The sequence below is a fragment of the Protopterus annectens genome, chromosome 3.part0, assembly GCF_019279795.1.
Source record: "Protopterus annectens isolate FY-2018-M chromosome 3.part0, PAN1.0, whole genome shotgun sequence".
NCBI classification, from domain to species: Eukaryota; Metazoa; Chordata; order Ceratodontiformes; family Protopteridae; genus Protopterus; species Protopterus annectens.
In genome coordinates, this window is record NC_056731.1 from 509628401 (window position 1) to 509700489 (window position 72089).

The window sequence follows — 72089 nt, forward strand, 5'->3', positions numbered from 1 at the left end:
ACAGCCCATGGATCCTGGATCAATCCCAAGGTCTGCTGTCTCATCCTCAGGGACTGATTCACCCCAATCTCCACAACCTCACGTTCACAGCTTGGTTTCTCCACTTCCAATGATTGCCAGGTAACCTGATATTTCATCCCCTGTTCGCTAGATCCTTCTGGCTTTGCACAAACCTTCCACCTGAAAACTTTATTCCATTAAGTGGACTAGGTTCTCTAGATGGGCCAAAGAACATAACATAGACTCCTTTTCCATGCCTGTTCAGAAGAACTTACAATATCTCACTACCCTGTTGTATGCAGGAGCTTCCACATCAACAATTGCAGTGCATTTAGCAGCTATTGCAAATTTTCACAATGGAATTGACAATTCATCTATGTCACACCGACTGTGCAAAACCTTCATGAAAGGAGTATTACATATTAAACCTCCTGTCAAGGCTCCTATAGAGCCATGGGACTTGACTTTGGTGCTTCAGTTGTTAACAAGTTCTCCCTTTGAGCCTTCTAATTCCTGTGATATAACATTTTTATCTTGGAAAACTCTACTTCTAGTGGCCATTATCTCAGCGAGAAGAGTATCTGAGTTGCAGGCCTTGAGTGTCGAGACCTTACTTGATTTTTCATAGGGAAAGAGTGTCCCTACATACTGACCCCTCCTTTTTGCCCAAGGTCAATTCTGTTTTTTCCATTAATCATTCTGTTGACCTACCGGTTTTCTTTCCTCACCATTCAAATAATGGGGAATACCATTTGCATACCCTCGATGTTCATAGACAACTTAGTTTCTACTTGGACAAAACTAAATCTTTCAGAAAAACGGATCGTTTGTGGCCTTTGCAGGACCCAGATTGGGTAAGCCTGTTTCCAAAATTACATTATCTTCCTGGCTCAGAAACGCCATTACTTTCATCTACCATCAGAACAAAGTGCCCTTACCTTCCAAAATAAAAGGCTCACTCTACTAGATCAATGGCTACTTCAGTGGCTTTTCATTCCAGAGACTCTATGGATGATATCTGCACAGCAGCCACTTGAGCAAGACCTCATACCTTTATCACTCATTACAAATTGGATTTGGCCCCCAGGGGATGAGGATCTTTTGATTCTGTGGTGCTCAGTAATGTCCTTCCTTAGGGCCACCCAGGACTTAAGTAGCTGGGGACTCGGTCCTAACAGTAAGGAATAAATAAAGATTTACAATATCAGATAAAGTAGTTATGTCTTACCGTAATGTTCCATCTGCATTGTAGATCTTTATTCATTCATTACTTCCTGCCCTCCTTCCCCCTGCCTGGACTCCTGATGGACTTTAGGATTTCCTTACTAGTTAGGGTATCTGCTCAGACAGGGCCTCCTACTATCACTGTTATTACTTCTATACTATAATGGCAGGCAAGCTCGATCTGAAGAGACTATGAGAGGGTCATTGTGGGTAGGTCTTAGTTGAGAGTTTTTGGATGGTGTGAGCTTGGTAACAGCTGTGTCAGTTCTGAGAATGAAGTCCTAACAGTAATGAATGAATAAAGCTCTACAACACAGATGGAACGTTATGGTAAGACATAACTTCTTTTTCCCAGTTAGCCACCCTACATTCTGTAGTTAACTCTTCCTTGAGGCTCATCGTGCATGCAGCCAAAGGAACAAGCAGAGCAGCGGGTTCAGACATCTCTATGAGAAGGCATGCCTGGATGCACCTGTGTGATTTTGTGGAGCCTTTTAAGTTATTGTTTGTCAATGCATCATTTGACTGCACTTTACTTTTTGGTCCTAAAGTCAAAGATACGCTATCCAGGTGTGAGAAAGAAGGTAAGACTCTTTCTGCCATGGGCATATGTTTTTTAGCTCCTCAGAAACCTTATCCTAAAGATCAGAGAGGCAGTGGAAAAATGTGGTTCAAGAAGTCTCAAAGGTCCTATCAAAGCACACGTGGATAGTTTCTCCCAGAGGCAGAGGGGGAACAATAATGGAAGATGCCGCCCTTGCGACAGAGGAGGTCTGCAGAACCAAGGGTCCTAGGAGTCTTTCTTTGGGAAAACCTTTCAGTGCTCCTGAAAGGAGAACTGATTGTCCACCACTGGAGGCAATTGAGGGTTGATTATCCCTGCCCTGGAGATCCTGAAAAAAGATAACTTCTGATATGTGGGTGCAGAGGATAATATCCAGGCGTTATCACATTCCCTTTTCTTAACAGCCCCCTCACATCAAGAAAATCCCAGACATTCTACCCAGTGAAAGGGATCAGGCAGTCATTCAAATCCAAGGACTGCTAGAAAAAGAGTCATCCAAGGGTTCACCCAAGATCAGAGAGGATTCGGAACTTACTTAAGGTTCTCTTTGGTTTCAAAGAAAACAGAGGACTGGAGACCAATCTTGGATCTCAGCAGATTGAACAAGTGCAAGTTCTGAATGGTCATGTTACACTCCATGCTTTCATTTCTGAAACAGGATGACTGGATATGATGTTTCACTAAATTCCTATAACAGATAGGTGCATGCTCTGCATTATGGTCCTTTGGCTATAAAAGCACATTTCAAACAGCTAGACACATCATGCTCTGGACTCAGACAAAAAAAAAAAAAAACACAAGTTATGTTAATCTGTGTGTAGCATCTGCTTCCTGTACTTAAACTAATTATTGACCTTAGAGCTAGACATCTGAAGTATAATTATAGCAGCAACAGTAGTAAACAAACATAAGGATTTTTTCCCCAAATGGGTACTTATCCTAAAACTCTGTTAGCACGCTGGTCCAACACAATAATGATGCAACCAGACATTCAGGAAGTTTATGTGAACTGTGGCGAGAAAAATCTGAAGATGGCATCAGCCAATATTCTTTTATGGCACTTGCATCCTAACATCATTGGAGAAGGGAGTCCTCCAGGACAGGAGCGGGAAGGGTGGAAAGCTCTGGAAAATCAGGTTGTTTATACACTTCTGAAGGAAGGAAGCTCAAGAGTCAGTACTACAACAGTGACTTAAAAAGAACACTAGCATGCATTCATGGCACACTCCTGATGAGTTATCACTGTATCTACAATGCGGCATGATTAGGGAAGAATGTTGTGTCATATGCCATAGGGGGTGTCCAGCCTCTAAAATGACACACAAAGGTCTTACAGGAGCCAATCCATATTGTGGTCAATTAACCTGCTGTGACAAAACTCAAATTGTTTTAAAACATCACCAGTAAGAATGTTCGCAACAGCTGCAGTGACACTATGATGACACTTCCACTGTGAGGATGTCACATCCACTTCTGTGACTTATATTAAAGGTATAGATACACCATAATCACAAACTTTAACATACAGTTAATCTAATTATAAAGCATTAGAAGACAGACTGGCCTTGCATGCATTGCCCTCTCTGTCCTCTGTGTATGAGCCAAATATCCAGTCACACTAATATCTAATGCAGAGCAGCAAGTTGCCACCTAGTGCACTTTTTGTGGATCCACAATAGTCTGTTTGACGGCTGCACTAGATATCTACTGCTGATATTTATCAAAAATCATCCATACAACTGATGACAAGACTGGCATGGCCTCTGAGCAGACTGTGTAGATGCAGAAGTTGTTGCAGACTTGGCTACGGCAGTACCAGAGGCATTACCTGCCCTGCTGGCAACAAACAAATCAAAATCCACAGGTGCTGAGACCAGACTATATTCTGTCGATTAACCTTTAGAGACCTCTGTCTGTGTTGCTATGTCAAATACAGACATTGCCCCATAACATGCTAGCAGTGTATATCCACCATACCTGGCTGTGCTACCACATGACTCATAAACTTATCCAAAAAGTCATGGTCATGCTGTGTAGCTGATGGTGATGTTACTGCAGACACAGTGCAATGCCTACACATATATAAAGCACATCCACGTGAGTAGTCCCCATTACTGATGCAAAAAAAAAAAAAACACCCCAAAGAACAAACTAACCTGATCTTCAAGAAACATCTATATCAGTGCCACTGAAAACAGCTGAAATTGAAACATCATATCATCATCAACAACAACCCCCTTTTTCCATATTTGCATGGGTTTTGGGTGTTGCAGCAACTATCGCAATTTCTTTCATTCACTGCCACTCTCCTACCTCTTTATACAGTCATGCCCAACCATCACAGGACTTCTCCTTCACAATCTGTACATATCTTGGCTGGAAGTCTCCTCTTTCCCTCTTGCAGGACATAACTATAGCAGTAGATGTCCAACGGATAACTGTTGCTGTATTATTAACTGATGGGATTTCCTAACAAGGATAAACATTTCGCTGGCCAATATACCAAAGCCTGGGTGCACTCCCCTCATGCTCTGTGTCTGATGTATGACCTCAACCCAATGGAGCCAGGTGTACATAAAGGATGTATGGATGAAAGTTATCTCAGGACTTTTCAGACCCCTACAAGGAACTGAAGCAGACATAGAGGCAACTGTTTACATATGTACAAGTCAAAGGAAAGGTGGAAAAAATAAAGAATCCACTTCAGCCCAACAAAAAGAACAAAAGAAGAGGGAAGGACGGGAAGATGTAAAAGACCATGCAGCTGTTTTAAGAATAAATCTAAAATCCAGAGTCATGAAGAAAGCCCTGAGGAAGCAGCAGCTCTAGTAGAGTTTGCCTTAGCTAGAGCTATAATCTGCTTACTTGTGCATTCAGTTAGAAACAGGTTGTTTGGAAACAGAAGAACCCAAGATTTTCTTCCAGAAAAGAAACATAAAGGTGATTCAATTTCCTGACAGACTTGGATTTCTCCAAGTAAAACCTGCGCTACCTATGCATATCTAGGAATGGGTTCAGGCACCTAGGCAGTGAGACATTTCCCTGTGGTACATTTGACTGGGGACACGTGGCTGAAGTGACATTCAGCTGCAGAGAAATATGGCTGTTTGCAAATTCTCTGTGGGCAAAGAAAAGCATACCCTGCCATGCTCACAGCTTTAATAACCAGATGAATGGTGGCAGAAGAAGTAATGAGTGTTGTGCTCAGTGCACAGTACATACTTATGTAACTACAACGCATAGAAGTGTGCTACAGCATGGAGGAAATCCTGCAGGATACTATAGTCACATTTATGCTCTGGTATGTGTTTCAGGTAATGTTCCCCAGACTCTGTGAAGGGGGTAGTTGTACACACACTCCAATTATAAAGGCACTGCCCATTGTGCACTGCATTTTTACAGCCATTGACATGCCCTCTGGTCAGCCTGCTGCTGCCTGCCATATTGCCTGCTGTCTCATGTTCCCTTGGGGATCATGGACATTGTTTTCCCCTTGTGCATTTGGTTACTGAAGTTGTGGGCATGGCAGCATATGCTTCAGTTTGCCCACAGGGAATTCGCAAACAGCCATATTTCTCTGCAGCTGAATGTCACTTCAGCCATGTGTTCCCAGTCAAATATACCACAGGGAAATGTCTCGCTGCCTAGGCGCCTGAACCCGCTAATTACATATGGGACAGTCCTGGGAAGGTGGCAACTTATGGAACTTGAATGATGTTGAAGCCTGCACTGATTTGTCTTTCCCCCTAGTGTGTTGCTCAAGTAACAGAACAGAGCAACAAGTCAATTCTACATAAAAAAAAAGAAAACTTCTTTGCAGTGTTGAAAAAATGCTAGCAGTGTCCCCAGTGGTGCAATTAATCATGCTAGAACAGCTTCACTCAGTTTCTTCCCCCTATAGCTTGGTCAATGTGCTGCAGTCAATGGGAGCACTTACAACATCTGATCCTCATATTAGCATAATATGCTAATATAGGTTCCCTGATTGTCACTCATGGCAACAGAGAGAAAAAGCTTTATAAATCATTCTCTGTGAAAATTGTGTATCAGGAGTGGACTTGGTGTTCTGCAGACTGTTTAAAAGATTATGTGTATTTATTTATTTAACATTTGTTTACCAGGAAAGTCCAACTTGGAACAAAGCCAATATTCAGATGAGGCCCGGGGAGAAATGCTCTGGATGCATGTCTTTGTAATGTGGGAGGAAATCGGAACACTCTGAGGAAACCCACACAAACGCAGGGAGGACACGCAGTCTCTGCACATAAGGCACCCCAGCTGAGAATTGAACTGGACAACCTCTTGCTGTGAAGCAACAACACAACTGTACCATCCAACCTTATATATGATGATAGGATCATAGGAATTGAATGGCAAGTAAATCTAAAGGCCTTGCAAAATACCACTCACATGAGGCACCCTTTACTTCCAGGAGGTAAAGAGATGTCAGGCCAGGTATGATGTCTACCCATCCAACTGTCAAGGTTATTCTTGAAGGGGACAACAGTATCACTTTGCTTCACATAGAGGGACAATTTGTTCAAGAGCTGGGAGATCTATTGAATAATTAATTGAATAATTAATCTATCCCTCCAATGTGCTTTATTTATATGTTGGAGGTTCATATCCTAGGTTTGTGTATCCATTCATCCTGTGAGGGTATAAGGCATACATTAGGGTGAGGTCTTTGATGTCTTAGAATGCCAGGCATAGCTCTCCACACAGGAATATGTAAGGGTCAGAGCTGAGTGGCAAGGCACCAAGTATGGGTAGTCAATGATTTTTAGGCCAATATTCTTCATCACACACAGTATGGCTGGCTAGGTTCATGCTGAAAGGGACATTGTGTTCAATAACTGGTGTAATTATGACAGTGTACAGAGGAACAGTAACATCTCTTAAGGGCACTATGCATGATGTTGCTCCTTCAGAGCTCTGACAACTGAGTTTTATGAATTTTATGAACCATGTTATTGCCAGGACCTAGGATGAACAACATTTTCCCTTTTTAATGACCTGTGTTGTGAATGCCAGCATAGTTTTCTACAATAACTAGAGCTACGAGTATTTGTTTGCAGCCCTACCACCAGTGTCCAATGATCCAAAAATTACAATGTTATAACTGTATCTTAACAGATCAAGTCATACAGTCAGCAAATGCCAAAACAGTTTTTGTACAAGCAGCGGTTTGAGAAGCATAGTGAATAAACTTTCTAACTATGAAGTGCCTGCACGAAAGATTTTAGATCCGCACCATAACTTTCTAGGTGCACCACATGGACGGGGAAGTCTGTTGAAATCTTTGTCTGATACTGCATCCCATTTGTCAAGCAATAACAGTAGGGGGAGATCATGATCCTGAAGCAATATCATCCAGCAAAACATATTTCCTAAAAGTATACCACCAAGAGCCAGTAATACTACAGAGTCATAATTTAAGCAAGCCGATAGTATCCTTTCCTGAACTCCAGAATAAATTTGATTATTTATTATTATCAGAGCAACTCCTGATGAATGAGTGCAAACTGCCTGTTTTTTATCACAGCACAGGGTGTCAGTTTCTTTTTCTTCCACTGTAAAACTTCATGTTGATACACGATTCCATAGACACTATATGTCTCCTTCCTTTCTTTCTCTTACAAAAGAAAAAAAACATTATATATGTATACAAATGTTAAGCATAATCCAACAATAGCAAAGGGATGGGAAAAATAGCAAATGGATTATATATTATTATCAGAGCTACTCCTGATGAATGAGTGCGAGTTTTGTGTATCCAATGCTATGAAGGAAGCGATCATAAGCAGAACTAAAATATGAATCAAAAATCTGGATATTCTGTAAAAATCTGGACAGTAGAGAGCTATGCCTTCTGACTACTTGGAACATCATGCTTCTACATATGATCACCAGTTTCTGAAGTATTAAAGAAATAAGCTTTCACAACAAATGAACAACCAAAAAGGGAAGCCAAGGAAATTCTGCAACAATAAATATTTTTAAGCATTTTTGTCCCTTTACTTTAATACAGAACTTCTTCAGAAAATAAATAAGTGGAGCTACCAAACCTACTTGCTTTTAACCAACTCACAATTGCTTACAACATCTTACACCAAGCAGACGCCTGTCCAGCACTAATGAACCTAGTACAGCCTTATAACACAACCCATTCCTTCCTCTCATCCAACAAATTATTTCTAAAATCTAAGAACTCCTGCAGCACTTTTGGTGACTTTTTATTTGCAAATCAAATTGCAAAAATTTGGAACAGCATTCCCCAATATATTATAAATTCTCCTACTTCCTCCAAATTCAAACTCCTTCTAAAAGAACATTTAAACAAGAGTTGGGTTTGCTCCTGTATTACCCCTGGGTAACTTTATCTCTTTTCACTTTGCCTTAACTGATACAGTTTGTCAATTCTCCTCCTACGTTCTCTCTCCCTACTCTGCATATTACCTAATATTAATCTTCTACTAAATCTCTTCTTCCACTACCACATTTTGCACCTTAAACTCTCTGCTGAAGAAGCATAGCTTGCATTTACCATAGTTGGTATCACTTTAGAAATCTGTATACATTGTAACTGAGTCAACTTGTTTTCAGTCCTATCATAATGCTTAATGTCTAATTTTTTTTAATTGCTGTTTAATCTGTATATTGAAATATCTGTAGACTTATTACTATTTTTTCATCTGTTATGAAATTCTGTTGTATTCTTGGGGCTTTTCCCCTCAGGACTCTGCTGAAAATGGGCCATTGGCCCAGTCGGACTATCCCGGTGAACAAATGTAAATAAAAAAAATTAGGTTCACCCTTAAATTCCACCATCTTTCACAATAGATTCATGATGTCAGTGCTTCTTGTGAGCATGCCCTCTCATCAGAACACCCTCTGGTGCAGACAGTGAGTTGGTATCCCTGTCCCCATACTACCCTAGACTCAGCTGAAAGCTGTTTACCAGACAGGAATCAACCTTCTCCTCTCTTGAGAGACTGAACACTTGCAAGAGCTGTTTGATTCTCTTGCCCCCTTGTTCTGATGGAGAGATGAAATGTCAGCAAGCAAAGGAGCATAGTAGTGCTGAAATTGAATTCATCTTCAAGTCTTGGTGAATACCTTTGTGAGGTGGACCCTGTTTTTCACAAAATCTCACCAAGGCGACGCAGATATATAATTATATACCATATAACATGGACAGAAGTAAATCAAAAATAAAAAAAAAGATAGCTGGGTGCACAAGACCCAGGATAAAAAAGTGCCCAATCCTGGTAGCCGCACTGGTGCCAGGACTGGAAAAAATGACAGTGTAGAATCCTCAAAATATGGAAATAGTCCTACAATGGGGTTAGGCCAGGCTCAGGGGGAGGATGGCCCCCCTGTTATAGAAGGAAGTAGTAGTCCACAAAAATTGATTGGCCAAAGAAGAGCCATAAAGACGACAGAGTGGACTATTGAGGATAAGAAATAAATTATGTATTGTTACTATTATGTAAAAAACCCAGCATTTCCAGACACAAGATATACAAAATGATTAAGAGAGAAATTAGAGGAAAGTAAAATACTTCCACAGGAAAAACTGTCACAAGCGTCAAATAAAAAGTTGTTTTCATTAATACAACAGATATTTGAACAACAGTATATAGATCAAGAAACTTTGATCTCTTTGGAAAAAGAAGCCTTTGAGAAAGTGAGAAAATATAAACAAAACCTAGAGATATTTGAAAAATAAAAAAAAGAAATATGGACATGGGAAAGAAAGAGAGATTTGATATGGTACAATATTTATGCAAATGAGAATGCCAAGTTAACTAATATACAGAAGGCAGTTTCAAAGATATTCGAAGAAAAATACAAGCATAGGCATCCAGATATGGAAAATTTCACAATAAAAAGACTAAAGGCACAAGGATTTAATGTAGAAAAGACGATTAGTAAAGTAGAAGTTAAAGAAATAGAAGTTGAAGTTATGGAGTACCTGCGAAGTGAAGGATTTAATATAGAAGTTCTAAAACGGACTACATCACAGCATGATGGAGTGAGTCCCCAGAATAAGGACAAGCAAGAAGATCAGGAGACATGTGAAGAAGAAATATGGACGGGGGAAAGGAAAAGAGATTTAATATGGTGTAATATTTATGCAAAGGAGAAAGCAAAACTAACTAATACAAAAAGAGCAGCACCAAAGATATTTGAAGAAAAATATAGGCAAAGGAATCTGGATATGGAAAACTTTACAATACAAAAAATAAGAAGACTAAGAGGAAAAGTAGAAAAAGAGATTAGTAATGGAGAAGTCAACGAAATAGAAATTGAGGTAATGGAACAGCTGCAAAGAGAAGGATTCAGTGTAGAAAATCACATGCAGAAAGCACCACAACAGGATAGAGCAATGGATATCCAAATTAAGGAGAAACCAGTGGAACAGGAAGCAACAGGTCAGGTGCCATATCAAGATATTTTGGAACATTCCACAGGAAACCACTATAAAAGTTCACTAGACGCTAGACAGGAAGGAAAGGAACAGGACACTGTGAAAACTCTGATGCAGTCGATGTTGAGGACTGATAGGCCAGTGAGTTTCCATATGACAGAACAACAGATGACACAGGATGAAATTGAAGAGAATGTGCCAAAAGAAGATTTTATAGAAATTTCTATAGAATGCCTGCAGGAAATGGAAAACAAGGGATGTGCCCTCAGTATGCAAGAAAAGGAGTTAAGAGAAGCGTTACTTGATTTAATAGACAAAGACAGGTATATCAAGATCAATGAGAGAAATAGACTGCAGAAAGGTTAATAAAACCCCAAAAGTCAAGCTTGATAAAATAAATGAACACAGTAATTAGGACTGTTCATAGAGATCCATGTGATATAACAGAATATATTAATGTGCTGCTAAATTAATAACTGATAAAGTTCTACCACAGGAACATAGGGTAGCGAGGGAAAAGGGGGAGGGCGAAAGTGAATACCATCATGGAAATATCGAATAGAGAAAACTATAAAGCAGCTAAGACAAGAAGTGTCATTGTTAGAAGATTATAGAAGAGGGAACAGATCAACAAAAATATTAAGAAAGATAGATGTAATAAAAGCAATGCACAGTACTAGAACAGACCAGCATCTATTATGTACTATTGGAGATAACAAACTAAAAATTTCAAAACAGGCAGAAAGACTCAGAAGATACGAAGTTAAATATAAGGGAAAAGCACATAATAAGCAATTTACTGATGACCCAAAAAAGTTTTATAGAGAATTGGGAAATAAGGTAAAAGGAATTGATAGACCGCCAAAAAGAGGAAGTAGATACTTTTTGGAGAAGTATCTATGAAGATCCTGTGGAACATAACAAAGATGCTAAATGGGTAGAAGAAGTAAAAGAAAGAATAAGACGTTTAAAGGTACAGGATATGAAATGGGATGAAATAACAGCCAGAGAGATTGAAACAAATTTGAGAAAAGCCTCGAATTGTAAAACCCCAGGCCCAGATGCAGTACCTAACTTTTAGCTTAAAGTATTAACTTCTTTACATGAGGATCTAGCCATGAGTAAGAACTATTTATATGCACACCCCAAACAGACGCCACATTGGTTAACAACAGGAAAAACAATGCTCTTACTTAAGAGTGAACCCGCAAGCTACCCTAAAAATTATAGACCAATAACTTGTCTTCTGACGATGTATAAACTATACACGGGGACTGACGCAGACCGAGTTTATAGACATTTAGAAGAAAACTCAATTATGGCAGTAGACAAAAGGGCAATAAAAGAAAGTCATATGGAACAAAGAATCATTTGTTGTTAAATAAAATTATAGTGGAGAAATGTAAGAAAGGGAAGAATCTAATTATGGCATGGATTGACTATAAAAAAGCATTTGATAGTATCCCACATTCATGGATAAAAGAGTGCTTAAAAATGTATAAGGTACATCCTACACTGATTGATTACATTACAGTAACCATGAAACATTAGCAGACCACTTTGCAATTAAGCCATGATAAAGGACAGATTATTATCCCAGGGATAAAAATCCAAAAGGGGATATTCCAGGGTGACTCCCTGTCACCATTGCTATTTTGCCTTGCCATTAATCCATTAAGCTGTTTACTTAACAGCTTAGGTCATGGTTACAATTTTGCTCCTAGAAAACAACAAAGTCTAGTGACTTCTCATCTTCTCTTTGTTGATGATTTAAAACTGTATAGCTCATCAGATGAGGAACTGAAAGCACAGTTGCAGGTTGACAAAACTTTTTCAGATGATATTGGAATGTCATTCGGTCGTGATAAATGTGCAAAAGCAACCTTTAAGAAAGGAAAACTGCAGCAACAGGAAAATATCAGTTTGGGGCAAGAATGTGATATAAAAGAGCTTGAGCAAGAGGGAGTGTATAAATACTTGGGAATTGATTAAGGATCAGCAATAAAACATGAACAAATGTGAATAAAGCTTAGTAAGGAATACTTTAGAAGACTTAAATTGATCCTGAAAACAGCATTGACATCTAGGAACAAGATCCAAGCGATAAATCAATTTGCTCTTCCCGTCCTAACTTATAGTTTTGGAGTGCTTGATTGGCCCCAAAAAGTGTTGGGTAGATTGGATATTAAAACAAGAAGGATGCTTCATGCTCACCAAATGATTTATAAAAATCAGTGTATACCAAGATTATATATTCCCCGTTCTGAAAGAGGTATGGGCCTCCTTGAACTTGATTACATGTATAGAGCTGCAGTTGTGGGACTCCACACATATTTACTGACCTCACAAGATCCAAATGTAGCGAAAGTTTTGAAACATTTGGAGAATAAGTCTAAGATGTCATCTCTGCTTAATGTAGCAGAAGCATATCAGCATCAAGCAGGAATGGAAATCAAAGCAGAAGTGGATAAAAATCAGGCAGCAACTGAATGCGCTAAAAAACAAAAGAAAGAATATAAGGTGTAGGACCAGATGAGAAGGCAATAAATGTGGAGAAAACATTAATATAGTTGCAAGTATAGAAAACTTCTAGAAGAGCCTCATGTTGATCAAGAACGAACGCAGGAATGGTTAAGGAGAGGCAAATTCACATAAAAAAAATAAAAGGTTAATATTGGCAGTGGGTTACGTACATGCTGGTTTACAAAGTCCATTGAACATGTGGGAGAAACAGATATATGTAGGTTTTGCAAAACTGAATTGGAAGAAGTCACACAGCTTGTTGCTGGTTGTGATGCACTAATGGCAGAGAGACTGTACACTGAAAGGCATAATAATGTGGCGAGACTGTTAGACTGGAGATTGTGCAAACATTATGGTATCGAAGTGGCTGAAAAACACTGGAAACATGAGCCACAAAGAATCAGAAAATGATGAAGTTTATATCATATGGGATCACCCAATACCAACAGTTCAAAAGATAGATGCTAGAAAACCAGATATAGTGGTCCAAGAAAAGAAGACAAAAGTAGCATTGATCATTGAAATCACCACCCTCGGTGACTACAGTGTCTTACATACAGAGAGACACAAAGTCATAAAATATGTTATCTGCAGGCAGAAACAAGAGTCACATGTAAGAAAGATACCCAGACAGTTCCAGTAGTAGTAGGAGCAAATGGTCTTATAAAAAAGAATTTACAATCGTATTTAGATATGTTACCAATTCCTGTAACACTGTACGAATTGCAGAAGGTGTCATTACTGGGCACATTGCGGGTGCTGTGAAGAGCACTTTTGTCTAACATCAAAGAGTGAAACAATACTAATTTCATGAACTTTAATCATACTTTGACTTAGGAATGGGGTCCATTCCCATCATGGTATTAGAAACCCAAAAGACTTGGAGAAATTAAAAACAGACAGTGAGTTGGTATCCCTGTTCCCATACTACCCTAGACTCAGCTGAAAGCTGTTTACCAGACAGGAATCAACCTTCTCCTCTCTTGAGAGATTGAACACTTGCAAGAGCTGTTTGATTCTCTTGCCCCCTCACCCACAGAAGCAACTTTCATTTGAGATTTATTTCATTTTTCAGAACTAAAGTGAATGTATTTTTTAATTCTCTAAGATATTAAAAAGCATTTTTTTATATTTGCAAAGCTCTGTTTTGGTGGTGGTGGTGGTTGGTGGGTTGAGGAACCTTTCAAGAACATACCCACAGCACTTACAACAACTAGTTATCAGAAATTGCCTGATCATCTCTTTCAGTGTTCAGTCAACGTATCAGTTATATCGTGTACAGGTGAGACTTCACATTCAGTTTCTGCTATTTATTTCACCAGAGTTTCAAGACAGAATGCCTTTATTTTTTAACCTAAATTTAGTACTGAACAAAACAATCATCCAATCATTTTGCACTGTTCTTGCATAGTGGTACAAAATATGAGTGTGTGTGTATATATATATGTATATATATATATATATATATATATATATATATATATATATATATATATATATATATATATATATATATACACTGAGAATATATATATATATATATCTATATATATATATATCTACATATCTACAGCGAGAGAGAGAGAGAGAGATAGAGAGACAGACTATGCGCGTGTATGTGTATCTGTGTCAGAGAGAGAGAGACAGAGGCAGAGACAGAGACTAGAGTGTGTGTATACATAGTACACTATGAGTGTGCATTCTACATCCAAGTTAAATTATTTATCTTAATGTATGCTACATACAATAAATGTGACAAAGTAATCTTTATTAATTCATATTATGAAAACGTATTCAGCTATCTGGTTCATGAGCCAACCAGACTGAGTTTTAACAATGTTCATGTATAGTATTGGTGAAACATCTGACATTTGAAAGAATGTGTAGGAAAATATGTACAAATAATGCATTTAAACTCTTCTGCAACTAAAACAAAGGATTACAATGAGTTCAGTCTATGTCTTGATACTGACTCCTTTGTATAGTCCCTTGACATTGTTTTTATAACTTGGTTGCAAAACCTATTAGACCACCTCCAAGATGAATGTTTCTCCTTGATGAACAGGTGTAGCTTCTCTGACTAAGGAGACATACTGACAGAGTACTTTTATTGAATTTAAACAACTTTCTTGATCTCATCATATAGAACCAATACAAATGCTCCTCCGGCACCTCTGATTACATTGGACCAGGCACCCTTGAAGAAAGCTTTGCCACCTTCATCCTTTGCAATCTTCCTCCAGCAGTCAATTGTTCCTTTGTACATGATATCAGCTGTAGAAGTAAAGACAGAGAAATGTGAGACTTCTTGAATTTGCTCTTGCATAAGTGATACACAAAATGCTTCTAGAAATCTCCATTGACCAGTATCACATGAGAAATAATATTAATTCGGGGTATATTACATAGTGCAGGAATAGCTGTTGTATATAGAAAGTAAATTTGGGGTATATTACATAGTGCAGGAATAGCTGCTGTATATAGAAAGTAAACAAGTAGCATGCATTTGAGAAAAAAATAATTCATTGCAAATCATTTTTACTTGTAGGACCAGCTATATGCATCATAGAACTTAAACACCACTTCATACAACAGTATATTACCAGAAGTTACATTACTGTACTTCTGTGTTAGAAATGTGACCACCTTCCAGTCTTTTTTCTCCTGCTGTGGCAAATCCTTACAAAAGCAATACATTTACTCTACAGATATGACACCAAAGCTGAGAAGTGAATTAAAAAAAAAAAAAAAGGGAAATACTATTGAAATGATAGTTCTTCATAAGTGCTTGATCCTGAAACCCTATATTTAAATGTGTGGGGGGTAGTAGAACTCAATAATGGCATATACTTGAAAAATTAAATCGAAATGAATCACTAAGAAGATCGACTGTTATGCACGTATACGATAACTGTTCTACCACTGCATTTGTCTAGTTTTTCTTCAAAATAAGTATAGGGTTATTAAGACTGCATGCAACAGTTATTCTAGGTTATTGTCATTTGGCAAAAGTGTGTATTAGCCAGGACTTAAAATGTCTAATCGTTAATTAAGATAAAAAGTGTACCTCCTTTGCGACCTGATTGCATCATCATACGACGTCGGACTGTATCAAAAGGATAAGACACAAGTCCTGCTACTGCTGTCACTGTCTGTGCAATCATCCAGCTCACAACAATATGAACCTTTTTGGGATCTGGCATCATACCTAGAAAAAAGACAAAGAAGTGAGTATTTACTTCTCTAGGCAACTAGGTGATATTGAAAACTATACTATATGTTGACGACATTCCTTTACTCAAGGAAGGTTATAATACATGGGACCATCAAAACTGTCTGCAAAAGAAATTTACTAGCCTCTTTCTCAGGTTTAATGTATGTTACCTTACTGCTAATGCTAACAAAACAAAATGATTTTGTTACCCTTTCAAAGGGTTGTAAACATGTGACCATTACAACCCCATGCCCCTTAGAACCACTCCAAATGTTCTGACGATTCCTATAGATACCTAGGAATTCTACTAATTCTAACTCAGTCTTTCCAGTCAGGTAGGAGTCACAATCAAGAAGCTTCTGTCTCAGTGGAAATTCACTTACAAATTCACTAGCCAAATGTCTCAGATCTATCGTTAAATACATACTCATGCCTAATTTGGGATATGTACTTCTGCTGTTGGCCTTAGGTCATCTCCACAATACTAACCTACTGCAAATAGCATTTAGAATGCATTGTTTTATAAATGTATCTGACCAATGTAAATGTTATTGCTTACCTCTCTTTTTTTTCAATAATATTTATTTATTTTTACAACATAACAGAACAGTAACTGAGATGTAACATATAAAAACAAAAACATATGAGCATTAAACAATTGTTATACATTAAGATTAATACAAAAAGAGGTTAATGAATCAAACAATCTTATCTACATTATGTACATAGATGCTTCCAAAATTCAACATAGCAAAAGAGATAGTTTTGGTAGGGTTAATATAAATAAAGTCTTAAAGAGAAATAGACATTTATGTAAATTAGGGATGTAAAACATTGTGAAAATTCTTAGTTATGATGAAGTAGGGTCATTTGTGGTAGTTTATACAAGTATGATATTAAAAATATGTTCCCATAGTTTGCAAGATTTAATATTTTGGTCCCTTTTGTTAATTATTATTTTATGGGCTAATAGATGTTTAATCGCCATCAATCTAAAGTTCTCCCAAGAGTTATTGGTTGAGTTGAGCCAGTTGGTAGCTATATAAAGTTTCATGAAGAGGAAAATATTAATCAAGGTAATTGCTTGGTTTTTGGAGATATTATTTGGGAGGATGTGTAATATCGTAAATTCCCAGGTGAGTGTGGATGTCTGATAGCACGTCTTTTGTAGCTGAAGTTTAAGGGAGTTCCAGAGTTTGAATACACATTTACAGCTCCAGAAAATGTGGAGTAAGTCAGCAGATTTATCTTTATAGTGTGGGCAGAGTGGAGATTTTTTTGGGGTTAAATTTATGTAAAATAGTAGGTGTGAAATATGCATTATTATAGATCATAAGTTGAGTAAAAGCTAGTTTTTGAAGGGATATAGATTTTATTGTTAGGTTAATTGCTTGATTCAATTTATGATTATCAATGGATGGAAGGTTTTTCCTCCAGTAGTCAGAGATGAGTATATGTTTCTGGAATTTAATGTCTTTGATCATTTTATAAGTACATGAGGTAAATTATTTAGTTAGGAGGAGAGTCTTCCAAAGTAATTTACAGGTTACTATGTCTTCATTATTAATGATAGTGTCATGGAGATAACTAGTACATAACTCTTTAATCTGTCTCAGGATAAGTAAATATGATTTGGGAAGGTTCAATTGGTTCCTTAATTCTTGAACAGAGCAATTTAAGTATGGATATATGTCTTGTATGGTTGTGTTTATTAGTCGAGGGAAGCAATTTAGATTTAAAGTCTGATTATTTATTTTAAGATTAGGGTTTTTATGTAAGGGTTGTAATGTCATCATAGCTTGTATAAGGTTTAATGATTTAAATAGTTTTTGTGTTAGTGCAATGGAGTATTTAAAGGGTTCTATTAAATTACAGGATTTCATTAAATTGGTGTTTAAAAATGGTAATGCTTTGGGGTTGATATCCAGGCTTTTGATATGGTTATGGAATATTCTTAGCCAGTGTGGGTACCAAGTTTTATCTATTGGGTTATATTCAGCAATTCGTAAAATTCTATTGGTGTTTATAATTAAGTAGTATGTCTCAAAGTTTGGCAGGTCTAAGCCAACTTTATTTTTGGGGATCGTTAATTTATCATATGAAAACCTCTTTCTTTTTCTAACATTGTACCCAGACATGCCTCTTTCTTAATAGATGTGCACAATATTAATAACCATGATTTCTGCCTTCTCTAGTCTATGATATTGTTATCAAATCAACTTACTAATTTGCCTCTTAAAACTCACAACCCTGAATATATTAGTCTGCACAAAACACTTTCATCTAAATACCACTAAATCAGCCTTCTCCAAACTTGCCCCAGGAATCTGTAATTTTGTATAATTAGATAACTGGAACCTCTGTAGTCTTCAGATGTTTTGAAAGTTCTTCTTAATTATTTTGTTATCATTCCACAATGTAGTTTAACTCAACGCCCCATCTAGCTGCCCTTCCTATTACTCTCTACTTTTACTCTGTTTACCTAACTTCTTCAGTGGCCTATGCATTGACTTATTGACTCTGTGTTAGTATAGTTTGCACCTGTTTTAATATTATTTCATTTTCTTCAGCAGAAATTTTATAGTCTATGTATGTTTACTGTTAGCGGAGTACTGCTTGCATTGCTGCATCTGCCTGTGCTGCCATTTTATACTTGCATTATCCTCTGTATTTGACTCCATTAACATTCACACTGCTATAGTTTAAAGTCCATTTTATGGCCTAGGTCATGGCTGCCAAGGGTGTTTGACTCACTCAGTTAGCAAATGGCTAAATAAATAACATGCTCCAAAATCATACAGTCACCAGGTAGGAGGGCTGATCTGAGGATCCTTTTCATCTATGACACAGGTTACAAGACAGGCGTATCAATATATTAATCAGACAAGTAAGAGTTAAAGGGCAAAACAAAGCACATGGGACAGAATATTTACAAGGTACTGCACAGCAGCCAAATACTGAACATGACAGTGAAAGAGATGGCACATTGAAATCAAATATTGTACATAACATGGCCATTGTTAAGTTTGGATGAAAGGATAAATGAGATGCAGTAGAACATGCAAAATATTTAACATACATGTATACGCACAGAGCCACATTAGGTGGTATACGTGGCCTTCAGTACCAGACAACAGTATGTAGGAATCACTAACCAACTGAAAACTGAACTGCATAGATGTATTACTTTTATAATAAATGACCTTGTATTTCATATTTTCAGCATAAGTTCCTGCAGCACAGTTGCTGCAACCCATTTTGAATGTCTCTGTGCTCACCTTGCTGTAATCATGCTGGCTCTATAGTCTACATGTGTTGTCTTGTTGTCTTTAAAATTCCATATATGACTGCTTTGTGACCATAAGTATGAGTTTTCTGTGTTGAAATGTAAACTATTCCACCAGTTTTCCCTGTGTCTTCATAACAACTCCATGAATGGCCACTCTGTTGCAAAATTTAGTACCATCCACAAAAAAATAGAGATTTAAAAAATTAAGCTATTTATTTGTTAATTAAGCGAAATGATTTCTCTTATCCTTTTCCTCCATGAAATGGGCAACTAGGTCCAGGGTAAATGTAATATCTTTGCACGTATACATAAGCACCATGATTTATTAGCTGCTGTAAACCGTATGCAATCCTCATAAGAGTAAACAAAGAAAGAACAATTATTTTAGATTGAATCTAAAATGATTGAAAACAACAAAAAATAAAACAATTTTTTTTGCAGAGGGTAAATCCTTCTGTCCCCCCCCTCTTTCTAACTATATATACCAACTCCAAGATCGCAGAACAGCAGGGTCATGGCACGTTCCCTGACCTTGCTGTATCTTATATAAAAGGCCACTGGCAAAATCTTTATAGAAAGAACATTTGCTCATATTATTTACAGCTTAAAAACCATTCACTGGTTTGACCTGCAACTATATACATATATATATATATATATATATATATATATATATATATATACACGCATATGTACATATTATATATATATATATATATATATATATATATATATATATACGCATACGTATATATATATATAGGTTTACAGTGAGGATCGGGGAATTTATCCTTTTCCTTACTGCAGTGCGATCTCAGAGTTGGTATATATAATTTGTAGGGGGTGTGGGGGGTGCTAAAATGTAAAAGGACATACGGACTTTCAAAACCGGAAGTCAGGTATGTCGAATGTCTTTTGTCATGTTTCTGCTGTTCAACATTTAGGCTAAACTTTGTTTTTGTTTTTGGCATTTTAGTTTGTTCTTTTGATAGGAAATTATTTTGCCTTCAATATTTTGATGGTAAACTACACACACACATACACACACACATACATAAACAGAGAGAGAGGCAGTTTAGAACAGCTTATCAGCCAGGATATATTAGGAGTAAGAGGAAACCAGATTACATTTAAAAAAACATGCAGACAGTGGGCAGAGGTTAGGACTGACCTTTGTACCACTGGAGCTGTAATGGAGCGATATTAACCACTGTATCACCATGTTGACAAATGACCCTTTCAAATACTTCTTACTATGCAAAGTGAACATATTAAACAAAACTAGCTGCAAAAACAACCATCCATCACACTTTGGGTCATTTTCCATTCCCTGTGTTAAATTCTGTGCTGGCAGTTATTTGCCTCCTGACATGACCATTATTTATTTATTTATTTTTAAGAATTAGCCCTTTCACAGGTTTCTTCAACTTATTCAGTCTTCTGTGTAGAATGGAATTAAAGAACTTGCTAAACTCCAGATAGTTAAGAAGTGCCATTCCTCTTAGTCCATGTAACAAAGTACCTGTTAAAAATTGCTTCATTAATTTGTCACCGATAATAGTTATCAAGGTTTGTAATAGTCGGGTTGTTATCTCATCAATACCTGAAACTCCTTACATCATTCATTATCATCTTGCTGACATTTCTAAAGATAAACTATTCTGAGTTTCAATGCCATCGTTTATATTAAAACCATAATCACACCCCATTAAAATATCCTGGTCTTGTGGCACAATTCCATATACTTGCATTTGTCTTCTTTCGGTATATATTGCCAACTTTTCTTCTCCCACAATCGGCTACATACAAGCCACAGTCAAAGTCTTGTTGCTTTTCTCTGTTGTAGAAAGTACACACATCTCCTCAAGTCATTCCCATATCATGGTTCGAGCCTTGCAGAAGCTGTTTAGATAGCCCAGTACCAACCTATGAACCTATAAATAGTGTGGGAAGAAATAGCCAGGGAATTGTTATGGCTAGGCTTGTATAGGCCCTAGGGCCGATAGCCTAGTACCAACCTATGAACCTATTTTTCATGCAAGTCATGCTTGATCTTATTTTTAAGAATTGTAGTTTATTTATACATTTTATATAAAAAAGATAACGCAAAGCAGGATAAAATAATAATAATAGCCCAACAAAGGAACAGATACAAAACAGTCAGTGTGATAGTACGTAGCACTGCCAATAAAGTTAACAGAATACTTGACTACAATAAAGGGCAACAAACCGGGAAAAACTAATCTTTCCTTAAAAAGTTCCTGTCAATTGATACCCATTTTAAAATGAGATTATTCAACATCCATCCCTGGCACAGGGGAAGACGGTAGTAACACGAGGAGATATGTTTCTAACTGTATCGTGCCTTAAATAAAGAAGATTAGGAAGCAGCCTTTATGTGCTTCAGTGGTTAAATCAGTAGACCACAATAAGGTTAGACTACAGTTGTGAAAACTTCTTGCTGAGTTGAACAAATATTGGTGAACGTTTCCAAGATGACAAGGAACCTTTTTCTAAAAGACTGCCGTTTTTGGAGTGATATATCTTCTCTCTTAGTCCAGTGTTTGGCAATAAAAAAATTCATCCAAACAGAAAAAAGGCCTATTAATGCATGTCTTACTGCTGAGGCACTTCGTGCAGGAATGCTTAGAATGTTGTTATACTGTTCACAACTTGACATTCAAACTTTTTAAAACATTGATAATTTTTGAAATAGAAGCAACCAGAATGGATTGCACAGATGTGTAAGACCTGAATGTACGAAATCCATCAGCTACAGAGCTGTCATCATAGATGTTGCAGATGGGCAAGTCAGTTTTACCCATGATTTGTAGCCCATGAGGAGTCTAGTAGACATTATCAAGCAGCATAAATTGCTGATGAATGAATTATAAAATGGCAAAACACTGCAGACATTGGACTACATCAGTTCCCAGTCAGGACCGATTTGTCTCTTAATACAGAAGTCTGATCATTTCAGGTATGTAATACAGAGATAGTATGAGAACTGAAGCTTTAATTATATATATATATATATATATATATATATATATATATATATATATATATATATATATATATATATATATATATATATATATATATATAAAAAAGAAAGATTGCTTTTGTAAGACAACTTGACCATTAAGAAATCAAATCAGTTTTACTGCTGTTTATCTCAGTAAGTGGAAAGAGGTTTGTATCTTAGTTCTGATTAAAGTCAGCTGTGAAGTGTTAAGTTTCCTGAAGTGAGCTTGGCCTGTTAATGAAACAAATTTATTGTCTATTACTATATTATAAAAAGTTTATTTTTATTATAGGAAAATGTTAAAGGTTTTAGTGGCTTACAGTTTGTTGTAGTGTTTGTATGGTTCTCAAGAGGCTAGAACAACATAGACTCTTTGAAGAGTCCTAACTTCTTCACAAGATTATGAACATCTAGTATCAGAGGTGTGATAAGTCGAACAAGTTTGCTGAAGGTACATGTGACTTGTAGTTTTCTTAAGAAAAGGTAATGCTATTCGGATAATGTCATAGCTCTAACTACTGGTCTGAGCAACAAACTACAGAGTGGAATATTTTATGTGGAATGCTTGAAATGACAAGAGAATAAAAAAAGAAAATGTTGAACCAGTGTTGAAACATAGTAGAAGTGGTGAATGTTTGGGATTTTGAGTCAGAAAGGTTTTTCAGACATACACTTGTGGGCCTCCATGTACCAAGTAGAAATTAATTTACTAATATATTTGAACTATCTTATTTGGAATTCAGTAAATGGAGTTATTAGAAAAATACCAAACCTCAGGAAGATACTTTCTTAATAATGAATGCTTTCACTAGTAAGTCAAATTTAAACTTATTGCAACTACTCAGTTTTGATCTTATCACATTATGATTAGTCCAAATAAATGAATGTAGATTTGATTTATATTTGACTCCAAAATGACTTGGGCTCAGTTAATGAGATATTAATATTGATTGCATATGGTGAGTTTAGTTTAATATTAATGATGTCACAGTGCTTCACAGCTCACTTAAGTTACCAACACCAAAGTTGTGAACAATTAATGAATAGGGATCTATAATACACATAAGTCATGTGATGGAAGAGCTCCAGATCCTGTATTACCTGCTATGTTCCCTACCTTATACAGTTGCTTCCTTTAAGGATATTCCAAATATTTATAGCCGTCACATTGACGGTATTGGCTTATATGATATTTAGAGAAAGAGTATCTATCAGGGCATTTATTAGACAAGCTACCCTTTCCTTTAATGTAACAAACAGAAGCACAATGTGAGTTAAGAACTATTTTGCATGTCATGGAGACCACTTGTTAAGGTGCCATATCCTGCTCAGCCACTAAAACATTATTGCCTTCACTGGTCCAGTTTATGTCTAACGTGGCCCTAGGCTGATATAGGCATACACTAAATAGCATTAATAGGCTCATAGCTTCATAGGTAGGTACTAGGCTATCAGCCCTAGGGCCTATACAAGCCTAGCCAAAACGGCTACTATTTCCCATCCAATCATCAAGACTTTTCTTGAAGAGTGCTAATGAGGAGCTTTGATTGATATAGATAGGTAGTTTGTTCCAGAGTATAGGAAGTCTCTGGGACAGGAATCTATCCCTCGCCTCCAGCACATTCTGTTTATTGTGGTGACAAGGTTTAGGTCCCTAGAGCATGTAGCAATTTATTAAAGAACCGATGCCATTATTGTTCCAATTAGCATCAGCACTCCTGAGAAATGTCGTAATATTTTCTATTCATATCACAATCTAACACTATAAGTAGGACCACTGTTTTTTTCCCTTTTGGTGAGGAAACACAAACCATTCTAATGTCAGTCAAAAACATTAGTAGTGTAATATAGGAAGGGTTATGTCATGAGTAAGCAGAAACCTTGGGGAAGGGAAAGGTTAATGCAGGTGTAACATCACCTAGATACTAATCATATATCATTAGAGTTCCTCATCAAGAAATTGCTGACTTCCAGCCAGTCACCCTATTTTACTGCATACAGTACAAACCACAAGGGAAATGAATCAACATATTATTTACAGACAAATGTGTGCTTTGTGATAAGCTGATGAATCAGACTGCATACTCCTTAAGGCCTGACCAAATAAATTAGAGGTGTAGATCAGGTAGAATGAAGGGAGTGGCTACCCTGGATGCAAGGTGTTAGGGACCACGGTCAGTAGATGTCAATGGTGTACTAGGGAATTATCAACATTCAGAATGACTGTTGATACTGTGTCTATGGCCTGGGTAAAGTGATTTGGGTGTGGGATGGATTTAAACTGTAAAACTTCTTGTTACATATGTAACACTTGGTTTGCTAACTTTTTAATGTTTTTTTCCTTGGTTTTCAACTTTTTGATGTGACTTTTTTTTAAAGTTGTGGCTGGAGCCAAATTGGGGAACTATACCAGGTGTATGGTTCTGAAATAAATTATTGCAGTTTTATTACATGTATGAGACATTTTATATTTTATAATTAGATCCTTTTCATGCCAAAGTATATGGATATGGCACTTTGAGTCTGATTTACTCCATATTAGCATCTGAACTTTCACCTCCATATTGCGTTGCTCATTTCTGGCATCCTCTTGCAGTTTAGCTGATATTTTCAAATCCTAATTATGCCAAGGAAATTATGTTTTATTTCTTAGATGCCAACAAAACATGGAAGGCATCAGCTGCACTAACATAAAGTTAGTAAAGTGACCTGGGGGAGGGGGGGTAACACTGTGCAGGAGCATGAAGAGATGTATGTACCTTGTCAGCCCCATACAGGAAAACCCTGTTGTCATATTCTGATCATTGTGTTTCACATTTTGGTAGTGAATTTCTTAAGGCATTAATACTCATTTGCATGTTGTACACTCAGGTATATAAAGGTGCTTGCACTTTCTTTAATACAGCCACTCCTGGAGAAGCAAGTTGCTGTAAGGTATTGCATTCCCATAGAGAGTTAGAGTCATCTTCCAGTACTGACACTGTAGTGCAGTAGAAGGCAAGGGTTGTTACACTCTTGAGTGCACTATCCTATAGATGAGATATTACACCTAGGTTCTACCTGCTCAAGCTGTCAGAAACATAGGGGGATGTAAAAGAACCCATGACACTTATTGTAAAGAGTAGGGAAACTTTCCTGGTACCTTGGCCAAATTCCTCAAAGTTAGTATGAATGCCACCATGAGACTCCCTTGAAAATAGGCTATAGTTGTCTAGTGGGACTAACCTGGTCAGCAAAACATACAAACAAACAAAACATAAAATAAATGGTGAGGAGGTCCCCTGAATTCAGTGTTATAGTTTGAGCCATGCTAGTGGCGTGAAGTCCTAAGCTGCAAAAACTCTCATTATTAGTCGGTAGACTTTCCTCTGCCTCCCTGTGTATACCTCTCCTACGATCCTTGTCTAAATGATTAGAGGACATTTTCTTTTTGTTATTCGTATTGTATGGAAAGATGAGGGATAAGTGAAGAGTGTCCAAGTGCTTGTTCTTCTTCACCTCAATTATAGTAGCAGCCCTCTTGGTTTTAGTTATCATTAGTGTCCACCTTCTAATTGTCAGCAAGATGCACAAATGTCCTGTAAGTTCATGGGTACACAATAAGCACCAAACAGACATGAAGGGCTGAAAACATCAGGGTCACTTCTTGAATGTGGATACCACTCCCACGTTACAGTACAGTATGACCAGCTTAACCCTGCATCATAAAAATTGAATCAAATAAATAAGTAACTAAATAAATTTACCAACTTAGTGGAATGCATGCACTGCCTGTGTGATTAAGAGTGCAGAAAAAGTTTAAACATGTTATTAGGGAGTTTGGAGTGAGATAACAGCTGATATCTGTAGAGAAGAGAAGAACAACTCATGGACACAGTTCCCTCTGAGACCATCTTGCCAACTCCCAGTCACGTACGATCTTAGTAACTAGTTTATTTTCTGGGCTGTATTCAAACTGAGGTCAATCTGCCAGTGACAAGTATTATATGGAGAAATGTACTCGACCCTAAGTGAGCAATATAAGGCAGAGCTGCATAGTCAGTTCTCAGCTCTTCTGTCAAGCATCTCCTTCCCATTACATTGGCCTTCACTTGGAAATCACCTTATTATCATGTAAATATCCTTTCTTCCTTTATTTGATAGCTATAATAATTCATCCCTCACCCATGTGTATTACTGCATACTTTCTGAAACTAAGTCCAATTGATATTTGTTTCATAGATTAGATTAGGTTCATAGATTAGTACTAGGCTAACTGCCCTTTTGAGCCATTTTAAGCCTAGCCAATTATCCCTTGTGAGATTCAAACCCAACACTTTGTGTTTGTAAGGCAAACACCTTAACCATTAGGCCAACCTCCCATCCCCAAATAAACAGCTCCTGCAGGCCTCGAACCCAGGACACTGTACACCATAGACAAGGAGATGTACCACTAAGCCATGCCAGATACAAAAGCCAACTCTGGTGGGACTCAAACCCACAACTTTTGAATGCCTTTTACCATTTTACTAGAAGTTCAATGTGCTATCCATTGCACCAGAGAGCCAGGGGAGCCCTGATATCTCTTCCCTGATTACTCTGTGTATTATCTACCTTCATGGAGACTCCCCTGTTAGTTATACATGTTTGTATCACACACACTGAAAGACTACAACTTTGTGGCTCACCAAGCACTATCACCTGTGATCATACTGAAGAAAACACAGCTCAGTCCTGACCCCTGTGATACTCCACTTCTCATCTTTTTTTTTTTAACACATTTATCCTTTTGTTCCTTCTGTTGGCTGCTATAGTGAATAGTTTTTATCTGCAACTGTTTGGCTGTTGTATTGTCACATCTTCCTCTTCCATATAATGCAGTTTCAGGGTTTCAGGAACTAAGTGTAACCATCTTTTACCCTTCCCTGACGCACATCCATCTTTATTCAGTCACAGAATGTTGAAATGGTTTAACGTAACTCTTCTTCCCATACATGCTACATATGCCACATAGCCATGTACCTGTTAAATTACCTGTCTAAATTTCGTATTTCTTTTCCTGCCTCTTTAGAGTGAATGACCTTTAATGAACTGTCAAGGCTGTTACTTAGATCTCACACTGAATTGATGTTTAACAGACATGCCAGTAAATGGATTTCTTGTCCTTTTTTACATTGTGGATCTTGTGCAGACACATCAGTCCTGTTCTGATTCAGCTGACTGGCACAGAAGGTATCCAATTTGTGACATAATACCAGTAACTCTGAACACTTTATATTTGTAGTCTTTGTTAACTGTATATAAAAATACTAGAAACATATTTCTGTCTTCAGGTCTACTCAAAATCCTTGGTCTGATTAAGTAAAATGCTTATTCTTACCATGTGGAAGAATGCCTACATATGTATAAGCAGCAATTGATTATTCATATTTACCATAGATCTCTGTCTCACATTGTAAGTCAATATGGTGCCTCTTCTGGTTACTGTAATGATCATGACACTGCTGACCAGTATGGGTGATTCCTTTGACATGACTCAGTACCCTGGCAAGACAGTGTCCAGCATCCATTTCGTGTTGGAGGCCCTCATAGGTGTTTCCCAGCAGGCAGTCACAGTGATGTCAGTGCAGGAAGCAGAGCATATTTTGGTCTCCGTGCTGCACTCTCTGGGAGCCTGTCCAAAATTAGTCCCTCCAAAAGCACACTTCACATTTGATATCAGTAGTAAAATGTTAACAGATGCACATCAATGCACATTGCAGGGTCCATTTGATCTGCATTGATGGGTATCTGGGCAGCACAACAGTATCCAGTGCAGCACTGGGACAAAATGCTAACAACAGACATGAGTGCCTGGGGAGTAAGACCAAACATGGTGATCACACAAGATGTGGAACCTATGCATACCATTCTGTATACAACTGAACTCCAGTAATGTGTGGGGCTACTGGCTCAGACATATTGGGCTCAAAACAAGAAAAGAAGGAAAAGACCACACATCTCAGCTGCCCAGATTTTTACATTATATTTTTAGTCTGTTCCTCATAAAATTTGTGTTTTTCTGCCAAATCATTGAGGACTGGAGTAACTAGACTGTGACAGACATTTGAATTTCAGCCCTTGTATCCTTTAGAAGTGCATGATAATTCAAAACCTATCACTCTATCAACCTTCTAGGCTGATAAGAGCAATATTTAAAAATTGTACCTATTTTTAGTCATTTGTCCCTCTCTATTTTTTGGCTTTATTCAGATTTCTTCTGCTAGGAGGTTGAGTGGTATGATCCTGTTGACCTTTGTCTCATTGTTGTTTTGAATACCTTAAATGAATTTGTATTCTAGTTAGCATAAAAGTATACTTAAAAATTAAGTAGTATCCCTCATATACAATTATCAACATTTTCTGTCATTTTGTTTATTAGTATTTCAAATTGTGCTGTTCCATGCTGTAATTGACATTTTATCAAGCTATATACTTAACAGCTTTTCTATTACTTTTGTTCCCATTTTATTTATTTACATACTTTATTTTATTTTATTATAATTTAATTGTATTTATTTTATTTATTTGTTTATTGATTGATTGGTTGTGGTGCTTCTTCTTCCTGATGATGCACTAAAATTTGTTACGTTTAATAAATGCAAATCAACCAACTAACAAACAAATATATAAGTGATGTGCAGGCACCAAAGAGTATATGTATATTTACACATCCCCACTGTGCTGTTGTACTTGTTTTAAATTGGTGTGTTAGGAAGCACAACATCTCCAAAACCCCAAAATATTATGAACTGCTAAGGCTGTTACTTAGATCTCTCACCACCTCTGCCCCCCCCCCCCTCACACACACACACTCCAAGTACCCAGCATTGAACCTCTTCTTGAAAGGTTAGTTCCTCCTGGAAATTAGGGTCGCTGGAAAATGCTTCACATTAGGCATATGATTAAGCTAATAACAGGGAAGGGGGATGGTTGGTGCTATAAAGACAGCATCCATTCAGCTGAGCTGTTAGTGAAAGTCTCCTCCTAAAAACATCTGTCTCTTTCTTAGAATTATACCTATCACTAATAAGGAGCAAACATTGCTGCTAAAGGGGCATTTAGTACCATGCTTACCTTAGCTCCCACTTCATGTGAAGCAGAGCTCCTCAATGACCATATTTAAGTGCAGCTTTGACTGCTGGATGGACAGGGCTAGTCAGTGCTGATCATAGAACTGCTCTGCTAACAACTGTCTGACTATGTTCAGTGAGTGTACATATATATTTTTTTACATGGTTCGGCTTGTTAGAAGCCCTAGGTCATTAGACTAGTAACCTCCTATGAACCTATGAAAGATATTTGAATATGCTCCATTACATCGCTCTGCTATGTAAGATTGACCCAATAGTAATCTTTTTTTCTTTTTGGAAGTGGATTTGTACGTGGCCCCCCTTCTTCCCAACTTGGCACTTTAGAATACAAGTACAACAGCTGAAACGACTGACTGACTTAATCTCATTGATGTCACAAGACAGGAAACATCTAGTGGTAAGCCCTGCCTCAAGACATTGAACCAGGAAAAATAATTGTTGGTATACCCACTGTTGAAAATCCTATCAATTGCAATCATCAGCAAAGGCTAAATTAGAAGCATTATAAGGATGGGCTGGTGGAAATATAGCACTAAAACTTGTTACCTGAGTAACTGTGTTTCTGTAAATGTTCACTATAACCATGTGGTAAAGTTAGGATGAATGGTATTCTTACTTTTTTCCCATTCTAAATTGATTATGTCTGTTCCTCATAAAATTTGTGTTTTTCTGCCAAATCATTGAGGACTGGAGTAACTAAACGGTGACAGACATTTGAATTTCAGCCCTTGTATCCTTTAGCAAGTGCATGATAATTCAAAACCTATTACTCTATCAACCTTCTAGGCTTATAAGAGCAATATTTAAAAATTGTACCTATTTTTAGTCATTTGTCCCTCTCTATTTTTTGGCTTTATTCAGATTTCTTCTGCTAGGAGGTTGAGAAGTATGATCCTGTTGACCTTTGTCTCATTGTTGTTTTGAATACTTTAAATGAATTTGTATTCTAGTTAGCATAAAAGTATACTTAAAAATTAAGTAGTATCTCTCATATACAATTATCAACATTTTCTGTCATTTTGTTTATTAGTATTTCAAATTGTGCTGTTCCATACTGTAATTGCCATTTTATCAAGCTATATACTTAACAGCTTTTCTATTACTTTTGTTCCCATTTTATTTATTTACATACTTTATTTTATTTTATTATAATTTAATTGTACTTATTTTACTTATTTGTTTATTGATTGATTGGTTGTGGTGCTTCTTCTTCCAGATGATGCACTAAAATTTGTTAAGTTTAATAAATGCAAATCAACCAACTAACAAACAATTATATAAGTGATGTGCAGGCACCAAAGAGTATATGTATATTTACACATCCCCACTGTGCTGTTGTACTTGTTTTAAATTGGTGTGTTAGGAAGCACAACATCTCCAAAACCCCAAAATATTATGAACTGCTAAGGCTGTTACTTAGATCTCTCACCACCTCTGCCCCCCCCCCCCCCCCCCCCACACACACACACACACACTCCAAGTACCCGACATTGAACCTCTTCTTGAAAGATTAGTTCCTCCTGGAAATTAGGGTCGCTGGAAAATGCTTCACATTAGGCATATGATTAAGCTAATAATAGGGAAGGGGGATGGTTGGTGCTATAAAGACAGCATCCATTCAGCTGAGCTGTTAGTGAAAGTCTCCTCCTAAAAGCATCTGTCTCTTTCTTAGAATTATACCTATCACTAATAAGGAGCAAACATTGCTGCTAAAGGGGCATTTAGTACCATGCTTACCTTAGCTCCCACTTCATGTGAAGCAGAGCTCCTCAATGACCATATTTAAGTGCAGCTTTGACTGCTGGATGGACAGGGCTAGTCAGTGCTGATCATAGAACTGCTCTGCTAACAACTGTCTGACTATGTTCAATGAGTGTACATATATTTTTTTTACATGGTTAGGCTTGTTAGAAGCCCTAGGTCATTAGACTAGTAACCTCCTATGAACCTATGAAAGATATTTGAATATGCTCCATTACATCCCTCTGCTATGTAAGATTGACCCAATAGTAATCTTTTTTTCTTTTTGGAAGTGGATTTGTACGTGGCCCCCCCTCTTCCCAACTTGGCACTTTAGAATACAAGTACAACAGCTGAAACGACTGACTGACTTAATCTCATTGATGTCACAAGACAGGAAACATCTAGTGGTAAGCCCTGCCTCAAGACATTGAACCAGGAAAAATAATTGTTGGTATACCCACTGTTGAAAATCCTATCAATTGCAATCATCAGCAAAGGCTAAATTAGAAGCATTATAAGGATGGGCTGGTGGAAATATAGCACTAAAACTTGTTACCTGAGTAACTGTGTTTCTGTAAATGTTCACTATAACCATGTGGTAAAGTTAGGATGAATGGTATTCTTACTTTTTTTCCCATTCTAAATTGATTATGCAAGTGACATGCAAATTTGCATACCTCAATGGAATGCAAGCATATATATTTCAAAAATTACTTTGACAATTACTATGTATTATACAACAACAGCCCATTAATATTCCAAAACGTGCACGCTGATTGGTCAGCATGCACGTTGAAGATCAAAGACTTATACTAATGGAAAAAGGTCCGGTCACCCAGACTTTTTCCATTAGTATAAGTCTTTTTATTTATTTATTTTTTTTACTGCAACGGAGAACGCAAGATCTCCATTGCTTTTTAGAAACTGTCTCGCTATGTTAAAGGAGTTTAACATAGTGAGACAGCTTTAGAAAAAGTAACGGAGATCTTCCTTTCTCCGTTGCTTTTTTTAAAGCTGTCTCACTATGTTAAATGGGTTTAACATAGCAAGACAGCTTTAAAAAAAGCAACGGAGATTCTCCGTTACTGTTTTTAAAGCTGTCTCGCTATGTTAAACTCCTTTAACATAGCGAGGCGCTTTGTAAAAAGCAACAGAGATCTTGCTTTCTCCATTGCTTCCACCCACAGCTCTGATGTACTCGCAGTACATTAGACAGCTGCGGAAGGGCAGCATGGAGGCATTATACAGTGCCATTATTTAAGAAAATTAAGTTTTTTTTCTTAAATAATGTCATTGTATAATAGCAATAACCCACTTCTGGGTGTGGGTAATGCTGGATTTACCCATGGTTGTCTTTGTTTGGCCACTGGGGCTTCACCCTCGTGACGAAACCACACCGACCGTGGGTAAATCCAGCATTACCCACACCCAGGCGTGGGTTATTGCTTAATTATACCACAGCTTCCATTATAAACCTAATGAACTAACCCAGAAGAAAAATAAATTCTGGGCATTTTCTGTATATGGTGTTCTATTTAATCTCTTCTTACCTTTAGCTGTGTCATAGATTCCAAAGTAGGCAGCTCTGTATATGATGATTCCCTGGACAGATACGTTGAACCCCTGGTACAGCCCTCTGAAGCCATCTGATTTCCATATCTTGGCAATGCAGTTGCCTAGGCCTGTAAACTCTCTCTCATTGAGAGCTTTGCCCACATCAGCTGCCAGTCGGGTTCTGGCAAAGTCCAGTGGGTACACAAAGCAGAGGGATGTAGCTCCAGCCGCACCTCCTGATGCCAGGTTTCCAGCAAAATAACGCCAGAACTGAGTGTGCTTGTTCACCCCACCAAGGAATATCTGCTTGTATTTGTCTTTGAAGGCAAAATTAAGCGCCTGGGTGGGAAAATATCGGATCACATTTGCAAGGTTGCCTCTCCAGAATGAAAGGAAGCCCTGTTCTTTGGGGATTCTCACAACACAGTCAATAATTCCTTTGTACTGCTTGTCTGCTGTGATCTGTTTACTGGCATGCTGGACCTAAAGTTCGAAAGAAGAAAACAAGAGAACAAATCATTGTACAGGATAAGGAAGATTTTATCTATTGAAATTAAAATTTTGTTTGGTTGCCTCAATTTTAAACGGACAACTTTATAGCTTTAATAATCTATGGTATGCTACATTTTACTAGTCTAGCTTTTGCCTGTTCATAGTGTACTGCTGCCATATTACTTCCTTCATATTTTATGTTCTTCCATTTCTATTTCATCTTACTTTAAGGAAAACATGTCAGTGATGCATGCATACCAATTTGTGACATAACACCAGTAACACTGAACACTTTATATTTGTAGTCTTTGTTAACTGTATATAAAAATACTAGAAACATATTTCTGTTTTCAGGTCTACTCAAAATCCTTGGTCTGATTAAGTAAAATGCCTTACCATGTGGAAGAATGCCAACATATGTATAAGCAGCAATTGATTATTCATATTTACCATAGATCTCTGTCTCACATTGTAAGTTAATATGGTGCCTCTTCTAGTTACTGTAATGATCATGACACTGCTGACCAGTATGGGTGATTCCTATGACATGACTCAGTACCCTGGCAAGACAGTGTCCAGCATCCATCTCGTGTTGGAGGCCCTCATAGGTGTTTCCCAGCAGGCAGTCACAGTGATGTCAGTGCAGGAAGCAGAGAATATTTTGGTCTCCCTGCTGCACTCTCTGGGAGCCTGTCCAAAATTAGTCCCTCCAAAAGCACACTTCACATTTGATATCAGTAGTAAAATGTTAACAGATGCACATCAATGCACATTGCAGGGTCCATTTGATCTGCATTGATGGGTATCTGGGCAGCACAACAGTATCCAGTGCAGCACTGGGAGCAAAATGCTAACAACAGACATGAGTGCCTGGGGAGTAAGATCAAACATGGTGATCACACAAGATGTGGAACCTATGCATACCATTCTGTATACAGGAGCTTGAATGAGCATAGATAGCCATGACTTGTAGTGCCATAGCACCCCTATGAACCATAAGGTGTATTACAAGAACCCTGTAAGCCCATCAAGTTCCCTGATTTGCCCCCACCATTTTGCAATCTGCAACTCTCGTGCACATGCAGGCAGGCATAAGCCCCATAGTGCAAACGTGGGCTGGAACACATTGCTTTAACAGTGTGATTCAGAGACATTTAACCTAAACTACCCCAACAGCATAACTGCTGTGCTACAAGCACCTAAATAGCACAATAAAACTAGCCACCACCATTGATGTGCTCATTTTTTCTATGTAATTTTCTTGAACATAGTGAGCGGATATTGAAGAAAGTACTTATGTTGTTCTACAAAATGACAGTGCTCTACATAATTTCATAGCTAATTACAAGGATAACAGCCCCAGGGGGCCTTTTTAAGTCTACCCATGCTTCCCAAATGTATCTGACAAGTTTTGATACCCTTGGGTTATATTAAGGGTGTATGTAGGCTTGCGCATGGGTGGTCAAGCATTTACAGGCTGCCTCTGTCTACTAAAGATGTATGCACCAGAATAGAAGTAAATTTCTGATTCCCCATTCACTGGTCTTCACTGGTCCAAGTTTTGCTAAAATTGGCTTAGGGAAAAATACTGTTTCACATGGATTGAAATCCTATTCCAGAGAAGGGGTACTTTCTGAAACAGATACTTGTCCCTCCAACATGTCCTATGTATGTTGCAGATGAGGTTTAGGTCCCTAGATTGGGTAATTCTGATGTATTTGTTCAGTGGATTTGCAACAGGTCCATCAGAGTGGGATCAGAGGATGCTTTATAGGCCAGGCATAAATGACATCTCAGCAGTCTGTAGGAGACCGGATAGGTACAGGGATAGGCATCTGAGGCAGTCCATATAGGACATGTTTATGATGGTTTACTATCATAGTCTCGAAAATAAAAAAAAAAAACAAAACGGTACTTTAGCGAAGTGTTTCGCCGAAAGTAGACATTACCGAATGTTCCTAATGTCGTAAATTAGCTGTTAATGCCGAAAATATCGATCACGACATTTTCAGCACTTAACAGCAATCCACACCTTCCCGTAACTCCCTAACCAGAGAACCTAACTTCCCATTTATGCAGAGGGGCAAGCCCCCCCACACCCCCCTAACTATATATTCTAACTCTGAGATTGCACTACAGTGAGGAAAGGGATGTAGTTCCCGTACCACACAGTAGCACGATCCCTGTGCATAATTGAATGTTATATTAGCGAATGCACAGTACATTCACAAATATAACATTCGATTTCGTAGCTGGCACACATATGAACTATTCGAACATCTGTAGTTCGAATAGTTCATAGGCGTGCAATGTTATGTCAATATATTGATAGCAAACTGTTTATGACCTGTATTCCTTTTGAGAGGAACATCTGTGGACACTCCAGTGATTGTATAGGCCTGGTTAGGGACATACTGAAGTGGGCACTGTGGTCAATGATTGGTCTTATGGGGACCAAGTACAGTAGAACAATTACATCCTTGGACCTAGATGCTGTATCCTTGTTTATAAATTGTGCATCATAAAATAATTTCCTTACTACTGTAGACACATGATGGTCAAACACCAGGTTACCAGGTTACTGCCTACATGTGTTCCCAAATCCCTGATCACTAGCTCTACTCTTAGTGATGTCTTATCAGTGTAGTAGTTTCCAGGGGTAGCTGTCCTCCCAAATTATACTATTATGTATTTCTTGGCATTGAGTTTTAGACTATGGCTCTGGCAACAGTTATTGGTCTGTGTCAGGCCTTCTTAGAGGGTATGTGTGCCTTTGTGTGATTCTATGATTGCACCTAGTTTGCAATCTGTAAACTTGGTCAGCCAGAGGCCCCTGATACTGGCCTTGGCTTTTGAGAAGTAGATGCCAAAAAGGAATGGCCCCAGCAGTGAGCCTTGAGGAATTCCAGTAATGACTGGCCTTTTTATGTAGGAATACTCCCCTGCCCTAACTTCATGGTTCCTATATTTGAGCCAGTTAGCTATCCAACAGGTGATATAGGGTTAAACTATGTTTTGTGAGTTTGTTTACATTGTCTGAGAGAGCTATTTTGTCAAATGTTTTGGCCAAGTCAGGGTAGGCAGTATGCGCCGTTTTGCCCTCATCCGTTTCTTTAGTGACCTTTTTGAAGAAGTCCACTAGGTTGAGTAGGCATTATCTGCTCTGGATGAAACCAAACGGGTTAGATCCACTGTCTGAAGTTTTCTATGTCATTATTTATCATTTCCATAGCAAGTCTTCCCATGGCTTTGCATATGAGATTAGTCATACGTATGGGTCTTCATTTACCCAGGTCTGTAGATGGTCTGCCTTTGTGCAGAGGGTTGACAGTACATTCCTCCATTTGCTTGGCACAAAACCTGTCTTGAGGCTATGGTTAATAAATGATTGTAGGGGCCCTGACAGGTCATATTTCTTGCTATTTAGGAGGCACCCTGGGATATTATTGAGGCCAATCTCTGCAGTGTATTCTTGGCCTTGGGGAGTGCAGTGAGGACCTGTTTCCTAGTGAAGAAGATTTGGGACAGACAGAAGGCAAGAGAAAATGAGGGCATCCAGCAAAGAGCTGGATGGATTGTGTGAGAGAAGACCTGTGGCAGTTAGGCTTGACTGTCAAAGAAGGCAAGAGAGTGGCACTGAATAGAGAGAGAGAGAGAGAGATGGTGACAGGTGACATGACACCCTGACCCCATGGAGAAAATGGGAAAAGTTGAGGAAATAAGGGTTTAGGGTATTTCTTGAGAGAGTGTCTGGGGAAAGAGGAGGGTAAAATAGGAGCTAAACTTGTTGGCCAGTTGATTTGCTGCAATTTCCAGCTCGGTATAGGTGGCTCCATTTACAATTAGCTTGACACGTTGCTGTATTTCGCCTTTACAGCTACAGGCATAGCAGAATAATGCCTTGCAATTGTCCTCAGCATGGTATGCTATTTTTACCATAATTTTGGGTTTGGTAGACTCAATTAGCTCCCTGAGTTGCTTGTTTAGATTGATGAGGGAGTTTTTTATCCTACTCGACATTGCACTTTCTAATTTTTGCCATGATTTTCTTCTTTTTGTTATATAAGCTAATGATGTTGCGATTTTACAAGGGTGGCTTGTTTTTTGAGTTTATCCTATGCTTATTCCAGATAAGTGCAACTGATATTATGTTTTATGTAGCAATTAACATTGTTGTACAGGACTTTCATGGACAATTCTGCATAGGCAACAATATTATCAAGAATTGTGGGGGACTTGACATTTTTTTGCAGAAGTGGCACATGCTACTCCAACTACATGGGTTCTGTCAGACAACCAGTTAGATAGCCAGCATAAAATATAATGATTTATGTTAAGATTTACAAGTCTATTAATAATTCCTGCATGGGGAATACTATCATAGGCCTTGGCCAGGTCTAGATATGCATTATGTAACATCTATCCACTACTTCAGTTACTTTTCAAAGAGATTAATGAGGCTAAAGATACAGGATCTTCCTTTGATAAAGCCAAAATGATGTGGGTCCAGGGTTAGGAGATTTTCTATATTCAGATTAATGAAGTCTGAGATAATGCACTCCATAGCTTTACATATGAGGCTAGTGAAACCAATGGTCTACAGTTATCAGGGTCTGTAGTTAGTCACCCTTGTGTAATGACATTACTATGATGGTTTTCCAGGCTTCAGGAATGTAACCAGAGGAGAGGCTTATATTAAAGAGGTTAAATAGTGCTTCAGAAAGGCCATATTAGGCACTGATACTCAGGCAACTTGGTGTGCTGTCAGGACCCATCAATGAAGTAGTTTTCATTTTTGAAAGGGCCGAGAGAACTTTTTCCATATTAATTAAAGGGGTTGACTGAGATTGTAGACTCTGTGGGATAGCTATAACTGTGGGTAGAGTACAATTTGCACTAAATATGTTAGTTTAGGATATTAGCTATTTTATTTGGATCAAAGAGTGTAGTATTATTGTGGACTAGCTCTGAGCACTGTTGGGTGTTAGTTCTTAACTTCCTGACACAGTTAAAGAAATATTTGCTGTTATTTTTAGTTTTAGTGGCTATTTTAAATTCAGTTTAGGAAAGTATATGAGTCAATGCAATGTTCTGTTGCATATAAAGTAAGGTACTTCCATCAGGGGAAACAGGTTAGAAGAAACATTTTTAGACAGTTGTCAGATCAGTAAAATGCTCTGTATTTACTGACTGCCACCTATTCAGGACAGGCAAAAATGGTAATAATCTGAGTTATGATGTAGTGTTGTATCCTAGACAGAAAAAGCATGAACAAAGTTCCTTGACAATATAAGAGGGACCCAAATCTGCCTGGACCAAAAGCTGGCATTATTCTGTCTTGGGTTCCTATTTAAGCATGAGGAAAACAAGCTGAATTTGAGAGTGGTGAGGGAAATATGTGTAGGGACTCTCTTTTTTAGGTCAGAGTCTTCACCTTGTCTTGCCAAAAGATCACACCTGGTTTGCTGTTACACAAATAGAGAAGAAAATCTTGAAGGTGCAGCAATGAAAGAAAAGGCAAAATGAACATCCCCCATAATTCTGCCATCTGTTGTAGTTCCTACTCCTTGATCCCTAGGTAGCTTTACTTCTGTTTTGTTATCTACACAGGTTCTGAGTGCTTTATAGTAAGTAAAGAAAACATGCAGTACAAAAAGATATAGCTGTTAGCTCTAGTGGTTTAGTGTGATAAAGCCCTGACTATGGCCTGATTATTTGAGTTTGATGGGTGACTTGGGTGCTTGATGTAAGTGTCAGAGGAAGATGAGATTACTCATCTGAGGAAAGGGTAGGGACAGCAGGACATATAATGCCACAATTTCACTGAAGAGGGCCATGGTGGTGATGAATATTCACCTGCTGGGGATGGGCTTTCAGCTCACCAAGTCACCATCTGATGGTAGTCTTCATGCTGAGTGTAAGAGAGTGTACACTTTCAGAGAGAATGTACTGCGGCCTTCTGCCATAATGTGTATAGCTCATTCTGTGCAATGTGTATAGCTTGCTGTCTCCCAAGGGGTGGGATTAGAACCATTATAAATTTTAACATACTCTAGATACTGGTGAAGGCACAAAAACACTGTCATGGCTGCTTGTATGATGCCGGCTAGAACGGCAGAATGGATCTTGCACCCACACATTTGGTGTGTAACTCCTCAGTATGAGGGAATGAACAGGCTCATGTCCAGTAGAGGAAGGCCTGATAAAAAATAATAATTATCCCAAATTGTAAATGTACTAATAAGTGAACTATAACACATGTAAAAAAAAAGTTTTGGGTTAAATAAGTAATCCTCTTTTTCTCCTATGCATATGTATTTAGGCAATAAGACAAAATGTTTAAAAATGTTCCTAATTTTTGAAAGGTCAAAATCTTTCAACTTTCTTCTTTGACCATAGTGCTAATGAAATGGGCACTTGAAGTGCAGCCAGTCTCAGTGTAAATTGACTTGAGTGGACCCTTGGCATGATATGCTATAACTGGCTGGCACGCCTCCACATTTAAAGCGTGTGAGCGTATTGCAGAGTATGAGCACATTCAATGTGTACTTGAGTGTGTTTTAGATGTTACGCTTTATAAATCTAGTTCTCCAAGAACTGCTTACCTATTTTCCTTTTATTTTTAGTAAAAAAAGGAGATTAAACACCACTTTCAGTATTTATTTATTTATACTCAACTGGATGAATTTGATTGCACATGCACAGTAAGTGCCTGCTGTACTATGGCATATATTGTGCATTCATGAACAGAATCATGAACCACAAATATTTGTGGTGGCATTTAAACATTTTTCAATGTAAAGTGCATAACTTTAGTCACATTTCAGCACATAAGCTAATTATGAGGGCTTCCTTCTGAAAATGTTGGTACTCCTAATGCCAAGTACTGACAGAAATGAAAAAAAAAGATTGTAAAACCAGGAAAGCCATGAATTCCACACATCGCTTTTCCCCTTCAAACTTTTGTTTTGCTGGGAGGTAAGCTCCATGCACCTCAGATGTGGGTGAAACCCCCTCCCCAACTTATATATACTGACTCCGAATTTGCCATACCTCGGAGAAAAGGTAATATTCCAGGAAATAACAATCTCAGATTTGGTATATGTAAGTCCGTTTCTTTGGCCATTCAATCTATATGTTTTAGGACTTACTCTAGCGGGTCCCAACATTTCAAATGGTTATCTACAAAATGACTTTTAAATGAGCATTTAATTTGAAATGGATGTCCCAGACAGTATACTGGGTAGGTGACCATGGGCCTGTACTGGAGCTGTGGACCCTGGGCAGCTGCCCAGATCACTTCCATTATAATCCACCACTGAGTCTTACACACAGTCTCCCTAACACATCACAATGGGAAAAAGCAGAGACAAAACAGTGCATGGATTAATGCACTTGAGTTATAAAGTCATGCTTTCTCTTTACAGAAGACTACGTCCTGCACAAGTCCTGCTCACTGCTCATATATCCTCTGCTGTGAGAATTAAATGACTTCACAGAAGGTTAGTTTGACCGATGTACTAAAAGCTTTACCAAGCCAATGATTACATGTGAATACATGATTAATTTGTGGAAAGAGAAAGCATCTTCTTTTCTTCCTGTGTGTGGACTAAAAATTCTAATGGAAAGTAGGTATGGCTTATTTAGACTTTAGCAACTTTGGCAGACACATTTGCCATAGGTCCACATTTTTGTTGTTTATTTGTTAAATCAGCAAATATATTGCTCAAAAACCCTTTTCAACCATAACCTGAACCATTGGTTGAAAAAACAGAAACATGAAATACAACAGCTTAGGTAAAATATGCACTTCTAATTTAGGCAATTTGGATGTAACGCTGCTAACTATCACTGATTATACACTGCAGACAAATTCATCTTTGACGTTCTACTTTGGTCAAAGTATAAATGGGTCAGATAAGCCAGGAGGAAAAGAGGCAAAATTATGACGTGAAGAGTAATTAAAAAAGATATTGATGGACAAATTTTAGGGCAGAAAATTCACTTCCTTAAACTAGCAGAATTAGGTCTTCAGTAGATAGTGTGGCTTTAAGGGGTGGCCACGGTGGTGCATCGGTTTGCATTATCACCTCACAGCAAGAGGTTTTCCAGTTTGATCCTTGGCTGGGGTGCCTTCTGTGCGGAGTCTGCATGTTAAAAATGTATTGTTTTTTTGTAAGTATATGGCTTGTTAAATATTTTGCTATGCAAAAATGTGGGTGAGGTTTTTAACATTTGTTTTTTAAAGGAATTCAATTGAAGTAATTCTGACTGATTAATTAACTTAAATTGAAGCAATTAAAAAAACACCATGTGACCAATGGTTATTGTATTTAAGGGCATTACTTTCTTATGTTTGTATCTTGATAAAGCCTGGTAGGAACCAGGCGAAAGTGCTTGAGATATTCGATGTTTTTTGGGTTTTAAAGGTTATTAAAAGACTTTAAACTACAGTTTGCTGCAGCCTGTCGTTTCTCTGCTGTGGACTTTGCTGTTGGTGTTTGTATTCGTTTCTGAGAGACTTGTTATAGACTGCACAAACAAAATGTTTGGTGTACCTACCCAACATGACATGAGTGGTGTACCTATCCAACATGACATGAGTGGTGGGCATACCTCTGAAATGTACAGATTTTCGCAGAATGTACAGAGATTTGGCTCACATTTTTTGCCTGTTCCTCTTTTTTCCTGGCAAATCACTGGGATGATCTCAGGACTGAAGTCAGTAAATAATGGCATACATTTGAGTTTCAAACTTGAAATCCTTCAGAAAATGTATATTAAAACAAATCCTGTAACTCCACCAACGTTTAAGTTTATAAGAGCAATATTTGAAATATATCCCTATTTGTAGCCCCACTTTGTATGGCGGCAGGACAGATGCAACCATGCTCATTAGTCAAGGAAATTATTTTAGTGGGGGGGGGAGAAGAGAGAGAGAGAGAGAGAGAGAGAGGGAGAGAGAGAGAGAGAGAGAGAGAGAGAGAGAGGGAGAGAGAGAGAGAGAGAGAGAGAGAGAGATACTAGATTAAAGTTAAGTGAACAGTTTAGACTGGTGTGGAGTTTGTTATATGACTGAGGCATGAGTAAAACATTTAAACATTAGGACACACATAGTTATAATAAATGCATCTTAGCCAAATAGAAGGATGGTAACTAGTGGGCTATGGCAAGGTTCATTACTGGAGCCTGGGACATTTTTGGTACCTTTATAAATGACGTTGCAGTGAGCCTGGAAGGAAAAGTTCAAAGTTTGCAACAAGGATGGCACAAAAGATACTGCTTGAGTTCTATGCATATATATATATATATATATATATATATATATATATATTAAAAATAATAAAAATAAAAAATAATGGATTGTGGGAGCCAAACTGCAGGAGAGTAGTAAATAATTTTTTTAGAAAGGTCAACAAATGAGTCAAATGACCTCAAAGTAAGCAAGCAGTATAAGAAAGCACCAAAAAGGGGGGTTAACACTGGAATGCAGTGGTGGAATATGAAGGCAGGCAGTATGAAAATTTGACAAGTTGTAATCCTTCATTAGAGATAGTTGCCAAGACTGCAATCAAGTGTACTGTCTGCAGTTCTGGGGGCCTCATCAGCATAACATAGGGCAGAGGCTTCAGAAGGGGCAACAAAATGGAAGCAGTAGAAGGAGCAACTGACAACACTAACATTCATTTATAAGGGGCGGGAGCAGGAAGGCCATTATACAAACTTCGAAGTACTTCAAGCAAATTCACATATTTACAAAACCCAGGAAAGTACTGTATTTAAAAAAATGGAAATTAAATGAAAGCGTGCAGTGGAATACACAGTGAATAGAAGTTTCAGGAGGGATAATAAATGATTATTTTATACAAAGAGTAGTGGATGACTGGAACAACCTTCCTGAAAAGACTGTTGTGAATGGATGGGATTCTTAAATGTAAGGGGCGGGCATACAGCCAGCCTCATGAGGAGTATGACTGTTTGCAACTACACTACTAGATAAGCAGGGCCTTTGGCTTTTTCAGTGAAAAATAAAACAAAAACACATGCATGCACACATATATGTTTGCTGTTATGAGGTGGCGGATGATTTCATAAGTTTAGAACATGTCAAAACAATTATTGGTCAAATTCATCAGAGTCATGTGCCCCAAGGATGGTAAGAATGGAACCCAGCAAACCTGTTAATTTCTTCAATCCATTTTCTCACCATATCAGAAAATTAGATTTGGGTGATGTGCTTGTCTTCCAATTATTCACCCAGCTAGCCTTATTTCCACTACAGCTTATCAGCCATCATTACTTTATGTATCATAATTGACACTGCCTGTTACAACTTGTTTCTAGACAGCAGCTGATCAGAGAGATGTTAATCAGCAGAACAGGAGCAAGCTGACAGCTTTGCAAACTAAGGTCATGCAGAATGTCAGTAACAAGGACAATGTTTTCCCACTTCCTGCCTTTCTCTGACTCCATTCACTAGCATCATAGGTGCCACAGTGACATACTGTCATGTTTGCCACATGAAATTTATTTATAGTGTTACTAACACCAGGCAATGCTTCCAAAGGACCATGCTGCAAAGCACTTACCTAGGACAGAATTATCCAGGGAGTGCTGGAAACTCATACTTCCACTAGCTTCTGTATCTGGACCCAAAATGAGGGAATTATCTTTGTTTACTCGGATCCAGAGCAATGTATCATCAATTGGTAACATATACCTTGTTAATGTAACAACTTCGTTATAAAAAATGCCTATAAAGCTGATATAGTTCAAGTGAATAACCCAGGTCTGGCGATATTTCTGCCAGTTTTGTTTGTGAAATATTTTATATTTCACCCAGGCTGAGCCTGAAATTGGTCAGTACCGATTAGTGTACTAACCCCGGTAAACAAATATAAATAAACAAATAAATAAGTAAAAACATTGCCTGAAAATTTAGAATAATCAACTCTAGCTTCATTGCATCCAGAGATCCATTATTCTGAATACATTGCTGAGTGAATCTATTAACTCCTTAATTCTTGTAGGTTGTCATTGCAAGCTGCTTAACCAAATTAGGTTTTCATGTGGTGCAGCGGTTAGCATTGCCGCCTCACAGCAAGAGGTTTTCCGGTTCGATCCTCAGCTGGGGTACCTTCTGTGTGGAGACTGCATGTCCTCGCTGTGGTCACATGGGTTTCCTCCGGGTGCTCCGGTTTCCTCCCACATCCCAAAGACATGCTGTAGGTGGATTGGACACTCTACATTGGCCCTAGGTGTGTGTGTGTGTGCCTTCTGTGGAATGTTGGGCGCCAGGCTGGCAACTCCACTGCCAATCAAGAGCGGACAGGTGATTCGCTGTGGCGACCCCTAATCGGGAAAAGCCAAAAGAAGAAGAGGAAGATGCTGTTTGTGGTCTTTTTTGACTTCTGTATCAGTGAATCAAGCAACCTGGTAAAACAAGCAACGGCTGTTTCACATGTTCTCAATCAGATGGCAAAGTATACCAGAGTATTAGCTTGTGCTACTCTGTTAATCAAAGGTTTATACTGGGAAAGTACTTTCAATCTGTTTTTATTTTTACTACACAGTTCTTACAGGAGGTGTAGACTTTAATATCATAGGAAATTTCATGCCAATTCTGCACTGCAGAACATAGTGCTGAGAAAGGCTAAGGTCACACACACCTGTTCAAGGTCATACACACCATGGAGAATAGCCTTCTTTGGCCTACTGGGAAGGAGCTTTTTGAATTTCATTGTGCTTTGCAACATTCTCCCACGTTTGAACTTAATATTTCAATTTAACTGCTGCTGAACACTACTGAAAATGTCAAATGTTCCCTATTTTCTTGGTTTCATCATACTTTGGTGGTTCCATTTATTTTATTTGCTGTCCTTGCAAGCTGAGGCTTTTGCTCTTGCCCAGGACTGTTGTAAACATGCTCCCTAGTTTGTTTTAGTACACTGAGGGCATGTAACAACCAAACTTGTTATTGCCACTTCTACTACTAGTAATTTAATTTCTTTGGTAATAAATTCAGCATGTAGTTTAACGAGCCTCACATATGACTGCACATTTCTATTTCTTACATGAAAATCGCATTTGAATCTGGTCTCTTGATTTCCACAACTGTTCCTTTTTCCATAATGACACTGTCTCGTTGTTGTAAATGTTAAATCATACTTATATGAACTGTAAAATCTTATCAGTCTTATAACCATATATTTGTTTAGGATTTGTCAATGTTTCTCATTTCAGGCTGCCATCATTTAAAACTACTGACAAGTTTTCAATAAAATATCATGTCCAGTTAATATGTACACCTGTTCATTGCCCCTTTTAAGCCCTATTTCTGATCAGAAATTCAGTAGGATTTCTTGAGTCTAAAAACTAGCTTTAACCTTTGCTGTGGGTCGTGTGAAACCTGTTCTAAAAACAGATGCAGAATGAGAGCGAGCCTTGCAGCGACTGCTATAAAATGACTTACCATATTTAGCTATACAAGCAAGAGCAAGTCTGAAAGTGCACTGAGCAAAGCTAAGCTTCATAATCTGTCCTAAACTACTTGTGTATAAAAAACGCATTTTAGTCTGTCTGTTAAAAACTAAAAAGTTGTGGGGAAAGTACTTTAGTTTAGTCCAACAGGGTACAATTTAATTCTTTACTAACCACTGACAAAATTTTACTAAATGCAGTTTGTAAGCTGAGTTACAGACAAAAACAGCTGCTGACATGTGCCATGAGATACACAAACGCATAGGACTTAAGCTGCTGTTATAAAGAAAAGTAGGCACATACTCTTACATTGGGGACAATAATAACTTTTATCACAGTTCTTTATGGACTAAATTAGGAGGTTCAAAACAAATCTGAACTGTCTTACCTGCAACAATAATTTGACCCTTTCAATGGGGGCCACTGCTGTCTTAGAAATAGCTGCAGCAACTCCACCAGCAAGGAAATCCTTCAGGAAACTGATGGCTTGGTCAGACATTTTTTGAATTAAATTAGTTCTTCAAATGTCAATGAGAAAAATGTCTGATGGGAGCCCCCCCAGGGTACCAACAAGCAGCACTAAAGGCTTCTAAAAGAAAGTGTGTCACTCTTTTCAGTTCATATATAGAGCTTCATGCCTCTCAAAAGGGGTGGGAGTGGGGTGTCCACACCTCCTGCGTCAGACAGAGTGTGGCCACACTGTTTGGTCCCAGATTAGTTTCTCATAAGTGTTCCAAACTGACCAGACTCCACCCATATGACCTTCACAGCTCCCTTAAAAGTGATAGCTTACAATTCAGTTTACTACAGAGGTGTAAACAGCATTTGGCACACTTTTATTTTATGTATAATATTTCACATATAATAATAAAGAATCAAGTAAGTGAATTATTTGGATTACGTGACTGGATTTTAAAATGCTGTAAATATATGTTTGCCTAAAATCAATCTAAAAAAGCAGCACTTGTATAGGTAATACAGACTGTATTGTAATTACAGGAAATATTTTCAAAGACTGAATGTATTAGAAGCAGTTCTTTAATATTTATTTTTACAATTTAATAACAAAGTATACTGGTCTTAATAAAGGTGCTTATGTGTCCAACATATGAGCAATACAAGGATTAAAAGATTTTCACTGTGTCCCACATAGCTATCGACTGTAGAAAGGCAAGTCAGATTACTGGATGTGCCAAGCTAAAAGACACTGCTGAGACCCATGTACTGTATTGTCAGATCATTCCAAATGGGAGATGAGTTTACATTACACAGAAATACAAGACCAAATAAACATGATCTGTAAATTGTTTCACCAAATGGTGACGTCTGCATACCTCAGATGTGAACACTGGGGGTAATAGTAATAGTATAGTTAGTGATAAAACATACTGCTAAATATGAAATTTTATTTATATTATTTTGTTTACTGGGTTTGTCTGATTGGTTTAGTCAAAAACCCCTTTCCAGCAGAGGCCTGGGGAGAAAAGCTCCAATATATTACAGACATTTTTAAACAGATATTCAATAATATACATGAACAGACATTAAGCAATATATATTAACAATTACACATGTTTGCTAATTAGATTACATTCATATGAAATAAAGGCAACTGTTACAGGATAGAAGATGCTTGTGCCTTAATAGATGTTGGATATTGAGTATTTGAAGAGGTATGTTAGTGGGTTTCTCAGATAGATAGCAGGTCATGTGATTAGGAATTTAAAGAAATGGAGGTGAGAGAAGTAAGTAAGTAGGGCAGGAAATATTAATATTCTGATTAAGAGGTGTGATACACAGCAGGTTCGTAAATAATTTTATATATGTCGCCTCACAGTAAGATGCTGTCCGGTTCGATTCTCAGCTAGAGCGTCTTCTGCGTGGAGACATGCATGAATGGGCGTACCTTCGTTGTAGGTTGTGCATCAGGGCTAGTAACTTGGCATGTAAAAATCAACCACCAATCATTAGCGGACCGGTGTTCCGCTGTGGCGACCCCTAACCGGGAAAAGCCGAAAGACTCAACAACATTAAAAAATGATAACCTAGTAATATTGCAATAGGGAATGGATGTCAGATAGCAGGTTCATACTTACTAGGTATGTCCTCCAAAGGAAGACATTCTCAGGACTGCAGCATCCACCTCCTTTAAAGTACAACAGAGTAAAGTATCAGCAACCCATCTCAATACTGTGTGAGTAGAACCCACAGCCTTCTGCATCAAAAGCAAGTATGCTACCTGTTGTGCTACTAACAATACAAACAGACTTGGCATAAGCAGTGCTAAACTACTATTCCCCTGAAGCTCTCAGCTCCTTGTAAAATCCACTTGACACTCAGCTATCTCTCTCAGCTTTGCAACACAAGAAATCTGGAACAAGCCAGAATTTATTAGGTGGGGACAAAGGCTCAAAACCAGGGACACATTTTAACCATTGCTTGTATAATCTTAGAAAGTTGCTAGAATAAAATGTTTTGTGTTACCCTGCATTTCCTGAAAGACAGGAAGACTGAAACATAATTGGCCATCATTATTTAAAGAATTTAGTTCTCAATGATTTGCCAGAAAACCACAAATTTTAAGAGGAACAGACAAAAAGTATGAGCTAAACATTCTGTGAAAATATGGACAGTTGAGAGCTATGGACCCAACTCCTTGAATCATAAACAAGTGGTGGTATGGGTAGAGAATTCAGGCTCTTGTTCCTTGTACCTAAGGTACAGGGTTTGAGCCTGACTAACATTAACGACCCTAACTGGGGCATTTTACACACACACACACACACACACACACACACACACACACACACACACACACACACAATTGAACACTCTTAAAAGCAGCGCACACACACACACACACACAAAAACACACAGTGAACACTCGTAAAAGCAGTACACACACAGTAAATTGAACACTTGTAAAAGCAGTATACACACTTAATTGAACACTCTTAAAAGCAATACACACACTGCTAATTGAACACTCGTAAAAGCAGTACACAAACAGTTAATTGAAATAAAAGCAGTATACACACACACACACACACACACACACACACACACACACACACACACACACACACACACACACACACAGTTAACTGAACACTCATAAAAGCAGTATACATACACACAGACACACACAATTAATTGAACACTTGTAAAAGCAGTAAACAATTTGAACACACACACATTTAATTGAACACTTGTAAAAGCAGGAAACAATGTGAACACACACCAAAAACTAAATTCCCTTTCTTGAAGAAGCATTAGTTGGAGAAGCAATTTCAAATATGAAGAATCAACAAACTAAAGTCCTTTACTTGAAGAAGCAGCCAATGTCATGCTAGTTGGTGAGGAAGCAATAGCACAGGCGGACAGGAAGAAATTTCAAGTACCATGGGCATTCAGAAAGAACAGGATGTCTGTGTGTGCCCAACACGGACATGCACAGACATGACACAATGGGACCCTATTCTTAAAGAAGAAGCATTCTTCAAGAACAGTACAGATTTTTGTAAGTAAACAGTTCCAGAAAGTGCCACCCAGGGCAGACTGCTCCTCACCCCACTGGGCATAAGATTCTGAATGAAGACAAATTGTTTGATGGCATGGCAAGCTGCATACAGCAACAGATCTAATGATTTGATAGGCAAAGTTTTAGCTATGTTTTAAATTAGTCTGCATTCTGAATGGATTTCTGTGGTAGTGGGATGTGGTTCCAAAGTTTAGCTACCCAATTTGAATATAGAGAATTACATGCAGGATTAGATGATTCAGTTGTAATGATTAGGGATTCTTCTCTACAGAGTAAAATGCTCTCAGAGGAGTAATCTTGTATTAAGTTGCTAAGGGCTTGGCAATTTTCTGACTTACAGAGAAGTATGTGTATTGTAGTTAGTTAAGAAAGAGCTAGGTGATGTCATACCTTTCAACCTCAGCATGGCACATTATAGGCCAAGCCATACATAATGCTGGTGGAAAGGCACAATGACAGGGAACATTCTTACACAGTGTGCTCATACAATAGTATCAATGTGTTATGATAACAGATTTGCCATTAAATTGCATTTCAAGGGATGTCATATATCTGCAAATCAGAGGACCAGACAGATGGGGCAATATCCAGTACATTCTGGAAAAATCGTGACAGTTGAGAGGTATGGGTGATCTGTTAGTTACAACCCATCAAAGTCTCTGAGGGCTGGGCAGTTGTGTGTTCTGTTGTTGTAATTTACTGCAAATTTGGCTATTTTATTATAACATTGCTCAGCTTTGGACAGTTGTGAGATTTGAAAGTTAATGAAGACTGGGGTAGCACAGAGGAGAGATGGCAGTTAGAAATTAGAGGTTATAAGTCTTCTGGTTGTATCAGTGAGATATGTTTTTATTCTGTATAATGTACTTGGTTCTTTTTAACCATATGTGATACACAGTGGTCAAATTTCAACTCCTCATATATGATGACACCCAATAATTCTGAGTGGTTTACTTGTTTTCATATACTGTTGGTACCAGAGATGACCATGAATAATGTTGCTTTGGCAGAGCTGTGTTTTGGGGTAAAGAACAGTAGTTTCATTTTTTTTAGAGAAATTGTACATCAACACCCTGAATGGAGAATGAACGTTCTCTAGTAGGGTATTAATGTGCAAGTAATGCTTGCTGAAAAACGATTCCTCTGCTTCATGGCAGCATATCATGCTGCCATGGAGCTCTGACTTAAAAAAAAAACTAATGGCTGCGATTATTTTATGTTCACTTCTTCATCTTCTTCTTTCGGCTTTTCCTGGTTAGAGGTCGCCACAACGGATCAGCTGTCCACTCATGATTGGCAGTGGAGTTTTACAGTGTCGAGTTGCCAGCCCGGTGCCCAACCTTCCACAGAAGCATACCTCCCAACCATACCGAATTACTCGGTTTTTACCGAGTTTTGGGGTCTAAGTAATGGGGTGCCACGATTCCCGAGTGGCACCCCTTCATTTACGATTTTTTCCCAGTTTTTTTAAATGTTTTTTTTTCTTTCGTGTTTGAGCTGATGTCATCACGTGCGCGATGATGTCAGCTCTGTCAGCCTGTCGGAATTGAGCTCAAGGGCTCATGTACATGCGTTGCTACTGTTTGAAAGAATTTGGATTTCCAGTTGTCTGCGAGCGGGAAGTACAGCATGGTATTGGGTATAATACTGCAGAGTGAATATTTCCAGATCCAGAGTGGAATTAGTTCATGGCAAATGAGCTTTAAGGTATTTTTACAGTAGTTATCGTCTTCTGCAGACTCTAAGGCTGAGCTTTCATTTTGAATAATTAGCTAGCTCGTGAAATTAGCTCAGTCCAGGTATTTATTTTTGGATAGCTCTGTGTATTTTCTGTAGTTATCTGCTGTGTAGCTTAATTTGGAGCAGAAGCTATTGTCTGTATTTTCTCTGCTGTGCTGTCACTGTAGCTTAAGCTTTAAGATATTTTCCGCGTGTCTCTAAGACAGTGCAGCATGCAGAGCTGTCGTTTGAATAATTAGGTAGAGCAGTTATCTGTACTGACTTGAGGTTAAGCTTTAAGGTATTTCCCAGCAGTTATCTGTATTTTCTCTGCTGCCATGTAGCTTAAGCTTTAACGTACTTGTTCCTGTGTGTCTTTCTAAGACAGTGCAGCGTGCAGAGCTGTCGTTTGAATAATTAGCTAGGTAGAGCCGTTATTATCATCTGTATTGAGCTAAGCTTTATTTCAGAGCATATCATCTGCATTTTCTATGCTGCTGTGCAGCTTAAGCTTTAATGTATTTCCTGTGTGTCTCTAAGAGCTCTTGTTTGAATAATTAGCTAGCTCGTATTTTCGGATATCTTGTCTGTATTTTCTCTGCTGTGTAGCTGCTTTTAAGGTATTTCAGAACAGGGCTTAAGCTATTTCGGAGCAGTAATTAACTTTTTTTTTTCTATATGGGCCTTCACTTGCATTAATGTTATTTTTTGGTCCTCTGTGATACAATTTTCATTTTCAAATTGTACTTAATGTTAATAAAGACATTCCAGGGTAAAGGCTAATGCTAATTAGCCATGTGCTGTCTCACACAAATGTCTGTGGGAAGGATGGTATGCATGGAATCATTCAGCTGAGTAAATTAGCATGCTCTGCCACATTAAAGAATACAACCAAAATGCTGTATTTGCCCTGTAATAGTCAATAGGAGACTGCATTTCATGCAGTATAAGGTAAAATAAAGCATGTATATATGCAGGGATATGAGTGGTCTTGAATAACCATGTGTGAGATTGCATGTCTACCTGGCTAATTACACCAGGGCATTAGGCAAGGAAATAATTTTGCAGGGTGTGTGTGTGTAGCCTTTATGATGGAAATGTTCTGAATTGGTCAGTTTTGTCATTATTGGTTCATGCATTTTGTTTCATTCCAGGACATTAGGCAAGGAAATTATTTTTGTAGGTGTGTGTGTGTGTGTGTGTGTGTGTGTGTGTGTGTGTGTGTGTGTGTGTGTGTGTGTGTGTGTGTCTAGACTTTATGATGGAAATGTTCTGAATTGGTCAGTTTTGTCATTATTGGTTCATGCATTTTGTTTCATTCCAGGGCATTAGGCAAGGAAATTATTTTTGTAGGGTGTGTGTGTGTGTGTGTGTGTGTGTGTGTGTGTGTGTGTGTGTGTGTGTGTGTGTGTGTGTGTGTGTGTGTGTCTGTGTGTGGACTTTTATGATGGAAATGTTCTGAATTGGTCAGTTTTGTCATTATTGGTTCATGCATTTTGTTTCATTGTCTACTGAAAAAATGTTCAAACAATAAATTTAAAATGCGCTCTGACTTAAATCTAACAAGTGTGCTGTATTATACAAGGAATATAATTTAATAAAGTCAGGAAGGTGCATCAAAAAACACGTACTTTTTTGTGTGCAAGGGGCCTATGATTTGAAAATGTCCCAAAGGTAATCTTTATCCACCACTGGCCAAATGCATTTTCTTTGTGGTGATGGTTTCAATGTTTTTTCAATGAATGTGAGTTTCAAGGGCAGAGAAGTTTTAATGCCAAGTTTATTTTCATTGTTTGTTTAGCAGATATCTATTGGTTGTGCATTCATTGTGCTATAAAATGTAAAAATAAAATCCAAATAATCATTGTAGAAGTAAAGCAGTATACATGCACACACTAGTGTTTATGGTAAATGGGGTGAAATAGCCAGGTAATGGGACATTGGAATGGCTACAGGGCAGGGGGACTCTGGTGCCATATTTTGGTGGTCTGTTCTTCAGTTTGCATTTGAAAGCTGGCATCCCACAATTCCACTGGAGTGGGCGGGTTATGTAATTATGTATGCAAATTTTATGTTAATCAGCGTACAGATTTGTACCTATTTTTCATGGGTCTTGTCCAGATTTTTGATGTTTGCAGGTTGAGAGGTATGCACAGAAGGCACACACGCACTCATGCCTAGGGCCAATTTAGAGTATCCAATCCACCTACAGCATGTCTTTGGGATGTGTTTAATGAGTGTAAATAAAATAAACAGAAAAAAGTGTATGTGTGTGTATATATGTGTATGAGTGTATTTATGTTTCTGTCTGCGTGTGTGAGTGAATGGATGTATGAAAGCAGAAGAGACTGTGTGTGTGAGAGATATAAAGTGAGAGCCATCTTGTGTGAGTGAATGCATGTATGAAAGCAGAGGAGACTGTGTGTGTGAAAGATCAAGAGAGAGAGAGACTGAGAGTGATCTTGTGTGAGTGAATATGTGTATGAAAGTAGAAGAAACTGTGTCTGAGAGAGAGATCGAGGGAGAGTGAGAGCGATCTTGTGTGAGCGAATGCCTGCATGAAAGCAGAAGATACTGTGTATGAGAGATTGAGAGAGAAAGAGCAGTCTTATGTTAGTGAATGCATGTATAAAAGCAGAGGAGACTGTATGTGTGAGATGGCGAGAGAGCGAAAGAGTGGTCTTGTGTGCATAGCTTTCAACTCTCCAAATTTTCACGGAATACAGAGTTTTGTCTCATATATTTGTCTGATCCTCATAAAATTTGTGGTTTTTTGAAGTTTTGTGGCAAATCAGTGAGGAAAGAATTCACTAAATAATGACAGACCTTTGAATTTCAGTCTTTATATCTTTTAGAAAATGCATTGTAATACAAGACCTTTTATTCTAGCAACTTTCTAAGTTTATAAGAGCAATATTTTAAAATGTTCCCTAGTTTTGGGGCTGTGTCCCTCCATTATTTTTGGCTTTGTCCAGATTTTTTGTGCTAAGAGGTAGAGAGTTATGCTTGTGTGAGGGAATGCAAGTATGAAACTAGGGGAGACTGTGTGTTTATATGTATGTGTGTGTGAAAGCAGAAGAGACTGTGTATGAGAGAGAGAGAGAATGAGCTGTCTGTAAACTAGTGTTTTACTTACTTTTTTATTTTTTAAGTGCTATATTATTTTTTTATACATTTTTGATGTAAAATACTTCCTCCAATGCCATTAACATATACCAGAGAAAACCATATAAACCAATGGAATAAAGCAAATACCAAAGAGTCATAAAACCAGGCATTTAATAAACAGAAAACTGGAGTAAGCACTTTCACAGCTTCTTCAGACCTATAAAATTTATAGCATTCATTGTCAATTTATAGAAAAATTCAATAAACAATTAACCAATCAGACAAATAGTCAGCAACCAATCAAGACTCTCTGTGGCCCTAAGCCTATATTACAAAAAGACAAATTCACTAAACACTATAACATGGTCTGAAAACATTCATTCATATATATTAAAATTTATATCTATATTAAAAAACATATATAGATATATATAGGTTCATAGATTCCTAGGTAGGTACTAGAATATCAGCCCTGAGGCCTATATAAGCTTAGCCAAAAAGGTTCCCTGGTTTTCGCTACCCAAGAAAGTTATTTTCTTGCAGCCCTGTCTAGCAGAGCCACAGAAGTGATCCCTGGGGTGAATTTCCTATTTCCCATCCGATTGTCAAGATTTTTCTTAAAGAGGGCTAATGAGGAGTTTTGCTTGACATGAATGGGTAGTCTGTTCCAGAGCATGGGAAGTCTCTGGAACAGGAATCTATCCCTCCAGCACGTTCTGTTTATTATGGTGGGAAGGTTTAGGTCCCTGCAGCATGCGGCTCGGAGGGATTGGGGTTTCTTTAAGTGTAGCATCTCCAACAGATCTGGGTTTAACATGGCTTTGTATGCTAGGCAGAGGTTGCCTCTGAGTAGGCAATAAGTGACGGAGTAGAGCTGGAGTTTTTTGAGATGGTCTGTGTATGGCATCTGTTTGAGGCCAGTAATCCTCTTAGTGAGGTATTTCTGTAGCCTTTCTAGTTGTTGTAAATGTCTTGTGAAGTACATGCCAAAAGGGGCATTGTACTCTCTAATAGGTCTAATATGGAATGACCTCCTTTTTTCTGCAGGTGAACCCCCTTGTGATGAGGTGTGCTATGTAGAAGGATTTTCTGACTACTGTGGCAATGTGGTTATCAAAGGAGAGACTAATGTCCACCTGTGTCCCAAATTCTCTTATCACGCTTTTGGTGTTTATTAGGCTACTGCCTATGTGGTAGTTCATGGATACAGTATTTTTCCCAAAGGGGATGACAGTGCCCTTCTTGGCATTGAGCTTGAGGCCATGACTTTGACACCAAGCATCAGTCTCAGTGAGGCCTCTTTGTAGAATGTCCACATCATTAGGCGATTCTATTATGGCACCTAGTTTGCAGTTGTCCGCGAACTTCGTTAGCCAAAGACCTGCTGTATTAACCTGAACTTCTGAGAAGTAGATGCCAAACAGGAGAGGACCCATGACTGAGCCCTGTGGTACTCCACTTGTCACTGGTCTGAAGTTGGATTTGGAGTCGGCTACTTTCACTGTGTGGGTTCTGTCAATGAGCCAATTGGCCACCCATCTTGTAACATAGGGATTTATGCCCAGTCTACTGAGTTTATCTATAATTCCAGAGTGGGGGATGGTGTCAAAAGCCTTGGCGAGGTCAAGATATGCTGTGTGCACCACCTTACCCTCATCCATGGCTCTGGTGACTGCTTCAAAGAAGTCAATCAGGTCTAGGAGACATGACCTACCTTTTACAAACACAAACTGAGTGGGGTCCAGAGTTTGGAGGTTACCTTTGTCCTTGTTTGTAAGCTCCAAGATGATATGTTCCATTGCCTTGCAGACAAGGCTCGTCAGGTTAATGGGGCAGTAGTTCCCAGGGTCCATAGTGGCGCCCCCTTTGTGGAGTGCGATAACCATTGCTGTGCGACATTCAGTAGGCACAAAGCCTGCAGTGAGGCTATGACTGAACATGATACTTAGGTGGGGTGCCAGTTCATTCTGTAGTTCGTGCAGAACGCAGCCTGTGTTGTTGTCAGGTCCCATGGATGCTGTGTTCTTGGCTTTGGAGAGTGCAGTCTTTACTTGTGCAGCCGTGATTACAGGGGTTTTGCATTCTTCCGGTATAGTTATGTGCCCTTTGGGGGGGTGAGGGGGGGGTGAAGTTTGCACTGAACCTATCTGCCAGGATGTTGGCAATATCAGTTGCATATCTAGTGCTATTGTGCTGTAGCTCAGAGCAGATCTGAGTGTCGCCATTGAGATTCTTGACATAGCTGTAGAATGCTTTGTGGTTGTCTTTAGAATCAGTGACAATTTTATTTTCGTAACTAACTTTGGAGAATTTTATGAGGGATTTCAGCTTCTTACTGAGGCTGACTGTGGAGTTCCTGCAATCAGGGGATTTTACTCTTTTTTGCAACAGCATCATGTTGAGCAACTACATTGGAGGTGTGGATACCCTTAATGAATATGGACACACCTCCTCCTTTAGTGTTTTGGTCCAGGTTAGGTGGCCGAAAGGTGTGGTATGAGTTATAGTCTGGTAATGCAGGGGTGCTCACTGGAGCCTTGAACCAGGTCTCCGTCTCTGCACAGATGTCGATGTTCTCCATTTTAAGGAGTGCCTCGAGTGAGTGCATTGTGAGGTTTAGACTTCTAGCATTGAGTAGCATTAACTTCAGATTTTGCTTGCTTATACCTACTACGGTGGTGAGTTTGTCATTTGAACCTTGCATACAAAAGGCTCTATAGAGGTGACAAGAGCCTTAGCCAGTATCTGGAATCCCAGGGGCAACAGGTGCAGGCTGCATCATGGTCTGTCGATCATGTCGTCCCAGGCAGATAGATATTGGATCCCCTTAGAATGACACCAGAAGCTTAGCCAATTGTTGAAGTCAGTCATTTTGTCCTTGTATTGTGGTATAATTCTGGGCAATGGCAGGATGCTACTCAGGGCTAGGGTCATACCTGCCTGGGCTACATGATCCGAGAGCTCCTCCATGTCTCTTTTCATGTAGTCCAGGGAAGTACATCTCAGGTCATTCACACCAACATAGACAATGACAGAGTCATATTTGTACTTGTGAAGTGACCTGAGTGCTTGCATTATGTGGTGGATCCTGGCACCCGACAGGCAGCTGACAGTAACTTTCTCATTGTTTAGCCTGGTGAGTGGAACATCAGTGTGCCTGACTATAGAGTCACCTATGACTAGTGTGTTGGGCATGTTGTTTTGCCTTATGGGCTGAGGTTGAGTGGCACACTGATTTTGTGGTCTGTGTGTCATTTGGGTAGTTTTGGGGGTGGTGGTTGCTTGGGTTTCAGCTTTGGAGGTCTCTGTTGTTTGGGCAGATTTTTAAGATCTTCCGCGAATGTAGGTGTGTGTATGGGTTTAGCAGGTGTAGGTTTTAATGGACTATATGTTGAGTGTGGTGTGGTGCAGTTGTTTACCTTCTCCTCTTGACTGTCTAGTACAGTCTTGGCTGGAGAATACTTGTCTTCCAGTTTGGTTATATAAGTGCATCTCTCAAAGGTTGATGTGTTGGGTGGTAGGAGGGATGTCAGTGTACATGAGGCAATTGCTTTATTGCCCCATAATGCCCAGATTCATCAGGCGGACAGGGGAAAATACTGGGAGCTGACCCTTAGACATGCCTGGATAGGTGCTTAGTAATTTAAGTACTAAAAACTGTTTTGCTCCTAACAAGTGAGGAAAGTTGAGTGCTGCAGTAATTTGTAGATTATTTAGTGCTTGCAACAAGTTTTGAATAAGCGCTGAACACAAGGAAACAATTTTGAGTGCTAAAACTAGAAAACTGGGTAGTTCTAAGGGAAAATTAGAACAGCAGACTTTCTGGCACCGGGAATAGTTTGACCCTAGTTAAATGGCACTGCATGATACGCAAATCCGTGCAAACACGTGTTTTTAAACAGAAAGATGAAAGGGAAAGAAATAGCCCAAAATGGCCAATAAAACTACAGATTCTGAGCTGAAACCACTCCTCCAGAAAAAGATAGGCTGCTCAAAGCTCAGCACTCTCACTGATGAACAGAGAAGGTTCCTTATATCTTAGTAAGGACTGAGCAACATAGAAACTTATATATATACATATACATATGTTAATATATATTAATAATGACTAGTTATTAGAAGATTAAGAGCAATAAAATCCTTTGGAAAGCATTCATATAAAGCAGACTGCTGTTCAATTATTTTAGTAGCTAACATATCCTCTTCTGGCTTAAAAAAAATCAATAAATAACTTAAGATACTTAGCTCTTACCTTAAGGTTATGTTTTTGCCACTGTATAAGTGGTTCCGTGTACTGCTCAACATACGTGGGCATTTTAAGAGTCAGTAGTCCCCTGGGTATGATTTTCCTTTGCAGACACACTTCAAAATGTCTCTGTGTCTGTAAGCATTTAAATTTCGAAAGGTTGAACTTCAAATCATCCACAGCTTTCGTGAGGGCTTCTACATCCACATTGGTGTTTTCAGTCATTTCCAGTTCATGAGACATCACAGGCAGCATCAATGGATTATCAGCCCTCACCAAACAGCATGTCAATTTATCACTATGTTCAACATGCCTTTCAGTAAAGTTAAACTGGGTGATAATCAAGCTGCAACACGTCCAATCCACCCTTGGCCATGCTTTCTGTCCGCGTTAAAGTAAAAATTAAAATCGTCCACCAAATCATGTAGATAGAGAGTAATATCCCATTGCACAGTAGACTTAAATCACGAAAACCAAATAAAACAGCGGAATAAAGCAAAAAGCAAAGGGTCATAAAACCAGGCATTTAATGTTAATTGTTTGACTTTACATGTTGTTTATTTAACCTATTGCATGGAACGCAAAGCATTCTGTATTGGTAAAACTGATAGGATGCTAAGAGATAGAATGAGGGGACATTTATACAATATTTGCATTGCTTCAGTTAATAATGCCCTATCAATCCATGTTTGAGATACGAATGAGCAACATAGTTTTAAATTTATGGTAACAGACATAATACAACCTAGTCTACATGAAGGTGATATTCAGAATCTTACTGAGGTCCAGGAGGTTAGATGGATTATTCACCTGAGGCCGGATAAAGGTAGGGGACTAAATGAAAAAGTCCCCTTGAAACCCTTTTTAAAAGGATGTAGTCTTAGAGTATAGTATTACATGTTATAGGTTTATGGGTGCTCTTATTCTTCTAATAATTAGTCATTATTAATATATATTAACGTGTGTGTGTGTGTGTGTGTGTATATATATATATATATATATATATATATATATATATACATATATATATATGTTTTTAATATAGATATACATTTTAATATATATGAATGTTTTTAGAGCATGTTATAGTGTTTAGTGAATTTGTCTTTTTGTAATTTAGGCTTAGGACTACTGTCTGTTTGGTTAATTGCTTATTGAATTTTTGTATAAATTGACAATGAATGCTAGTAATTTTATAGGTCTGAAGAAGCTGTTATGAAAGTGCTTACCCCTGTTTTCTGTTTATTAAATGCGTGGTTTTATGACCCTTTGGTTTTTGTTTTATTCCGTTATTTTACTTGGTTTTCATGATTTAGGTCTACTATGCAACAAGATATTAGTTTCTATCTGTGTGATTTGGTGGGCAATATACTACAGAAGGTTTGAAACATTAGGCGGAGGAACTATTTTACATCATAAATATATAACAAAAATAATATAGTACTTAAAAAATATAAGTAAGTAAAACAGAGCAATTCTACAGAGACACCATTCTCTAAGCACAATATTACCATACAGGGTGTTTGCTAATGTGTAATTAATGCCTTTCCTGGGGTGTAGAGGCCCGATGACACAGGCACATTAACACATACCCTGGAGGGCATTATTGCTTAAATAATAATAGTCTTTTAATAATTCTACTTCCAACAATTATAAAAAAATAATAAGTTATAGAAGAAAGCAAATCTCGAGATCTCCCTGTACAAGTAAGAGTGTGTGTGTGTGTGTGTGTGTGTGTGTGTGTGTGTGTGTGTGTGTGTGTGTTGCAGAGGAAAGGGCAAAATCATGAGTGTGTGTGTCACACTCAGTGCTTGATGCATTTTCTAATTTCCAAATGTCCAGATGGTACAACAATGCTATGCCAGTCATTAGAGTTCCATCTAGTTCTCTTGAAACAGCATCATATTTATACGAGATCCCAGGAGCACTCTTTGGTTAAGTGACTTGCTCAAAGTCATAAAGTAGGCAAATAGAGTTAGGTGACTTACTCAGGGTCACACAGTAGGCAAATGGAGGTAGAAAGAATCAAACCCTGCATCCTTGCTACAGGAAGCAGCTCATTAAGGGCTTAGAGCCTTAGTCCTCTGCATTTTCAGACATTTAAACACTTTCATTTTTTGATAAATCACTAGAGGTTAAAAGTCACTGAGGTTTACAGTCAGTCAATAATGCCAGTCCTTAGAGTTTCATAGTTGCTGTGGTTCATAAAATAAAATGCATGTTGTTCTGTTAACTTTTAAGTAAATAAGTGTAGTTTGCCTCTTATCTAGCACAGATTCTGATTTTGCCTCATTTATACTCACTTGTTAACTTATTTTTTTTATGCTGAGTCAATGAGAAATAGTCAGTCGGTGATGTTACAGTTTTGTAGTGTTTATTTTTCACAAAATGCATGCCCATGCAACCCTGATTGTTCTTTTAATGCATTAAGTGATCTGGAATTATTTGTCCCTTAAGGTTGTGTGATATTTATGCACTGTTTCTTGCAGTCAAAAGTATACTGTTTGAACCCTTTTACCTCCATTTGCCAAGTGTGTGACTTTGATCAAGCTGCAATCGATGGTCACATCATTGTGTGTGCGTCTCTGTATGAATACTTGGTTCTTGCATCCCACTATCCCACTTGTAAGTTATTAATTATCATAGTGAGCTAATGCTGCTCTTTCCTGTGTTAAGGGTACGGGGTTCGAATTCTCCCCCTCCTTTTTTACTTTAGTCTGGCAGTTGGCACAGTGCATTAAGGTTATGAGATGTAGTTCCTGTAGTACAGGTCTCAATTTCCTCAGTCGTCATTTGCCTACTGTGTGTCCTTGAGCAGTCACTTAAACAGACAGTACTTTGGAGCAAATGGAAATGTGGGTTAGGGTCCTCAGTGGTCCAATCTACTGCTCCATCAACATTCAGGTGTAGTACAAACTGTATAGATACTGCATAGCAAGTGTGAGCACCTTTAAGTAACATCATATTGAACTGCCACAGGTCACATTAACCACATCCTGACATATTTTATTTGTTTATTTTAGTTTGCTTTTGTTTACTGGGTTTGTCTGACTGGGTTTTGTGAAAAAAAAAAAACTTTTCAAAGGAGGTCCGTGGAGAAAAGTTCCAACATATTATAAACATTTATAAACAGACATTCAGTAATATACATGAACAGACATTAACTACTACACATGCATATGCTAGACAGATTGCTTTCATTTGAAATTAAAGGCACCTATTATAGTATAAAAGTATAAATTTGGACAGTTGTAAGACTTGCAGGTTAGTGAAGATTGTGGCAGCATAGATGACAGATGGCAGTTAGAAAGCAGATATTCTTCTTCTTCTGGCTATTTCAGTTAGGTAGGTTTTTACTGTGCCAGCCTCCCACTATGACAGGGTGGGAGGCTGGCATAATGGTTAAGGTGTTTACCTTACCGACACAAGGTGCAAGGTTTGATTCTCACATGGGGTAAATGGCTAGGCTTAAAATGGCCCACAAGGGCAATTAGTTTAGTATTAATCTATGAACCTAGTTTTTGATGAGTTTTCTTTTAACTACATGTGATATATAGTGGCTGAATTTTAACTGGTCATCAATGATGACACCCAGTAATTTTGTGTGGTTTACTTGTTCTGTCATGGTGGTGTTGACAAAGATGATAGTGAATAGTTTTGTTTCGGTAGAGATCTCTTTTGGGGTAAAGAGCAATCATTTAGGGTTTATTTGCGGGGGTTAAAAGTAGTTTATGAATTATTTAGCTATATTTCAATCAATAAAGATTGCTGTATAATCTTGGAAGTTTGGGAAAGATTTGGCAGAGCAGATTAGGGTCACGTCATCAGCATATGGAACTAGGGTAACATTCTTTGTAGCAGTGTTGAGCTCATTGAATATCCTAAAAAGGACTTCCATTTTTAAAGTGTTTCAATCACAACAAGAATACCCAGGAAAGACGCTGCCCTCAGCTACTCCCTAGTCCTGAAGACAGTAGCGCAGCTATCTAAATCTCCATCTCAAAAAGGACTTCCATTTTTAAAATGTTTCAACTAAAAGTAGGTCTATCTACTGTGGTATAATTGTATTTCAAACCCTAAACTGCTAAGTACTGGCTTGCACACCGCATGGACTAGCCGTCCCCCTAATAAGCAGCTAATCCTGATATAATTTGTTAGTCACCCTCCACAAGGGAGGGTGATTCCTCATTTTAACCACGAGATGGGAATATAGTCCATCAAACCCTCATTCCTAGCTGCTTCCTAGAGTTTTAACTTTAAACTAGAGAAAAGAAGTGCTATACCACATCTTAATATCAGTAGTTCTAGTTCTCCTAGACACAGTCGTGAACAGACTGTCAGAGTAGATAACCAACCCAAATGATCCTGGGTATCCAACACTTAAATAAATTATAAGTCTAACAGCATTTCCACCAAAATATATTAAGTAAGAACAATTTTACCTGTGGAACTGATTGATTGTTTTTTGCGAGTGCGGGACTGGCTCGGTTATCATATTACCCAAGAAATCATCGCTCCCTCTACTACACGTATTTATCCTCCCCCCACCCTCATAGGAACCTATAAATATAAGCCCATACTTGTTGCTCCATTTTTAAATCCCTGGATTCCCAAAGTCGTTCACTCCCTGGTCTCTGCGGTCAGTGCCTGCCAGTAAGTTGTATATGTCTTTTTGAACATTTTTGCTCTGATCTCGCGGCTTTGAACTGTTATTAGCAAGTTTTATTGTACATTAACAAGTTGCTATTGTTACCGTGTATCCAAGTGCCTTGTATTAAGGACAGACATACTAGCAAACATTTATCAGCATGGATGCGCTCGAGCACTGACGAGTACATTGTACTGAACTGTTTTGTGCATGTAAACCTTGTATTTTACTCCTAACCAGATGCAATCACATGTGGGAAGGGTAGGAACCCTCTCTTTAAATAACACTTGTATGCTGACTAGTGAGACAGCGCTAATGTGCTGGTATTTATAATGTCTCATTACAGGTATAAAACCTGCACCTCTGAACCCTACAAAAGGAGTGCTAGCATTCGCTCTTATTGATGCCAACTGACCCCTCTGTGCGATGCTAGTGTGCTGCCTAATCCTTCGCACACTCAGTCGCTATACATATAAAACTCAGAGGTGGTAAATATAGCTCACTAGGTACCCCTTCCAGTTGGAAACGTAATAACTACCTCGAGCGTTGCAACTACGCAGCCATTGCATTTCTACAGACCCAAGTAACTCCTGTATTGTGGAAATCACTCTACTTTCTGAAATATGGCTTTCATGAAAGTGACGACATCCACATGAGTGTGTTGTAAATGATTCTTAGTTGGGTTTGGGCTATTAGTACCACTCAGTCACCAGATCTTTTACACAAAACACACTCACTTGGCTTGCATAGTCACCCGGTTTTCTAATTATCGCCCAGGGGTTGGGAAAGGGGGCATGTGCTTGTGATTAAGGAGTAGGAAGTTTTTTTTTGGTTTAAATGTAAAAATTGCTGTTATTTCTAACTATCAATTACTGTTTAAGAATTAAGGAAGGAAGTGTTTCTTTGGTCTAAATGTAGAAATTGCTGTTATTTCTAGCTATCGATTACTGTTTAAGAATCATGAATGGTGTTATGGTTCTATAGGGCATCTGCTGCTAACTCTTAACTGTTGCGTAAACCCATCTGTAGAGGTTTAGAGTGACCTAAAGAGCAGTGCGTTATAATACAGCTGTATATTTATTACTGTGATAAGGTTATCTCCCCCTTTTTGTTACATGATAACAGTGAATCTCCTTACTTAGCACACACTTCCCTCATCTTATAATCATCTTTACTTAGGTTCATAGGTTCATACTAGGCTATCTGCCCGAGGGCATTTACAAGCCTAGCCCATAGTTTTGTGGCTTACGCCACCCCTTTAGTATGGGGAACTATACCCATTATTTTGCTGTGCCTCTGTCGAGCAGTGACACTGAGGTAATCCCTGGGGTATATCTGCGATCTCCCATCCATTGGTCAAGATTTCTCTTGAACAAGGCCAGCAGTGCTCTGCCTCACATATACCGGGATTTTGTTCCACAGCATAGGGAGTCTTTGGGTGATGAATCTATCCCTCCAGCACATCCTATTAATAGCCGTGTCGAGGTTTAAGTCTCCGCCCTTGTGGCTCTGACGGATTTAGATTTTTGAGGTGAAGCATATTCATCAAATCTGGGTTTGACATGGCCTTGTATGTTAGGCAAAGGTCACCTCCGAGCAAGCGGTGGCGACTGAATAGAGCTGGAGTTCTTTCAGTCGGGCAGCATAGGACAGATGTTTGAGACCCTTTATCCTTTTGGTGAGGAACTTTTGTGGCCTCTCCAGCTGCTGCAAGTGTCGGGTCAGATACATTCCGAATGGGGCATTGTACTCAATCATTGGTCTGATGAGTGATGAGTATAGGGAGACTATGACCTCCCTTGATCTAGATGAGAATCCCTTCATGATAAGGTGGGCAATGTAGAAGGTCTTCCTAACTACTTTAGCTACATGGGTGTCAAATGACAGACTACTATCAACCTGGGTCCCCAGGTCCCTGATAACTTCTTCTGTGCTCAGTGGATTGCCACCTATTTGGTAGCTAGGGGTAACCTTGTTTTTCCCGAAGGGTATGACTATGCATTTTGGCATTTAACTTTAGGCCATGGCTCTGGCACCAGTTATCCGTTTCTGTGAGACCCTTCTGAAGGATATCTGTGTCAGATGTGTTTTCTACTATGGCGCCCAGTTTGCAGTCATCTGCAAACTTTGTCAGCCATAACCCTCCTGTGTTTGCTTGTACTTTGGAAAAGTAGATGCCAAACAAGAGTGGGCCCAGGACTGAGCCCTGTGGTACACCACTTGTGACAGGCTTTGAGTCTGACATAGCGCCAGCAACTCTGTCCCTGTGGGTTCTGTCACTCAGCCAGTTTGCAACCCATCTTGTGATGTATGGGTTAACATTTAAGCTGATGAGTTTTTCAATGATACCCGAGTGGGGTATTGTATCGAAGGCCTTCGCCAGATCGAGGTAGGCTGTATGGACTGCCTTTCCCTCATCAATGGCTTTGGTGACTGTTTCGAAAAAGTCAACCAAGTTTAGAAGGCATGATCTGCCTTTGACAAAGCCAAACTGGGATGGATCCAAAGTCTGCAAATTCCCTATGTCTTTATTTATGAGGTCCATTATGATCCTCTCCATGGCTTTGCAGATAAGGCTTGTCAAGCTAATGGGCGGTAATTTCCAGGGTCGGTGGAGGCACCGCCTTTGTGAAGTGGGACCACAGTTGCAGTGCGCCACTCCTGGGTGCGTATCCAGAGGTAAGACTATGATTAAACAGCTGTCCTAGCTGTGGGTTTAATTCTCGTTGAGTTAAGTGGAGCACACAGCCTGGGACACCATCAGGTCCCATGGATGCTGTGTTTTTGCTTTGGAGAGAGCAGTTCTCACTTGGGCGTTGGAGATGTTTGGGGGCTGCAATCGCTTGGTATAAATATCTCTCCTTTTGGGGAGGGGAGAAGTTTGCACTGAACCTGTCAGCCAGTATGTTGGCAATGTCTGTAGGATCAGTAATTTTCACATCATTTTGAACTAGTTCTGAACATATCTGGGAGTTTCCTCCCAGGTTTCTAACATAGCTGAAGAAGGCCTTATGATTGTCTTTTGAGTCTTTAGCTATTTTTCTCTCAAAATTTGCTTTGGATGATTTTATGAGAGCTCTTAGTTTTTACTTATAGTGATCAAGGGTGTCTTACCTTTTAAGGATTTTGCTCTATCTTGTAGTAGCTTCCTCCTTTTGTTGTAGTTTGTTTATGGCTGGGGTCCACCAGACTGGACGCTTGCCTTTGGTACAAAGAGTCTTTGTTTTGCTTGGGATTGCCTTATCCATGCAGTCCTGCAGGTGCTGGTAGAAGGCATTTGTAAGTGATTCAGCGGCTTGAGTACTGTTTTCCATGGCTCGGGGCCTTAAAGGAGACCACACTAGTCTTTAGAAGTGTGAAGTCGGCTTCGAGAAGTTCTTTACTGTGGTCTTTTTATTTCAGGTGGGGTGGGATGAGGACCTCCAGCGAGATTAGTTGTGATCTGATCTCACCAGTGAGGGGTATACTTCGGGTGTTGAACATTGTGCTCCCATGTTCGTGATGATGAGATCAAGTATGTTTTCTCCTCTTGTGGGGATGGTGACTAGTTGTTCCATGGCATTTGAGTTTATGAATTCCAGGAACTTTTGGGCTAGGGTGTTTGGGCTTGAGTAGTGTTCCCAGTCTATATTAGGGTAATTGAAGTCACCTAGTATGATGGTGTTTGGTGATACATTTATCCCCTCTAGTGTTTTCAGGAAGGCCATGTGAGGTTCGTGAGTTTGTGAGGGTGGCCTGTAACATGCTACAATTTGCAGAGCAGTCTTGCCTGTGGTTAATTGCACCTGGATGGTCTCCGATGCATCGTGCATTGCCACCAGTCTTGAGGTGTGGGTGTCCTTGATGAATATGGATACCCCCCCCTTTCTTGGTATTGTCCGGATTTTGGGGCGGGCATGATATGAGGTAAAACCTGATAGTGCTGGGGTGCTCTCAGGAGCCTTGAACCAGGTTTCTGTCACAGCACAGACATCGATGTTCTCCATACTGAGAAGGGCCTCGAGTGCGTGCATTTTGAGATTTAGACTTCTGGCATTGAGCAGCATTACCCTTAGTTTTTTTCCTTTTTGTGTTCTAGGGTGGTAGGTTTAGAATTTGAGCCTTGCCTAAAAAGGCACTATGGGGTGGCAAGAGCCTTTGCCAATATCCGGAATCCCAGGGTGACAGGTGCAAGCCGTCCCTTGCGAGCAGCGGCTTGTCCAGCATGTCATCCCAGGCAGACAGACATTGGATCCCCTTTGAATGACACCAGAGTTTAAGCCAATTGTTAAAGCTGATCATCTTATCTCTGTATTGTAGCATCATTCTTGGTGAAGGTAGGATACTGCTCAAGGTCAGGGTCATACCTGCCTGGGCTACATAATCAGAGAGCTCCTCAATGTCTCTTTTCATGTAGTCCAAGGAGGTACGTCTCAGGTCGTTTACACCAGCGTGGACAATGACTGAGTCGTATTTGTACTTGCTGTTGAGAGACCTGAGTGCTTGCGTTATGTGGCGGATTCTAGCGCCTGACAGGCAGCTTACTGTGACCTTCTCCTGACTCAGTCTGGTGAGCGGGACGTCAGTGTGTCTGACTATGGAGTCACCAATGACTAGTGTGTCTGGCATTGTGTTTGGCCTTAAGGGCTGTGACTGTTTGACACTCTGACTGTGAGGTCTATGTGTTGCAGGTGTTGTGTTCTGAGGTGGTGGTTGTTTGGGTGTCTGCTTTGGTGGCCTCTGCTGTTTTGTTTCTTAATTATCCTAGTAATATAATCCACCCTCATACCTCCACCCAAAGCACCTTTATTTTTGGTATACTGTACTTCCACCCTGCTATTGCTAACCCCTTATTTCTCTCTGCCTCACTCATGTAGTTAGTGTCTCACATGTTCCTTTCCTCCTTTTACAGCAAGAATACGCAGGAATGACACTGCCCTCGGCTACTCCCTAGTCTTGAAGACAGTAACGCAGCTATCTAACCCTCCATCCTAAAAAGAACTTTCATTTTTAAAATGTTTCAACTAAAAGTAGGTCTACCTACTGTGGTGTAATTGTATTTCAAACCCTAAACTGTTAAGTACTGGCTTGCACACCGCACGGACCAGCCGTCCCCCTAAGCAGCTAATCCTGATATATTTTGTTAGCCACCTTCCACAAGGGAGTGTGATTTCTCATTTTAACCACGAGATGGCAGTATAGTCCATCAAACCCTCATTCCTAGCTGCTTCCTATAAAACGGAGAGTTTTAACTTTAAACTAAAGGAGAAAAGAAGTAATATACCACATCTTAATATCAGTAGTTCTAGTTCTCCTAGACACAGTCGTGAACAGACTGTCAGAGCAGCTAACCAACCTAACTGATCTTAAGTATCCAACACTTAAATAAATTATAAGTGTAACAGCATTTCCACCAAATTATATCAAGTAAGAACAATTTTACCTGTGGAACTGATTGATTGTTTTTTGCGAGCGCGAGACTGGCTCAGTTCATCCCCGCTCCGTTCGCCCTCGCTACGCTCGAGCTCACTCCGCTCGCCTTCCCTACCTCCATTCCAACCCACCCCCACATCAATTACATTTATAGCTATACACCACACCCCTAGCCACTCCTCCGTCAAAACTATCCAATCACGCAGTACATGTAATTATCCCTCACACCAATGCAGCCCATCACACCCTTCTCTGCACATCCCAAATTGGATACCACACCCTATATTTTAACGCCATCTCTACCATTTTTCAGCCCTATCCTAGTCCATAACCCACCTCACATCTAAACAATATGGCCTATACTCTGACCAACCACCTTCTACTCACCCTATTACACACATTAGGCCTCTCGTCTCTCCTCCTCCTATCCATGTTCTCATCCTACCACACACATCTTTATATCAGCCCTCCACGACCATGGCAAACTGACTCAACTATCTCTTCCTCCACTACTACCTACTCGCCACTAACACCAAGTGACCTCTCCCCCTCTCCACCACCTTCCTATCTATATGGAAATATCACCTACAAACTTCGAGCCAACTGCCCCAATAAAATAACCAAAATAACTCACAAACTAAACAAACTCTACCGCCACATACTACAAAAACTCTCTTGTTGCGGTGATATTCTCCCAAATCCTGGAACCAACACTTGTAATAGCACCTACCCAACAAACCCCAAGCCAATATATGCTTGACCTACCTCATCCCTCTTCCTTCTAAACATAAATATAAGAAGCATACTCAACAAAACACATGATCTCCATGCCCTACAAGCCCTGTACAAACCTAACATCATAGTACTAACTGAAACTTGGCTTAAGCCCAACCACCACAACAATAAAATAACAGCCCCTGGCTATGATATTATATGTAAAGATAGGTCAGGAAAAAAGGAGGGGGGTGTAGCCATCCTTTTCCAAAGTCACCTCTCTATAGAACAAATTGAACACAAGTCTCAAGACATCTAAGACATAGAACTAATATTAGCTAGACTAAAACTAAACCCCAACAAACAAATCATAATAGCTGGAGGTTATATACCACTAGACAACAACACGAATGTACTCGAACACCTACTAAATTGGATGAAAATCACTCATCCACAGGAAACCATTCTTGCAGGTGACTTTAACATTGATTGGTCTGACTGTAACAACCAAAATACCACCACCCATATTAACCTCCATGGTTTTACCCAAATTATCAATACTCCTACAAGAACAGATAAAACCTCTAAACGACAGTCAGTCCTGGATTGGATACTAGTATTTGACCCCACTCAAGCCCATCTCTCAGGTAGTCTCCCTGACAGCCTTAGTGACCATCAAGCAACATACCTAATTAGGAATCGACCCCACCAAATTAAACAGCCCATTCTCAGGGTCATAATAAACAAAAAATACTTCAGAGCTCAAGACTTAATAAATTCACTTAAATCCTGTATATGGTCTCCACTAAAATACTTAGCACTAGACGAAGCTGTAGAATACTTCACCTCCACCTTCCTAAACATCCTGAACTCCCATGCACCACCCAGAACCACCAGAATTAAAACCAACCACGCACCATGGCTATCAAAAGACACCAGGTCCTTAATGAAAGAAAGAGACAAAGCCTGGTTGCAATTATATAAACACAAAACCCCTGCCCTAAAACTAAGGTACCATGAACTACAGAATCAAGCCAAAAAACACATAAAAATAGACAAAACTAGTTACTATAAAACTTTACAGGAAAAATAATCCAACAACCCCTAAATATTTTGGGCCTCAATCAATAACATACTACACCCAGGAAAACCTTTCACCCCTTCTCCACTACTACCAAACAATCTACACAACATCCCCACCCACTTTAACAAATACTTTACTGAAACTATCCAAGCCCTAGCCAATACCCAAACAATATCAACAACACCTCCCACCCTTTCCAATACAGAAAGCAATACACCTAGTTTCTCCCTAGAACCAGTCAGTACTACAACTATCACCAAACTCCTCAAAAAACTGAAATCAACAACCCCAGCAGTAGACAAACTACCTGCAGAAGTCCTACAAATTACCATAGAGGCCATAGCCTAACCTGTGTCCATCCTCATTTACAGATCTATAACTGAATGCAAAGTACCCAATTCATGGAAAATATCTCACATAATACCATTACGCAAAGGGGGATACTCCCTTGAACTTAGAAACTACCGCCCCATTGCAATACTATCACCTCTATCAAACATTTAAGAGAGGATAGTCCACTCACAACTAATGAATTTCCTCCTTCACAACAACCTATTATCCCCATCCCAGCATGGATTCAGACCTTCCCACAGTACTACCACAGCATTACTATCCTTTTCAAACTCTGTTAATACCCACAGAAATAACAGCCTGTTTGTATCCTCCATATTCTTAGACTTATCCAAAGCCTTTGATATGGTGAACCATAGTTTACTCCTAGAAAAACTGGCCACTCTTAATATAAATTCTTCCACCTTATCCTGGTTCAGTAACTACTTATCTAACTGACAACAAGCTGTTCCTTGGGAAAACCACCTGTCACCCCTACTTCCAGTACCCATTGGTGTCCCACAAGGGTCCATTCTCGGCCCACTGCTATTCTCCTTATTTACTAATGACATAGCATCATCCTTACCCTCTGCCTCAGTAGTCCAATACGCAGATGATACCACTATAATATGTGCAGCCGACACCCTCAACAAACTTCAAATCATAACCCAAAACAGCTTTACCCTAGCCGAAGAATGGTTCACCAACATCAAACTACTGCTTAATTAAAAAAAAAAACTAAACTTATTCTTTTCAGTCCAGGTAGATCTCCAGCCATAAACAATAATTTTGAAATAATAGCCAAAGACAATACTAATATCACTCCAACACTACACACTAAGCTTCTGGGAGTAGAAATTGACACTAAACTCAAATTCAACATCCATATTTCTCAAACAATCAAGAAAGTCAACAAAAAGATCAGACTCCTTTATAGAAACCACCACTACATGACCAGACACACAAAATCCACCATAGCTAGAACCCATCTGTTATCTAGACTTCTTTATGCTTCTCCAATCTCCACCAACCTTCCCCAAACAGAGCTCACTAAAATTGAATCATGCTACAACAAAATTGCCAAATTTGCTTATGAATCCATTCATAGGTCCCATCACTGCCAATCCCTTGGACAACTCAACTGGCTTGAATTTCCACAACTCCTTTTACTCAACCAACTTACCACTGTCCATAAGCTCTACTATCTTCCTATGAAAACACCTGCCTTACAGCAACTAATTCAACCCTACACACCCTCCAGAAACATAAGATCAACACACCGGAACCACATAAATGTCACCAAGCACAAAAATGAAGCTGACAAATCCCTCTTTGCCTGCTGCATTGCAAAAACCTGGAACCTCCTACCCGATCACCTAACCTCAACATCCTCACCTTACCTCTTTAAAATAAACATCAAATCCCACTTTATGCAAAACTGGCTATGTTCAAGTCTTCCCCCAGGCTAGACCAAATCTACTCACTGCTATTAATACTCTCCCAAATAATGAATTCTGCCATGGTTCTCGACCTCTAATAGTTTATCGACTCAAAGCTAGAAAGTAAAGTATTCTCTACTATCGTTCCCTATTTGCTCAAATTCCACCAGATACTCAACTGTAACTCATT

At 38.8% G+C, this 72089-nt stretch overlaps 1 protein-coding gene across 1 annotated transcript; it reads right to left on the reverse strand.

Moving 5' to 3' along the window:
- Nucleotides 1-14493: 14493 nt before the first annotated feature.
- On the reverse strand, nucleotides 14494-46259 carry LOC122796451 (ADP/ATP translocase 1-like). The gene is made up of 4 exons (XM_044064927.1): nucleotides 46047-46259; nucleotides 32683-33169; nucleotides 15814-15954; nucleotides 14494-15020 (listed from the first exon to the last, which is right to left on the reverse strand). The coding sequence occupies exons 1-4, from the start codon at nucleotides 46155-46157 to the stop codon at nucleotides 14863-14865; spliced, it is 897 nt and encodes a 298-aa protein (XP_043920862.1). The 5' UTR covers nucleotides 46158-46259; the 3' UTR covers nucleotides 14494-14862.
- Between the last annotated feature and the right edge of the window lie 25830 nt (nucleotides 46260-72089).

Bases quoted from the DNA above. Each gene is read 5' to 3' on its own strand.
- LOC122796451 (XM_044064927.1), bottom strand. From the start codon at position 46,157: ATGTCTGACCAAGCCATCAGTTTCCTGAAGGATTTCCTTGCTGGTGGA. The intron at 33,170-46,046 runs GTAAGACAGTTC...TTCGAACTTTAG, and splicing joins GGGTCAAATTATTGTTGCAG to GTCCAGCATGCCAGTAAACA. The intron at 15,021-15,813 runs GTACACTTTTTA...TTACTTCTACAG, and splicing joins GCAATCAGGTCGCAAAGGAG to CTGATATCATGTACAAAGGA.